The 72,089-nt window shown below is 37.9% G+C and overlaps 4 protein-coding genes and 1 non-coding gene across 6 annotated transcripts; 2 read left to right on the forward strand and 3 right to left on the reverse strand.

Annotated features, from left to right (window-relative positions):
* Positions 1-19,172: 19,172 nt before the first annotated feature.
* Positions 19,173-27,360, reverse strand: LOC133807046 (uncharacterized). 2 transcript variants are annotated; one of them, XM_062245183.1, is made up of 12 exons: positions 27,143-27,360; positions 26,556-26,683; positions 26,289-26,351; positions 25,350-25,471; positions 23,157-23,272; positions 22,228-23,032; positions 21,225-21,953; positions 20,675-20,896; positions 20,500-20,595; positions 20,221-20,415; positions 19,988-20,101; positions 19,173-19,675 (listed from the first exon to the last, which is right to left on the reverse strand). In XM_062245183.1, the coding sequence occupies exons 1-12, from the start codon at positions 27,244-27,246 to the stop codon at positions 19,415-19,417; spliced, it is 2,955 nt and encodes a 984-aa protein (XP_062101167.1). In that variant the 5' UTR covers positions 27,247-27,360; the 3' UTR covers positions 19,173-19,414. The 2 variants fall into 2 exon arrangements, with proteins under 2 accessions (XP_062101167.1, XP_062101168.1); XM_062245184.1 differs by lacking the exons at positions 26,556-26,683; positions 27,143-27,360 and having other exon boundaries at positions 25,350-25,524.
* Positions 27,245-33,182, forward strand: LOC133806849 (L10-interacting MYB domain-containing protein-like). Its single transcript, XM_062244936.1, has 3 exons — positions 27,245-27,366; positions 32,207-32,543; positions 32,640-33,182. Exons 1-3 carry the CDS (start codon positions 27,245-27,247, stop codon positions 33,180-33,182), a joined length of 1,002 nt encoding a protein of 333 aa, XP_062100920.1.
* Positions 33,183-33,471: 289 nt separating this feature from the next.
* Positions 33,472-34,839, forward strand: LOC133806850 (protein ALP1-like). Its single transcript, XM_062244937.1, has 3 exons — positions 33,472-33,999; positions 34,097-34,328; positions 34,406-34,839. Exons 1-3 carry the CDS (start codon positions 33,472-33,474, stop codon positions 34,837-34,839), a joined length of 1,194 nt encoding a protein of 397 aa, XP_062100921.1.
* A 16,783-nt stretch (positions 34,840-51,622) lies between these two features.
* Positions 51,623-51,729, reverse strand: LOC133807864 (small nucleolar RNA R71). Its single transcript, XR_009879751.1, has one exon. It is a non-coding gene; the product is annotated as a small nucleolar RNA R71 (small nucleolar RNA).
* Positions 51,730-70,916: 19,187 nt separating this feature from the next.
* On the reverse strand, positions 70,917-72,086 carry LOC133806851 (uncharacterized). The gene is made up of 2 exons (XM_062244938.1): positions 71,738-72,086; positions 70,917-71,623 (listed from the first exon to the last, which is right to left on the reverse strand). The coding sequence occupies exons 1-2, from the start codon at positions 72,084-72,086 to the stop codon at positions 70,917-70,919; spliced, it is 1,056 nt and encodes a 351-aa protein (XP_062100922.1).
* Positions 72,087-72,089: the final 3 nt, after the last annotated feature.

Here is a 72,089-nt window from a genome sequence, read left to right on the forward strand (position 1 = left end):
CGTGGTAGAGTTGACAATACTCTCTTTATCAGGTATCTAACTGATGGAATATTTTTTGCACAAGTATATGTGGATGACATAATTTTTGGGTCAACTTGTGAGGGTGAGGTTACTAGATTTGTGGAACTTATGCAAAGTGAGTTTGAGATGAGTCTAATAGGAGATCTATCATATTTTCTAGAACTTCAAATTAAGCAATCAGAACAGAGAATGTTTATTTCTCAATCCAAGTATACTAAGTCCATGTTAGAAAAATTTGGTTTCACTCAGGTCAACACATGCACACACTCCTATAGGCACCACCTAAACTGAATAAAGATGAATCTGGTGACCCCGTAGATCCAACCCTGTACCGTAGCATGACAGGAAGCTTGTTGTATCTCACAGCTAGTCATCCTGACATTTCCTTTAGTGTTGGTCTATGTGCCCGTTATCAAGCCAATCCTAAAAAGTCTCATCTTACCGCTGTCAAACGTATTTCTAAATATCTTGCAGGGACTGTGGAATTTGGCTTATGGTATTCATGTGATACAAATATGTCCTTGGTGGGGTATAGTGATTCTGATTGGGCAGGATCTCTAGATGATAGGAAAAGTACTTCTGGGGGTTGTTATCATATAGGGAACAATTTGGTCTCTTGGTTTAGCAAGAAACAACATTCTATATCACTCTCCACTGCTGAGGCAGAGTACATTGCGACTGGCAGCTGCTGTACTCAGCTCATCTAGCTCAATAAGATGCTCACTGATTATGGCTATCCTCAAAAGTCATTGACCCTCTTCTGTGATAGCACAAGCGCCATTAACATTTCAAAAAACCCAGTTCAACATTCAAGGACCAAACACATTGACATACGTTATCATTTCATTAGGAACATGGTTGAGTCTAAAATGCTAACAATTTCTCATGTTTCCACTAATGCTCAGTTAGCAGATCTGTTTACAAAAGCTCTTGATGCTCAAACATGTGCACATTTATGAACCAGCATTGGTCTCTGCACCATCTGAGAGGTTTGGTGTCACATCTAGTCACATTTTTTTTCTCATGCTTTGCCAATTTTTTGTTGTTGTTTTTTTTCTTGTGTGAACTACTTCTTTATTGGTCAGTGCTTACTTAATCTCCTCAGTTTTTTCCAAGATTTAGAATTGAGCCTTTATTTTCTCCAGCTCAAAAGGCTACCATTATTGGATGAAATGGGAAGAGCTTCCTTTGTACCATCATATGCCCTGAGGAGTTTGCTCCTCCTCTTAGTATTTGCTGAGAAAAATAAAAAAGGAGACGGCTACATCTCTGATAATGAGTGAAAGCCAGTGTTGGGTATTTGGAAAACTCAGAGTGTCTGTTGTCAAAAGAGAATAAAAAAATATAAAAATAAAAATAAAACAATAATCAAAATTCTTTGAGTGAGTGGGCCAGTTAATGATTCATGATTCTTCTGGTCCTCATGAGGTATTTTTGTACACACAAATGAAAATAGTGGCTCAAATCTCTTGTTGAAAAGAATTGTGTGGTTTCATAAGTAGTGCTTTTCAGAGTGTATAAATAATTTTTTTTTCATTTTTTTGTGGCAAGCGTTGTGTATATATTTTGACCAAATAAGAAATTTATTTTTCTCTTGCATAGATGTTGAGCTTGTCAGAGTTGTTGTTCATAGATCTCTTATGCCATTCATGTGTGATTATTTCTTTTATTTGGCACTTTAGACTTTATTCTTATTTCATTTTTTTTGTTACCAATGTCTTGTTTGGTCTTTCATATATTACCTTGGGCTTTAGTTCTTTTTATGGGCTTTGTTTTTTTTGCGTGTATTGTTTTTTTTTTTAAATATCATTTTTTTAATGCACGGTCAATGACTGGTAGGGGAATGCGAATGGCCTCTTTATCTATATATATTGTTCCGTCACTGAGTTAGCTCCTCCTCTGTTGATGTCTCCTCCTGTGGCAGTGACTAAGTCTACGGCTGGGCTGGTCGATCTACAGTCTCGTTGTGTCGTCGGTAAGTCTTCTAAATCCCTTTTTGTGTCTTCACCGAAATGTTTTACTCGATCCTCTGTAGTGTCTTCCTCTCCACCTCATGAGTCACCTCCATTACCAGACACTAACCCACCCATCCCATCCCCTCCTAAGTTGCCCTGTGTGTCTAAGCAGTCATCACCCAAACACCCCAAGACATGTTCTGAAATTGAGTCAAAAAGCAAAACCCAAGTCCCTGCTCAGTCAAAAGGAAAACAAAAAGTGTCTGTTTCATCACCTCCCAAAAAATCTTCTGCTCCAAAACGTAAGTCCAAGGACCCTGTGTTTGAACCTGCTCCTAAAAAATCAAAGCGTGTTTCTGGCCTTAAGGAGTTTGTGTCTACTGTTGATCCTACCTCTATTCAGTACTTTGTAGATGCTACTAAGGCTTCACACTATCAAAGATGGTTTGCTGTAAGAGAATTGTGGCTTGCATATTATGTAGTTTTTGAAGATTTTCTTGATTTGGTTGCCCTTTTAAAGTCTAGGCGTTGGGTTCATACAATGTCAAAATTGGTGTCTCCTCATCCCATTTTAATTAGGGAGTTTTATGCTAATCTAGATAAGTCTGTTTTATATGGGGAGAATGAAGATTGTCTTACTGCTTTTGTGAGAGGTAGTCGTATTAAATTTGCACCATCCACTATAGCTCGTGTACTCAAAGTTCCAAAAGTGCTTAAACCTACATATGATAAAACATATAGTCCAGTTCAAACTACCATGGGTCAAGTTCTAACTGGCTAGTCTGATTATGTTTGGGGGAATCATGATATTCCTGTAACACTGTTGACTCCATTCTATATAGTTCTTCATAGAGTGGCATTATATAATTGGTTTCCCAATTCTCACCTATCCTCGGTTACACTTGAGATTGGGAAATTTCTGTATGTTATGGGAACTGAGGTGTCCATTGATTTGTCTAGTCTAATCTATGATCTAATAGTTGATGTGGCTTCCTCCACTAGTACTCGCAACAAATTGCCTTATCCAAGTTTGATTCAGCAGATTATTCAGCCTGCCAAACCACCATTGACCACATATGACTTCCAGGTTACGAATCCTGTTTTGTCTAGAATTCTTCTGGCAGTTGTAAACAAGAAGGTTCCTTCCACTGCTCCTTCTTCTTCGAAGCCATCTAAGCTCAAAGCTCCATTGTTTAAAGGTTTTTCTGATTCTAGTTGGCAAGTGCAGGTGTATACAGAGTTCAAGGATTTCACTAAGCGCTACAAGAAAGATCAGAAGAGGCAATTGGCCTTTGAGGCATCTATGTACAAGCTTGTTCAGACTGTCAAAGCTACAGTTGTCCAGAATGAGTATGGCTCTCAGTTTACACCTTCGATCGATGTCTCTCCACCTGCATTTCATCGAGACTCTTTTGGTGAGTCTTCTATTGCTCCCGATTCTTCAGTTCCTATCCAGGGGGAGTCTACTTGTCCTGCTCAGGTCTCATCTCAGGTACCCCCAGTTTCATCTACAGTGCCTCTAGCTGACACAGGATTGGCTACAGCATCTCCAGAAGAGCTTCCCGGTGCCATTGCTCAGATTCTTAATTCAACTGCACCTCTCTAGGGGGAGCCATCTGGTGCAGCTATCAACTGATTGTGGTCAAAGATTATGCTCAATGAAGGGGGAGATATTAATACTTCTCTTATCTTTTTTATTGAGTTTTTTTGTTATTTTGGTTGTTTAAGACTTTGTTTATTGTTTGACCAGACTCTTTTATATTTTGGTTGTTTAAGACTTTGTTTACTGTTTGTCCAGACTCTTGTTGGATGCATGGTTAATATTTTGATTTGCATTATTATTTTTGTCGTTGACCATAATTTGTCAAGGGGGAGATTGTAAGGACCAATATTTTTAGTATGACAAATTAGGTCCAGTCGTGTCTGGAATGGTCTTATGTTGTGTCTGGAGTCTGTTTGTTTTAGTAAGTGTCCACGTCAGATTTTCTGTATAGCGGGTTTGTTAGTGATGACAGCTGTTGGTTGTTTCTGGTAGATACCTAATTTTTGCTAAGTATATATACTGGCCTGGTTAATCAGTTACGACTAACCTCTCAGATCGGATAGTCGTATATGGTGCTTTTGCATTACCCTTTTCTTTGTTCAGTTGATATTCTGCAGGTTCTTGCAAGAAACTCCATTGGTGGTGGTTCAAGGTTTATGTGCAAGCTCTGAAGTCAAGCTGTGACAGCTGAAGGGATTTTAGCTGTGACAGCTGTAGATCTAAAGGTTTTTAGATCTGAAATATTGTTGAAGGGAGTTCAACATTGAAGCAAGGGGATCTTGCATTTATAACCAAGGGATTTTGTTATTTAGGGTAAAAAGCTTCACTGTATGTTGAGAAAGATTGTATAGTTTGCAGGTTTAATCTTGAACTGGTTATTATAAAGTTACATATTTGATATAGTGAGAATTATTACCCTGGTTCAGGGAACTCAAGCACTAGGGCTGGAATGTGTTTTCAGTGAAGACGAAGCTTGTAATTTTGTGTGTTGTTTCTTATGATTTAATTTTTAATGTTCAAGCGTAAATCAAGATAAAATCAATATGAATATTGGAAAATTGGAAAAATAGGTAAAAACATAGGTTTTCCATTTTCATTTATAAATTATTAGTATATATATTGTTTTCCAGTAAATTGGCATTGGTGACGTGGCAAATAATCTCTTGACACGTGGCTGATACCTGGAAGCGTCTGCTAGAGTATCGACCAGGAGACACAGTAGAAGCAGGGCAAGCCTGTCTTACCCGCGACTAGTCTGGTCAGTAGTTCCGCATACAAGGCAACATTTGTGGGAAAATCTTTATGAATCCCGAATTTGTCTCATACAATCTTCTGGATACCCGATTATTCAGGGAAGAATATCTGTAACAATCTCTTGTAACCCTCCTTGAGCCTATAAATAAGAGGAGATAGCTCAAGGGAGGGGACTTTTCTTTGGACTTTGGAATCATAGGAAGCAATAGTAATTCTCCAAGTAAATCTGTATTGTTCTTTAGAAGAGAGTGAAACTCATTGAACCCTGGTTCTTTGATCACCCTTCTGATTTTATATCAATATTATTCTAAGTGGACGTAGGTCATTACCAGATCCTGGGGCCGAACCACTGTAAATTACTGTGTTTTCTTTACTTTTGTCATTGCGTTCTTCTCTATACATTCGTCCATATCAATCACGTTTTGACTCCGTGTCAGTTGGCCAAATCTTGGGTCAACATTTTGGTGCTTTCATTGAGAGATTGATTTGTTGCTGTTAAGAAAACCAATGGCGAAAGCAGGAAGGAAAACTGGGCAGGCAACCGCCGCTGGACCGTCGAATCAACCACCTCCTCCCCCCCCCCCCTGCAAGCATGGCGGAAGATGAGCTGCAACTAGATTTTGAAGAGGAGGAAATGGACGATGCGACGCTGAAGAGCACCCTGGGCGCGTTGCAGGAAGAATTGGCTAGTCTGAGGGCCAATCAATAGACTGCCGCAGAAGTTATGGCGCGGCAGCAGCAGGAGATTGATCGGCAGCGTGCGGGATTGAGCAAGAGACAAGCGGAGGTGGATCGCCACCAGACCGAAGCCATGGCTGCCCTCGAAGCAGCCTTGCTGTTGGCTAGAAATCAGGCCGCACCTGCCTCGCAGCCTGACCAACCCGCGAATGGGCCACCCTAGAAGGGTCCCAATCCTAGCCCACCTATTCAGCCTTCAAGTCCGCAAAGGCCTGAGCAGCCTCAGACGCCCCATGACGATGTCCCGTTGGACCCTGAGGCAAATCCACCATCCCAAGCTGCTCGGGGTAATCCCCCGCAGCAAAGGCAGAATAGGGCCGAGCGTCAGCCTCGTAGTCCTAGGAGCCATGAGAATGATGGGCCAAACCAAGCGAACAGAGGTCACTACCCTCCTGGTAACAGGAGGGACTCGGAGCTAGGCTCTGCGGTCCATGGACCCCCACGGCATGATAATGCACGGGGACACCGCGACCAGCGCAGGCCACCCTCTAACGCTCGGGGCGTTTCTGCCAGAGACTGGAATAGAGGGAACAATCAGTCTCACCACAGCCAGTCAAGGTTCAGAGATGGCCACGGGTACAATGAGGCTGACTCAGGCAAGGGGAATGCTGGTGGGAGGAATGGAGAAAGAGGTAAAGGCAGGAGCCAAGTACCTCAAGGTGATCAGCCAAATAGACAAGATGCTGGGGGGCAGCCCAGACAAAATAATGTCTTCAACCGGCTCGGAGGTAGCGAGCAGCGAAGAAGAGAAGAGGACCTAAGAGATGTACTCAACGATCGTCGCGAGAGGCACGGCGAGAACATCCCCCCAGCCACAGAGGCCACCGCGATTCCTGCCGCAGTGCAAGCCCAGATAGACGCACTCAATCAAGCTGTGCAGCAGCTGGTCGGAGGAAGAACTTCTTATATCGACCACGACAGGAGAAAAGGTACTCCTTTCATCCAGAGGATAGCTAACGCCGAAACTCCCAGCAAGTTCAAAATGCCTACGCTCCCGAACTTTGATGGATATGGGGACCCAATCTCGCATGTGAATAAATTTGAGATTCAGATGGAAATTCAGAAAGTGTCCGAAGACGCTCGGTGCAGGATCTTCCCTGCAACACTTTCTGAAGCAGTGCAGGAGTGGTTTTTTAAGTTCCCGCCTGCAAGCATAGTTTCTTGGGAAATGTTCATAAGGGAGTTCTACGGACAGTTCTATGCGGGTCGTGTGCACCCAACCGAAGCAAACCAGCTGGTCGAGATTCGCCAGCAGGACGGGGAGTCAGTGAAGGATTACGTCCAGCGCTTTATGCGAGCGGCAGCTGGAGCAAAAACAGTAGGGGACGAAGGCAAGATGATGGCCATTACCGCAGGGGTAAAGCATTGCTCTCCCCTCTGGAAGAGTCTCCGAAAGGAAGGAGTTAAAACAACCCAGGAGTTCCTAGACCGAGCTGATCGTTACATCAAGCTCGAGGAAGCCATTGCTGATGATGGAAAACCCTCGAACAAGGGTAAGAAGGTCGCCGAACCTGCCAAAGCCGCCAATGGTTCCAAACCTAATGGCAACGACAAAGGCCACGGAAACGGCAACAGTAATGGCAAAAATGGTGGGAAACGGCCGTATAACGAGCCTTCCACCTCCGACAACAAACGAGCCAAGGGTAATCGTTATGAACCTAGGTTCACTAACTACACTGCCCTTGTCGAGTCTCGGGGAGAGGTTTATCAGGCCACAAGCTCTAGTGTGCCTTACAAGAAACCGGGACCCATTCGAAAAGACATTTCGAAAAGAGACACCACCAAGTTCTTTCGTTACCATAACGACTACGGACATGACACTAACGAATGCAACCAGTTAAAAGACGAAATCGAGTTCCTTATTAGACAAGGACACTTGAGAAGGTACGTACGGGCCTCGGGAACTTCCCAACGAGAAGCTCCAGGTGGCAACGAGCAGGCGTCTACACGCCAACGCTCGCCACCATTACAGCCTGCCCCCATGGCCGGAATACTCTTAACCATCTGTGGAGGCCCGCACCTCGCGGGAAATAGCGGAAAGGCCAGAGAACGATACGCTCGGACTCTACGTCACGACCAGGACATCGAGATGATGACTGTGGGGGATCGTGCACAAAAAAAGGCTCGCTCAGAGAAGGGTGAGATAACCTTCTCTGATGACGATTCCCAACATGTCCGGTTCCCACATTCCGATCCGCTGGTCGTGGACATCCAGATGGCCAATATGATGGTAAAAAGGGTACTGGTCGATACAGGAAGTTCAGTGAACATCCTGTATAAATCAACACTAGAGCGCATGAAGTTGTCCGTAAAAGACTTGGAGCCCTGCAATCAAACCATATACGGCTTCTCTGGAGAAGGACTCGCCCCTGCCGGAATGATCAAGCTTCCAGTAACGACGGGTACAGCGCCCGCAACAAGAACATTACTCACCACTTTTGTAGTGGTCGATTGCCCTTCGGCATACAACGTCGTTATTGGAAGGCCCATACCGGTTGATCTACGGGCCGTCATCTCTATGTGGCACCTAGCCATAAAATTCCCGACGGACGCGGGGGTAGGACGCGTCTTAGGAAACCAAAGGGAAGCCAGGGAGTGCTACAACGCCTCGATCACAAAGGCAAAAAGTGGGACATCGAGGAGCACTACCTTAGATCGATTGCAGATGGCAATAGACACGCAAGCCCAATCTGGTGGTGAAGTCATCAAATAGGGTGTTGCCCAAAGTGAGGATGGAGATTTGGATCCTCGCTTTGGGGATTTTGAAGAAAATGTTGGACCCGTCGAGGACCTGGAGGAGGTCCAACTCGAAAAAAAAGACCCGACCAGAGTCGTAAAGGTTGGGAAGAACTTAAAGCCTACTATAAAGCAAGCACTGGTGGAATTCTTGCAAAAGAACCAGGAGGTTTTCGCCTGGACGCACAAAGACATGGTTGGGATAGATCCAGCAGTAATCAGCCATGTCCTAAACATAGATAAAACCTTTCCACCCGTGCAACAAATGAGAAGACTGCTCGATAAAGAAAGATCAAGGGCCTTGAAAGAAGAAGTCGAAAGGCTTAAGGAGAACGGGTTTATCAGGGTGGCGTTTTATCCGTCGTGGGTCTCCAATCCGGTGCTGGTCCCCAAGCCTAACGGCAAATGGCGGACCTGTGTGGATTTTACGGACCTCAATAAAGCCTGCCCAAAGGACTGCTTCCCGCTCCCAAGGATCGACCAGCTGGTCGATGCAACTGCAGGACATGAGATCCTCTCGTTCATGGATGTATATTCAGGCTACAACCAGATCAGCATGCATCCCCCTGACGAGGATCACACCAGTTTTTGGACCGATACAGGCTTATACTGTTACAGAGTGATGCCCTTCAGGCTGAAAAACGCAGGTGCGACTTACCAACGGCTAGTCAACCACATGTTTAAGGAGCTGATCGGTGTAAACATGGAGGTATATGTGGATGACATGCTGGTAAAGTCTAAGAAGGCAGAAGGACATGTGAGGGATCTACAAGAATGCTTTAATGTGCTAGACAAGTACCGGATGAAGTTGAATCCCCTCAAGTGTTCCTTTGGAGTCGGATCAGGGAAGTTTTTGGGTTTTATAGTAAATTCAAGAGGAATCGAGGCCAACCCCGACAAGATAAGGGCCCTGATCGACATGAAGTCGCCAGAAAGGATTAAGGATGTACAAAGTTTAACTGGGAGGATCGCGGCCCTGAGTAGATTTATCTCGAAATCAACTGACAAGTGTGTCCCATTCTTCAATCTACTCAGAGGGAATAAGAAGTTTGAATGGACGGGAGACTGCGAACAAGCATTCCAGGCCTTAAAAACCCATATGGTGCAACCTCCCATCTTATCAAAACCAATCGAAGGAGAAACTTTGTATATTTATCTGGCGATTACCGAAGTTGCTGCTAGTGCGGTACTAGTACGGGAGGAAGAAGACGTACAGAAAGCAGTCTATTATGTCAGCAAAAGGTTGATCGATGCAGAATTAAGATATCTGCCAATCGAAAGATTAGCATATTGCTTAATTCTAGCCTCCAGGAAGTTGCGTCCTTACTTCCAAGCCCATCCTATCACAGTTCTAACCGACCAGCCCCTTCGGCAAGTCCTCCAAAAACCTGAGGCGGCTGGAAGATTGTTAAAATGGGCAGTTGAACTAGGGCAGTTCGATGTAACTTATTCACCGCGGGCAGCAATAAAAGGACAAGTTTTGGCCGATCTTGTCGCGGAGTTCACCGAACTCCCAGGCAGTGAGCAGTGCGAACAGCCTGAAGCGCCCATGTCTCAAGACAAAACTCCTTCGTGGAAGCTATTCACGGACGGTTCATCCAACGAATCCCACGCTGGAGCAGGAGTGATATTGATAACGCCGGAGGGGCATCGATTTCACTGCGCAATCAGGTTCGACTTCGCAGCATCAAACAATGAAGCGGAATACGAAGCACTCCTAGCTGGATTGAGAATGGCCAAAGATATGAGCATAAAGACGCTTGATATTTACAGTGACTCTCAGCTAGTCGTAAATCAAGTCCTGGGAGAATATCAAGCACGAGGCTTAAAGATGATGGCCTACCTGAATAAAACGAAGGATTTGCTAGCCCAGTTTACAAAGTACACCCTCCAGCAAATCCCGGGAGACCAGAATTCGAATGCAGACGCCTTAGCTAAACTCGCAAGCACGAAGGACGCTGACACTTTGAACATTGTGCCAGTGGAAAGACTGAGCAAGCCAAGTATACAAGCAACTGAGTCCAGTATGGAAATTCGAATGGAGAATACATGGATGGCGCCTTACTTGGAGTATCTGACAAATGGTGCACTACCAACAGATAGAAACAAAGCCAGGACTCTGCAAAGGCGAGCCGCTAGGTACATACTGGTCGATGGCGTTATGTATCGAAGAGGATATTCAATGCCACTACTCAGGTGCGTTACACCAGAAAAAGCTAAGGAACTCATGAGGGAGGTGCATGAAGGCTTCTGCGGAGATCATGCTGGGGGGCAGAGTTTGGAAAAAAAGGTTCTAAGACAAGGTTACTTCTGGCCAACAATGAACGAGGATTCAATGGAGTATGTACGAAGATGCGACAAATGTCAGAGGTTCTCCAAGATCCCACGAGCAGCTCTGAATGAACTAAAACAGATGCAGAGCCCATGGCCCTTCGCAGTATGGGGGATAGATTTGATTGGATCCCTGCCAACAGGGAAAGAAGGAGTAAAGTATGCAGTTGTGGCAGTCGATTACTTCACAAAATGGGCCGAAGCTGAACCACTCGCAACCATCACGACCAAAAAAGTTCTTGACTTCGTCATCAAGAACATTGTATGCCGGTATGGATTGCCCAGGAAGATAGTTTCAGACAACAGGACCCAATTTGACAGTGATTTATTCACCGATTTCTGCGAAAGGCATGGAGTCATTAAAAGTTTTTCTTCAGTCGCACATCCCCAAGCGAATGGGCAAGTCGAAGCCGTGAACAAAACTCTTAAGGACACCCTGAAGAAAAGACTTGAAGAAGCCAAAGGAGCGTGGCCAGAACAACTGCCTGAAGTCCTCTGGTCGTATAGAACATCCCACCGAACAGCAACAGGGCATACCCCATTTTCCCTAGCCTACGGATATGAGGCCATGTTACCTGTCGAGTTAGATCCCCCCTCACATCAGTGTTTGACTTATGACCAGGACGTGAACAGCCAGCTGATGATGGAGTCCCTAGACTCGATCGACGAGATGCGAGAAAAATCTCAACTCCAAGTTGCTGCTTACCAGCAAAAAGTCGCCCGGCACTTTAACTCCAAAGTTAAAGAAAGAAAATTCAACGTCGGAGATTTGGTGCTACGACGAGTTTTCTTAAATACCCGCGACCCCACTGCTGGAGTGCTCGGACCTAACTGGGAAGGACCTTACCAGATTGAAGAAGTCCTTCACCAGACACCTACAAACTTGCACGCTTAAAAGGAGATCTCGTTCCGCGCTATTGGAATGGAGAACACCTGCGCAAGTATTATCAATGAACAGCCCTTCTTAAAGGACTGGCTTGTTTAAATTTCTCTTTTTAATTTTTACAAGTTTTGCAAAGAGGGCTAGCCACGTTGTATGGCTAACTACTCGTATATGTAAGATTCTATTTCAGAATCACTCGTAAAGACATGTTTAGTCCATTTTTAATACGAGATTATAAGGGACTGTGCTCAGCCAGTCATTCTTGCCAACCTTTGTGAATTTATATTTACAAGTATTTGTTCATTACGTGTGTTGTTTTGCTGTATTACAAGTATCAGTTTTACTACGAACAAGAATGTTCGAGCAGGTTATGGTCAAGGCAAGTGACCCAGGACCCAAAGCTCCTCGATCACTTGGGGGGCATATAAGGCACATCGATAGCAAATCATACTTCTCAAGGTATGTAAACACATGAACAAAATAAGTGAAAGCATGCTACAGTACTTAGAGTATTTTTCAAAATTTGTGTTTGTTAAATCATGGCAAAGTACTATGCTAAGTTCGGTCATACGGACAAATTTTATAATAAGTAAAGATATTATAGCATCAAGATTTAAGCTTTTACACCGCAAGCATCGCAGCTTGGATGTAACTGTTCAAGTAAAAAGATTTGCTGCCCGTGCAGCAAAGTTTAAAAAAGAAACTACTGTCTTTACATCACGACCCTTGGTTCGTATATCCAAAAAAGAAAAAAAATAAATGAGAAGATTTCAAGAGGCATTCGGGGCCGGAGGGTCCTGGGCAGCATCCTGGTTAGTCACGTCCTCAACAGCATCTTCTTCTTCCAAACCAGCGACGCTTGGAGTGGCAGGGGTCGCGGCTCTTGCCTCCTCTTCGGCCAGTTGGGCAGCACACCGGGCCAGCTCCGCAGTTCTGACTTCCTCTGAAAGGTAGCTAAAGTCAGCACCCTGATTGTGTTTCCAGAAATTGTAGAAACATCGGAGTGTTGTCCTCTTATACTTTTCCAGATTCTTGGAGTTGTCAAGCTCCAACTGCTTCACTTTGCCCTCGAGGGAGAGAATAGCCTCATCCTTGGTCTTGAGTACCTCCCCCAGATGCTTGATTTCGCGGAGATGGGTTTTGTTGAACTCCCGGTACTATTGCCTCAACTTGACCGCTGCTTCCTTCGCAGCTTCAGCCTCGGACAGCTTAGTCACCGCTGCATCCCTCTCTCGGATCACTGCCTCCAACTCCTTAGCATGCTTAGCCTCAGCAACCGAAATCTCCTCGGCCGCCTTCACCTGATACCTCTCGATGGCTTTTGCCTCGGCCTGCTCAAGGTAAGCCTGGGCTCGGGTACGAGCAGTAGTGGCAGAAAGTAAGGCCTGTGCACAAAGAAAAAGGAGTTAGAACTTATCACGAGGACTAAAAAACTAAAGACTCGAAGAATAAAGAAACACTTACGCTGGAGATTTCGTTCAGAGCCCTGTTCAGGATCTGGTCGACTGGCAGCTCTTCAGCTTGGACCATTGCGACCCTAACACGCTCGCCTTTGCCAATGCGATCGAGGCGGTCCCTGGCAGGTCGAATGGCACGGCTCATGAGTCTGGCCCCATGAGCCTCTTCACGAGAAAGCTGCTCCCTGGCAGGCGCAGCTGGAGGATTCGGCCGAACGGGAGTAGTTTGCTGTTCAGAAGGAGCTGGAGGAGGAGTAGGAGTTCGCCCAGTTGGCGCAGGACTTTGTCCAGTAGGCGTACCCTGAGGAGGATCTTCTGATCGATCCTTCTTGGCTGGAGGGCCTCGACTGGATTCACCAGTTCTCTTCTTAGGCTTCCGTTGGAGTTGAGGAACTTCCTCTTCCTCCTCGGCCTGGTACATGTCAAAAATGTTGGGAGTTGACATATCTGCATGAAGATAAACATAGCAAGTTTATAAAAAGGAGGCAGGTGAAAGTAAGTTAGACAATTGAAAGGAGGTAACAAAGTAAATACCCGAGCTACAACTACTGGTCGCTACACTATTGACTCTATTAGTCATATTCTCATTATCTGGCATGAAGAAGTCTGACCCTAAGTTTGGAGCATATGTAAAGTTACCATCCCCGTCAAACAAGTGATAGGGAATCGGCAAACCATTTAAAAGCGAAATAACTTTACCATTATCATCGGAAGATTCTCCCAAGTCAACAATAGGCTCTTTGGCCTTTTCTTTCCCCTTGCCTTGGGGAGCAGAAGGCCTTTCTGCGGAAGGGCTACCCGTGGGTTCCCTGATCGTAACTCCTGTTGGCCTCCTCCTAGGAGGAGGCATAGGAGGTTGCTGCTCGGGAACCTCCTCGGCAGTGGCTTCGTTCACCACGGACCCTCTATTTTCATGGCGAGGATCCAAGAGGCCAGACGACCTCAAGTTCTTTTCGAGTGTCAGGGTCTTGACACATTTTGCTGCATCAGACATCCTGGCCAGAGTGTTAGACCTCGACACCATGTCTGGTGTTGGGGTCGGACGTAACCAAGGGCCTGAAAAACAGATTAAGTTTGAGAAAAAATGAAAGGAAACACTCTATGTTAAAGTATCGACCAGACGAAGACAAGTTTATACCTCCTCTCGCGAAGGCCAAGTTGTTACTGGTTATGTCCGGAGTAAAGAAATACTCCTTGTTGTAGTGCCCCACGTTTGATATATGGGTAGTACCACTCAAGAACGTCCGGCCGGTCTCCTGGTGGCAGAAGTGGAAAAAGCCCGTCCCGTTGTGCTGTGGGTTGGACTTGAGGTCAAAAAGATAGTTGACCTCATGGGGTGAAGGTTCTGGCCATTTGTTAAGTTTGTACAGGACATAGAGTGCGGCCAGCATCCTATATCCGTTTGGAGTTATTTGGAAGGGAGCGACGCCGAAATAATTGGCCACCCCCACAAAGAAGGGATGAAGAGGGAGATAAGCTCCCGCCTCAATGTGATACCGGGACCAGGCGCTGTTCGCCCCTCCTGGACGGTTAGCTCTCTGGTCCGCGGTGGGGCGTATAATGGTTACCCCCGTGAGGGGGAATTTCCTGAAGCAGTTAGCAACCATTCGAAGGGTCACTGAACTGACTGGGGGAGTATACCACTCGACATCAGGCGGATTCCGATGACGAGGACGAGCCCTAGTTTGGATATTAGGGTCAGGAACAAGATTTTCTCGACCGCTGGTCGAGGGAGCCCTAGCCTGCGAATCAGGCTGGACAGGAGGAGTAGGGTTGCTTTCAGACTCGGGCCTTTTCTTGCCAGAAGACTTGGAGCGGGCCATTGGAGAGGAAGGATGTGGTCTGGAAGAGGATCGCGAGAAAGGGATCTCGTGGACACGTACAGCTGGTTGTTCTTCCCCCTCGAGCAGCTGGGCAAGAAGGTCGTCGTCGATGGGTCTTTCACCTCCCCACAAATCTGGCATTAAAGTCTGCAAACAGAAGAATGGGGAGGTGAGGAAATAGAACTCTAAAAAGCTTTTTAGAATAACGCTGGTCGAGTATAAAAGTTAGACTTTTATACAACAACATTCTATCAAAAAGCTATTTTTTCTACACGAACAGTTTGAAAAGCGGATCAAAGGGTGAAAGTAAAAAGTTTTTCTGTGAAAGCTTTTTCAACTCCCCTTAGGGCGGAAAAATTTATTTTTCAACTAGCTTAAAAATCGAAATGTTACTTCGGTTTTACGTCCTAAAAAGCATGATCCTGGATTTTAAACTAACTCGTAACTCTACTACGCCCACAAAACATTTTGTCTACAAGAATTTTAAACCAGAAACAGAAAGACTTAAACAGTATACCACCAGAAGCATGCATCACGAGAAATTAGAAGCATGGGGTTTCGAAAACTTACCAAGAAAAGTGTTCGTGAAGGTGGAAGAAAGGTCTTCGGAGATTAAAGAGTCCGCGGTCTGAGTCTTGGAAGTGCAGGAAAACGGTCTCCAGAGAAGATTAAAGCTCTGGTTTTTAGGGTTTTCTGCAAAGATAATGGCGTGCGTAAAAAGAAAGAAGAGGCTCCGACGGTCTTATATAAGTTTGTCTCTGATATTAAAAAAGTGTAATCATTAGTTTTCCTTTTTCAAAATATGGGGAAACGTGGTGGTCGTCGAAATCGTTTCTGGGGAACTGAAAAGACATGATTAGACAGAAGTGGGTTGCTTTTTTCAAGAACACACGAAGGGTTCTGACACATCAGGAGGGGTTACCGAAGAGTCGTTCGTTCAAAGTTTATTTACTGTTCGTAGTAAATAAACTTTGGGGGGCAAATGTTATCCAGTAAATTGGAATTGGTGACGTGGCAAATAATCTCTTCACACGTGGCTGATACCTGGAAGCGTCTGCTAGAGTATCGACCAGGAGACACAGTAGAAGCAGGGCAAGCCTGTCTTACCCGCGACCAATCTGGTCGGTAGTTCCGCATACAAGGCAACATTTGTGGGAAAATCTTTATGAATCCCGAATTTGTCTCATACAATCTTCTGGATACCCGATTATTCAGGGAAGAATATCTGTAACAATCTCTTGTAACCCTCCTTGAGCCTATAAATAAGAGGAGATAGCTCAAGGGAGGGGACTTTTCTTTGGACTTTGGAATCATAGGAAGCAATAGTAATTCTCCAAGTAAATCTGTATTGTTCTTTAGAAAAGAGTGAAACTCATTGAACCCTGGTTCTTTGATCACCCTTCTGATTTTATATCAATATTATTCTAAGTGGACGTAGGTCATTACCAGATCCTGGGGCCGAACCACTATAAATTACTGTGTTTTCTTTACTTTTGTCATTGCGTTCTTCTCTATACATTCGTCCATATCAATCACGTTTTGACTCCGTGTCAGTTGGCCAAATCTTGGGTCAACATATATATATATTTACATTTACCTTTTAGTAACTAAATGAAGCGAGTGGAGTGCTAACCCCCTAAAAGAACTAGCAGAAGTAGCAAAATGAATCACAACAAGATTAACTAAAAAATCAAAATGTTTTAGACATCAAATTACTTTGATTTTTCAGGAAACTAAAATTTTAAGAGCTCATTCTCATTTGTTCTCTTTTGGGATCCATATGCAATTTCATCTCAGAGTGTCAGATTGGGTTTAGAAGTCTTAATTAAGGGAAAAAAATTGTAATTTGTTTAACTTTGGCACAATATTTGTTCAAATATTAAAATTGGACTGATGACTTTAAGGGAATTCATGTATAATAATTCTGATATAACTAACATTTGCTTCAATTATTTAAGTCGACACTAAGTTTGATTCCTGGCATTCAAACTATTCGTTGTCATATATATTTTTTTGTTGAGGGTTTTTTTTTATAATGTCCATTTTCATTTTTGTAATTCCCTTTGATTATTTAGTAAAGTTAGCTATGTCTTATAAACCAAATAAAGTTATTTATTCTGGAATGCATGATTATTTAGGAACTGAAAGTGATGGTATTTCATGTTTGAAGTCAGGACTAATGACTATTCTTTAAAGATTCTTACATATTAATGATGTTTTCAAAAGAAAGTGCTCCCTATTTTTTTAGCATTATGGTTATAATTTTAAAGATTATTGGTTTAAAATTTTAAAGAGTTGTGATTTAGATTTTAAATTTTATGGTTTAAATTTTTAAGAATCGTAATTTAAATTTTAAGTTTTGTGGTTTAAATTTTAAGCATTGTGATTTGAATTTTCAAGACTAGTGTTTTAAATTTTAAAAAGTCGTAGTTTAGATTTTAAAGAATTATGATTTATATTTTATATTTTCATGGTTTAGATTTTAATTCTAGTAATTTAATTTTTAAGCATTGTGGTTTAAATTTTACAAAGTTGTGGTTTAAATTTGAAGCCTTGTGCTTTAAATTTTAAGCCTTATTGTTTAAATTTTAAGGAGTCGTAATTTAAATTTTAAAGAGTTGTGATTTAAATTTTAAGCCTTGTGGTTTAAATTTTAAGCATTGTTGTTTAAATTTTAATGAGTCGTGGTTTAAATTTTAAGCCTTATGGCTTAAATTTCAAAGACTAATAAATTAAATTGGATCATGATTTATATTTTATATGGTTATGGTTTAGATTTTAAGCCTAGTGGTTGAATTTTTAAGCATTGTAGTTTAAATTTCAAAAAATCATGATTTAAATTTTAAGCCTCATGATTTAAATTTTAAAGAGTCGTGGTTTAAATTTTAAATACTAATTGTTTAAATTTTAAAAAGTCGTGGTTTAGATTTTAAAGGATCATGATTTATATTTTATATGGTTGTGATTTGGATTTTAGGCCTAGTAGTTTAACTTTTAAGTCTTGTGGTTTAAATTTTAAGCATAATGGTTTAAATTTTAAGCATAATGGTTTAAATTTTAAATCTTGTGGTTTAAATTTTAAAGATATGTGATTTAAATTTTAAGTTTTGTGGTTTAAATTTTTAAAGAGTCGTAATTTAAATTTTAAGTCTTGTGATTTAAATTTTAAAGAGTTGTGGTTTAAATTTTAAGTCTTATGGTTTAAATTTTAAAAAGTCATGGTTTAAATTTTAAATTTTGTGGTTTATATTTAAGCTTTGTAATTTATATTTTGAAGAGTTGTGGTCTAGACTTTAAGTCTTGAGGTTGAACTTTTAATGGGTCGTGGTTTAGATTTCATGTCTTTAGATTTATATTTTAAAAAATTGTTGTTTACATTTTAAATTTTGTGGTTTAAATTTTAAATAATTGTGATTTAAATTTTAAATCTTGATGTTTACATTTTAAATGATAATTTTTCATAAAATATGAATACAATCCTATAAATATAGTTGTCACACTTATGTATATATTTATATATATATATATATAAATAAAATACTATAATTAGGATGCATTTCCAATTTAATTATAAGATGATACATATAATATATATTACAATAACACTTAGAACTATATACTTATAATTTGATAAATCTCATGATAATAATGAATAAAATCTAATTAAATATATTTAGTAAACTACTCAACTTTTCCAAAAAAAATATAAAAAACACAGCCCAAAAGTGTCACATGTGTTCTTCTATAGTGAGGAGAAGTGGCATTAATAGCTGATGTTCTTCTTTGTATTCTTCGTCGTGTTTCAGCAGTGTGGGTCTATATATAATATCGAAGGTGGCGTGATATGCTTTGTCGTCGTGGGTAGAGAGGAGAAAGAAGAAAGGAAAATGAGAAAGTATACTAGTCTAATAGTGAATCATTAGCATACTTTTGAAAGCATAAACAAATCTAGTCCATTTTTTAATTCAAGTGCATTAGGAGGCATATATACTAAAATCTCTCTAAAAGTAAATATAACACCCTTTTTTATTTAATTGTTTTCACTTATTGAGTAAAATCCTATTATACCCTCTCTGTTAATAATTTTCTCCTTCTCCTCACATATCACCAACTTCCGGTCAAATCCCTAGACCCCAAATCTAAGACAGCCAGCCACCCTTACGCATGACTCTTACCTAATCAACCCCCTCTACCCCTTTCAATCTCCTTCATATTATTATTTTCTTTTCCCCCTCATTCCTCTTCCATTTAATCCAAAATTACCTCTATGTTCAACCCGACTCAACATAAACTATGCGATGCGTGATTTTGTTCTAATTTCGAAAGAATCAAAACTATGATCAACATTAAGAAAATACTGCTCAAAACCATAGATTTAAATTGCAGAGAATAAAAAGTACCGATCTTCGGATTACCAATCACCCATGTATGTTAAGTATTTTAAAAGACCTTATGCATAATTTATATTGTAGCTTGCACTTGTAAATATACAACCTGGTAATCAAATCTAACTCTTGTAAAGTGTAAAATTTTACAACAAAAATTGCCACCAATGGGCTAAATCTAAATATTCCGAAATCCGGGATTTGAATTAATAGTTCAACTTAAAATCAAACGTAGCCTAAATTTGGAAAGAAGAAAAAGAAAAAAGGTTAGAATAAAGGTGAGGGAGATCACCTCCACTTATCTTGTAAATCTTTCTTCTCAGACAAAATCCATGTTACGAAGATTGCCGCTATTAGTACAACGATGGTGATGAGGAGCAAAGCATAACTAAAATCATCAGTGAGCGAATCATAGGTCCTCGAAGGTGCAGTTCGCGTGTAAAAGAGATCGACTCCATATGCAAAAACAAGTGTTGTTGACTCCAACCTGGCAGGTACAGTAACTATGCCTCGAAGTCCTTCTACTTTAAGGGCATGCGTTACATAAGACTGCAAAATTGGAGCCTAAATTAATACCACTATTTACATAATAGAAGTTTAAGGGAATAAATCTAACTGCGAAGAAAGATGTGGGATTGATGGTAAAGTTTATTTTTATTTTATTTATATACAGTTACTAGATAGCATGATAAAACTTTAAGGCCAGGTTCTTATTTATTTACTGGGCAGATATATTAATGCACGAAGCTTAAAGGAAAATCAATCTGAAAAATATTTGATGCTATCGAGGTACTGACAATTTTTTTTAAGAGATAATTATCTACAGACAATATAATGAAGAAAAAAAAAAAGACAATGCACCTGAGGAATGATGGGCAATGAATCTGTTAAAGGAACAAGGCCTTCTTCACGCTCAGCTTGTGAAGGGTTGACTGATCGACGGGGATCTAGAAATCGTTTATCAAGTGCCAAAACCTGCATAGAGTTGTCGTCCATCAAGTTATGTATTAAAAAAGAAATCCATGTAACACCTAACCTGAGGATTTCAAATAAGTAATAGCAAAGAAAAATATATCCCAAAACCAAAAGCTAACCTGATCTGCAATAGTACCAATAAGAAGCTGCTTTGAAGTTATTCCCTTAGCTGTTGATGTCACTGATATAGCTTTAACAGAATTAGTGAAAAAGTAAGATTGCGATTTCGTCACAACCTCAGTTCGGGAGTACGAAGAAATAGGAGAAGTAAGATTATGTTTTCCAAGAACAAGCTTCCACAAATCCTTGTTGGCCTGTCAATTTTAAATGTATTTTGATCAGAGTATTAAATATTAATACAGACAGAACTACATAAAGATTTGAGCTTCACAGCATACCGCTCGAGACTGGTCGTATATCTCAATGACTGACATCTCATATCTGTGTGCTCTCAAATTGAAGTAGTGATAGACAACCCAGTTCTCACTGAAAACCTATAAGATGGAATATACATCAAGTGAAAATCTTTTAAACGTTACAAGACCATAAGTGATAGGGGATTTGGGAGCTTACAGCATGGACAGGACCCTGAGAACCATGATGAGTCATTCTGTGCAATATACGACCAGTTATAGTATCAATAAGATAAACAACCAATGACGACTCCTCCGGGGTAGCTGTTCCAATTTCACCACTAGCTTTTGGCGTAACAGTGGCAACAAACATCAAATTTTTTGAGATATACTTGTACATTACATCATGATCTGCTATAATCTTTGTCTGAGTATGGACCACCTACAGAACGCAAATCACTTGACTCTTATCACAACAAATTTGTGTATAATGTAATAGAAATGTTGTAATCAAGAATCAGAATGTAAAAGGAAAAAAATATAGAAAAGATCCAGTAAAATTTCAGTTAGAAAAGCGGAAGGTCCCTGCAGCATCCAAAGAGATTCAAAATTAGGTTCACAAATTATTTACTTTTCTAGATCTATTTTTTTTTCATAAAATAACATTTATTTGGCTGAGTCCGGACTACCCATTTAATTTATTTATTTATTTACCTATTTCAACAACACTAAAAGCATATCAATAACAATTGTACCAACCAAAAGCATACCTCGTTCAATTTTCTTGTCACAGTTGCAATTATCTTTTCCGAGTCAGGTGGAAATACAATTGACCATACATCTCTAGAGTCAAAGCAATACTCATCAAGGTTTTCACTGGCAGAATTTCTCTTCAAAGCATGACCCTTAACGATGCCTTTATCAGCATCAACTGAGTGCCAGTAAATGTTTGAAAACTCACGTTGAAAAATACTAATAGCTTCAGAAGTTCTGGGGTATAGATAGGTACGATGGTCCAGATCTATCAGTAGATGAAGACGCTGTTCGGTTGCATCAGTGAAGGGCAGTGGAATAACTTGTACAACAGAATGAGCAGGACTCAATGTACTTATTTCCTTCCCAGTGTAAGTATCAATAAAAGAAAGAACTCCCGGTGCGTCATAACTTTGTCCACACCGGCCTGCTACGAGTACAGATGGATTTTCATCCAATGCATGATGATGGGGAATCTGCCATTGGTAAATACTAATCCCACTCGGATACTTGCATGCTGAATTACGCAGTGAAGGCAGTAAAAGAGACCAAACAACTCGTCCATCTCCAGTGTGCAAGGCAAACAGCTTTCCTGCTCGAGTTAGGACTATAAGCAGCTTCCGGAAACCATTGTGATCTCGGGTCATTTTGCTCTTCACAGAATTCTTTAATCTCATCCCTTGGATTAATGCAACATCCTCAGGACTTGCAAGCATCAAAGTTCCCTTAAGCTTCAGCATGTGACCCTTTAAATAACAAACATCATACCAAATAAATCATGAGAGGTGAACCAGTTAATCAAATGCATGTCAGTCAACTCATTTTTAAATTCCATATTTGAAACTCTGACTATGAGAGAGAAAGATGGGAAACCGAAAAATTCTCCCGTTTATTCTTTAGTTGGAAAATAAAACAATGCCTCTGATATAGGATGGTTATGCTATTAGAAAAAATCCAGCAAAATGCCTTCAAACATTGATTTACTATCTTAACTTCCCATTATGAACTCAACACTCATACCTTAAGCCATTCAAAGAGGTTATCCTCCACTTGTGCAACTGATACACCCTCCTTTTCCACAGGTAGTTCTGATGTTGCTACATCTACAATTGAGGCAAGGCCATCCTCCCTACTCCAGACAATCGCTCCTTGTTGTAACAGCAACAGTGAATGATCTTCCGTGACAACCAAGGCCCTAAATCCATTAGACCTGTCTGTGCGGATATAATTGTTAATAAATACCCTATGGACAAACCCCTTACCATGGTCCATCACTATACTCTCCTTATGCAATTCATTATTCCAGTCATGGACAAGCTTCACTCTAAGATGAATCCTGCCATCATCATGCTGAATTAGTGCAAAAGCTTTTTGGCCCTCTGAAAGTAAGAGAGGATCACTAACAACTGCTGCATTGTTGACTTTATCCACAACCTCCAGATTGCCTTCACCAGTTATTCTAATAAATATTTTAAATCCATTGATTTCTAGAGCAAACATTTCTTGAAGCTTTAAGGGCAACAATACTGCTGTCCCAGAAGAATCACCAATAAGATTAGATAAATATGTCTGCTGAAATTTGATACCATCCTGAAAGTTTATTGTTACTATCTTGGACTTAGTGGCATCCAATGCCACAACCAGGTCATCAGAAACCAATAACATCTCCCCTGAAAAATCACCAGGAAAGACAGCACCATTTTTATTCAGCAAGTTTCCGTTCCTTGCATTTATTGAAAACACCTCAAACTGAGAAGAGCCAACAGAACCTAGCGCATATATTATCTCACTGTCAAATGGCCGGATAATCTGTTGGACCTCAACACTGCAAACACATAAACCACAACATTAATGACGTCGTACTTTAGAACAAAACACACCTCTGAAACATGAGGGAATTTAAAAAAAAAAAAAAACACAATGGTCCTTTGAACTCCATCTCCCATTACCTTTCTGCTGCAAAGTCCTTCTTCCAAACAATCTCACCATCTACACTAGAAACAGCATGAAGACACCCATTACCAAAAATGAGGATCAAATTATCCTTGTCAACTTTCAAATTTGTCTGTAGAAGAGAACCACATTAAACCAGATGCACGTAAGAAAATTTGCGTTTGCAACACTAACAAGATCCTCTCACCATGCAACCTGCTCCAGAGCAAGTCAGAGAGGGGGCCCAAAAATCTCAAAAGGGAAATTTGAGCTTCTATGCTTCCTAGTACACCATAATTTAAAAATACGCGAAGTTAAATAATTCTCTCAAAATTATGCTTCCTCATTCAATTGGGGCTAAAATATCCCCTCACAAATTTTCTCCTCTCTCTCTCTTGGTTTCTCCTCTCTCTACCCATGGTGGCAAAGCACCACATCCCCACCAACACCAACATCGTTTTGGCCATTATCGCCACCTTCCCTCAGCATATCATTCAATTGTTTATTAATCCAATCCAAAACTTAAACCTACGAAAATATTTACATAAGACACTAATTTATACGTTTTCAAACTTATATGTGCATAAATTTTTTGTTTTGATCACAATTTCTTTTAGATTTAAAAATCTGCAGAATTTCGAGCAAAAACGATGGTCCCATGAAATCAATTTTTCATATGACCATCTTTAAGCATCATTTTAACTTCTAAAATCAAGTTTTCACGGGACAATCATTAACTATCGTTTTAGCATCGTTTTAACCTCTAAAATCAAATTTTTATGGGACCATCATTTTTAGCATTGTTTTGACCTCTTAAATCAACTTTTTATGGGACCATCCTAAAACATCATTCCATAAAATTTGATATGTGAGGCATAACTTTTCACTCAGGTGTCGATTTGTGGTGATTTTTTTTTTAATTTTGGTTTTTTCATGTTTAGAATGGGTGGAATCTCTAAAACTTTAAGTTCTAGACATTCTAAATGTATAAATCTCAAAAAATATAAATAAATAAATTCACCTAAAACTGACAATTAAGTAAAAAGTTATGCCTCACCAAAGCTTTTATCAAATTTTATGCTTAACGATGGTTAATGATGCTTAACAATGGTCCCATAAAAACTTGATTTTGGATGGTTAACGATGCTAAAACAATAGTTAATGATGGTCCCATGAAAACATAATTTTAGAGGCCAAAACGATGCTTAATGATGATGGTTAACGATGATCCCATGAAAACTTGATTTTAGATGGTTAACGATGCCAAAACAATGGTTAATGATGGTCACATGAAAAATTGATTTTAGAGGCCAAAACGATGCTTAATGATGGTTAACAATGGTTCAATGAAAATTTGATTTTAGAGACTAAATTTTCATGAGACCATCACAAAACATCGTTAAGCGTCGTCAACCATCGTTTTTGCTCGAAATTCTATAGATTTAAAATTTTCCGATATAAAAACAATCACGATCAAAACTAAAATATTATGTACAAATGTGTTCAAAAACATATAAATTAATGTCTTATGTAAAAAAAAAAAAAATTGTGGGTTTAAGTTTTGGATTGAAATTTTAATAATTAAAATAAAAAAAAATAATGGTATAGTGGAGGATGGTGAGGGAAGATGGCATTAATGGGCAAAACGATATTGGTGTTGGTAGGGATGTGGTGCTCTGCCTCTGTGGGTAGAGAGAGGAGAAACCACGAGAATGAGATAAAGAGAGGAGAAACCAAGAGAGAGAGAAGAGAGAAACCAAGGGAGAGACGAGAAAATTTGTGAAAGCGGTATTCCAGTTCCAATTGAATGAGGAAGCATGATTTTGAGAGGATTATTAAACTTGGCATATTTTTAAATTATGGGGTACAATGAAGCATGGAAGCTCAAACTTCCCCATATAAAAGAAAAAACAAGCATTAAGCCCTTGCAAGAGGAGAATATAATATGCTTTAAGGGAACCAAAAAATTAATTTGCATTTTATACAATTTCACAACTGAGATTAATTTTTTTAAGAAAAATGTTGTGCCCAACAACAATGACAAGGTCAAGACTTTAAAATGAAGAGGATTTAGTTTCAATTCCATCAATATAAATGAATATATTCCCAATAAAAATAATTAATATATATTCCCCTTTAAATGTAGAGGGAAAAACCATACAAAGATAAATATGTCAAAGGAAGACTTCAGTAAGCATAATGTTACTAACCGGAATGGATAGCAATGACTTTGAGGACTTTGAAACCTGAAGAAAAGACTCCCAAACCATTTGACCATCAGGAAGGTTCCATGCTCTTAAGATACCTCCGCCAGATGACAGGGTTATAACATCTTAAAAAAAGGTGAGGGAAACCTTCAGCCATTATATCAACAATTAAAGCAAACTGGTCAAGGAACCAGTACTGCATGTTAGAAACAACACCCAGATCACCTTTAAAAACAAGCTCTTTTTCTTTTATTTCTGTTAGTAATCAATTTAACTATCACATATGAATAAGATATGAAATAATTTTATAGTGTGTCTACACAGAATATTTTATGTTTCTCTTACAAGCAAACTAAAGAAACAATGTTGTATTTCCAACTCATAAAAAAGTGTGTAAAAAGATGTCACGTCATATCGGACAGTTTTTTATTGCTCTTTTAAAAACATATGATATGATTTTCAAAAGTAGCAAAGAACCAACATAAATTTAAAAGTTTAAGTGCAATTAAGCTTTTTACGTATTCATGTTGACATAATATCATCAAGAAATAATTTCTCTTTAAACATGTTCCATCCACTTATAAGTTGTCACTAGTTTAGAAGTAGGCACAACTTTACCACGATAAAATTATGTTAGTAGAGATTTTCTATGCAAGTACAGCATAACATATTAGATATAGAAACTACATGATCAGGTAGTCATGAGAACCATTAAGTTAAGTAAAAAAAACCGCCTTAGGTTTAGCACTAGTGAGTAAATATCTTTATCTAAAATATATCTGCTAGCAAAACTACTTGATAATTTGAAAACAATACTCAAGTGGGTATCCAAAAGATATTTAATACATATATAGTGCTATAAGACATACGATATAGAGAAACGAGCAATTCAAAATACAACTAAAGAAGAAATGCAAACTAGGTAGACGTAGGCATCATTACATTTTCCCAGAGCAATATCTATTCCATCCACAGCATCATTGCTGCCAAGAACGTGTCTCCAAACTGCACAGAGCAAAGCATCAGGTCCCAGTAAGGCCTAAACTACTAACATTAAATAGAAAAGAAAAAATTACTTCTATAGGTAAAAAGTATTTAATTTTAACAAAACCAGAAAAAGACCATCTAATTATCGGTTACTTGAATAAGTTTGACAAAAGTCAAACACAAGTATAAGCATGTTCCCAATTCCAGGTAAATAATTCTTACAAATCTCTCCATGTCGAAGATCAAGAGAAGCAACAACATTCTCCTCGGTGGACACAACAACACGCTTTCGGCCAGCTTTCTGAGTGTGGAACACTGCTTGTTTCACCTTCCCTATGTATTGTTGGTGCCTGTGTCACAAGAAAAATACTAAAATATACAAATAATAACACAGGTGTCGAACCATTCAAATTTTAATGATAATAAATAAAAGATCATAGATAATCGACGAACTAAGGACCAATTAAATTACTTAATGCCATTGAACACAAACTAACAAGGAGTTCGTGGATACCAAAGTCAATAACCTTTGTGTGGATTCAAAATTCGAATTTTTCAACAAATAATCAACTAAAAATCCCGTCTTAAACAATTAGAATATACATACTCTATGAATAATCTAAGATTGATTCGAAGTTCAAACTTGACCAAGCAGACAATTAGTTTGGTTTGGATTCAGAGAAAAATCCAATTCATACAAGTTACATGAACTGAAGTAGGATTTCCAATAAGAAAATAATTTTGATCGAGCTTCCAACGGGTTTTGTAGTAAGAAAAATTGGGAACGAAATTGGAATTTGAAAGCTTACCAGTCCATGAGACCAACTTGATCTTCGTAAAGCGAAAAGCTATGCTTCGCGTAAAGTAAAACCATCACACAAAACAGTAGAGAAACCCTAGTCGCCATAGCCATGGCGACTCTCGCAGTCTCCGCCGTGACGATTAAAGATAGATCTGAGAGTGAGGCTGACGAAGAGGAATGGCGAAAACAGAGAGAGACAGAGTTCGTAATAACTGAAGTGAGCAACGTATTGTACTGCAAATCTTGGGCCGGTTATCTTTATATTTTTAGTTTTGGGATAGGATAAATGAGCCCAGCCCAATTGCTTTGATGACTCGCTCGAATTTTTCATTTTAGTATCGGAATTTTTAAAAAACATGCTTTTATACTAATAATATAAAAAATATAGGAATTATATGGGAATGGGAAATATAATAAGTAATTGAGTAAAATATGGATATGTGACATTTTTTATTATAGCTATGTATTTTTTTTTATTTTGAAAGTAATTTTATTTAATTTTTTTTAGTTTTTTATTTTTTATTTTATTTTTTAATTATTTTTTCAGTAATTTTTTCTTTTTTTTCCCTTATTTAGTTTTTCTTTTATTTTTTTCATTTTTTTCTACCAATTTTTTATTCATTTTTTTCTTTCTATTTTTTTTTTATATATTTTTATTTATTTATCTATTTTTTTTTCTTCCATGTGCATTGTTTTATTTTTTCTTTTCATATTTTTTTAAGTTTTCTTCTTTTTTTTTTTTCCTTTTTCCTTCTATTTTTTCTTCATTTTTGTATTTATTATTTTCTCCTTCTATTTTTTTTTCTTTTTTCACACATATGAGCTTTTTTTTTCTTTCTTTTTTCTTCTTCCATTTTTTTTTTGTCATTTTTTCTACCAATGTTTTCATTCATATTTTCTTTCTTTCCATTTTTCTTTTTCTTCTTTTCATTTTTATTCATTTATCTATTTTTTTCCTTCATTTTTTGTACTTATTCTTTTTTCATTTCATTTTCTTTTTTTTTCTTTTTTTTCACACATATTTTAACATTACATAATTATTTTATTATTTTTTTATTTATCATCTTTTATTATTGTAATTTTTTTTTAAAAATTCCACTATTTGTAAAAAAAATCAAATTAATTTTTTCAGTATTTTCTTTTTACTGTAACCCTTATAGAAACACCAAAATTTAGAAAAAAAAAACTAATGAAAATATGAAAACGTAAATGGGTAACCAGTTACCCTGATGAGAACATTCAAATCTAGAAAGAAAATTATATGAAGAAGATGGGAGAGAATGGAAAAGGGGTGGTAACTAGTTATTTTCACGTTCTTTGTGTGTATATTTCTAGGGTAACTGGTTACCTTCACGTTTTGATGTGTGTGTATATTTCTGGATTCTTTATGGTAACTGGTTACCGTGTTACTAAAATCATAATTACTTCTTATTCATTTTTTTAATGAAGCGTTCTTCCTCTTTTTCCTTCAAATTTAATGTTTCTTTTCATATTTCATATGAGTAATCTGTCACCTCTCTTATGGTTATTGGCTACCCCTCTTATGGCAGAAAGTTACCTTACCCAGGATTTGAAGAAAAAAAACGTACAATCGAGAAAGAAAAAAAAAGAAAAAATGTTTATTATAAATAAAAAAATAATTTTAAACACAATTCATATTAAAAAAATTACAAAACAACCAAAGAAATATTTAATATAAAATTATTAATATAAAAAAATAATAATCAAATTACATACCATTTCAAATTAATAAAACTTGATTAAGAGTAAAACTATGACATTAACCAGCTTTTATACAAAATATGAAAAAACAAACCTATAAAAATGAAAATTCTTAAAAAAAAAATTATAGATTAAAAAAAAACAACAACAACAGTGAATACAGTATTTTTAGGTCCTTAAATTTATAAAAAAACCATGATCAAATTTTCCAAATTTAATAATGAAATTTTTAGGCAAAATCAGAAAAATCACACAGCATTCCCGCCTTACCCAAACATGCAACACAGCTTCCACGATCCAACAACGTTCTCCATTCATCAAGCTTCTCCGATTTCTCCATCTTCCACGATCGTCCAGCTTCATTTTCAATCCTCTGGCGCCGGAATCCAATGCAACATGGTAAAAAAAGGTTTATCATCAAAAGAATAACATTGTACATTGGTAGGAATCAAGAAAAAAAAATTCATAATTAATCCAAGAATTATATTAATTTGTCAGAAACTTTACTGAATTAATCTGCCTAATTCTTCATCATCATTGATCCCGGCAAGAAGATGAAGAACAGAGTTATCGGATATTCAATTTTCATCAAAATCGATGGCCAATCATCCTACAAAAGAAAACATAATAACAACAACAATAAAAAGCATTGAAAATCAACAAGTAAAACTCGAAACACAATTTGATTCAGTAATTTCAATTTAAGCAAGGTCAAAATTGAAAATATAAATTTCTGGAAAAAAACTCGGGACTAGAAAGAGAAACTAGTTACACTTAATAGACCATATTTTTTTTTATATTGAATTAATGTCAGTTTGATGTATAAAAACGATTTGATTCACAAACATTATACAAAAGCACTGAAACACGTGCATAAAAATATTTTTATGCATAAATGAAAATTTTCAAAACTGGTTTACATTGTATCAAACTTAATTTGTTGTGGCATATTTAATTATATTGTAATCAGTTACAATTATAAAAATTTGCTTGTAAATGCACTATTAGAATTGGCCAATCTGTTGCTTAGACTCAAAAAGTATATCAAAACACTATAGAAAAAAAATCATATCCATACTTCAAATTAATAAAAATTGTAACTGGTAACACAGAAATTGATTTGAACTTTTTTCCCCTATTATTATCATTTTTAAAAAAAATAATATCCATTATAGTGATGCTTCATCATGGAGGACATGATTACCTCGACTGTACATTTGTTGGTTTGCTGCTTCCTAGCAATCGCTCATTTGCAACTTTGTTGGGATTGATTAAGAATGAAATCCATCCTAATGAGTTCATAGAAATCTGCTACAACTACCAAAAAAATAAAAATAAAAAGTCAGTCAATCAAAATATTGACACACAACTCAGTAGCCTTCTATAGTTGTACCGGAATCCTCTACTAATCCAGGGCCGTTACATTGGTCATGTTTAGCATAGCTTTGAAAGAGCTTTTGGGATGTCAAAGTAACTTTCAGTGCGTTTGAATGATACATTAAAAGAGCTTCTTTAATTTAGAAGAGCTTTCTAGAGAAGTAATGACTCATCAGCTTTTCTAGGAATGACTTCTAAAAAAACACGGGAAGTTTCATAATTCCTATTTTACCCATTTTTTTATGAAAGAAAAAATTTAAATTACATCTTTATCCTTAATTATATATTACACACATCTTTCATTCATCTCACAATGAAAACATAGCAGGCATTTTTATAAAAAAAAACCGGTAGTCATTTCTTCATCAAGTAAAAAATTGAAGGTTAGTAATTTCTTTGATCTATTTTGTCTAGTTTCTTCATGAAGAATATAATATAATTTTCTCTACTTTTTATTTTTGTAACAGCTATTTTCAAAATAATCTCATTCATTTTTTGATCGACAAAAATTCAAAGTTAGTAATTTTTTTATTTATTTTTTCTGCTAATCGTATTCAAAGTTCTTATTAAACTACGATTGTTTTTTCTACAAATCGTTTTTAAGTTTAAATTTTAAACAAATCGTATCTATTATTATTTGTTTAATTTTTTTATTTTATAAATAGAAATTAATTTCCTAACCATATTTAGATTTTTTTGTATTATAATATTCTCTTTGAAATTTTGGTTGTTATTTTTGTTTAGATCTTGTTGTATTATGATGAGATATTTATTTTTTGTTATAGAAGTATGATGTGCTTTTTCACTATTGTCTTTTTTACACTTTCATATACATGAGACTAATTTTTTTCATATTCATTATTATTGTTTGTTATTTTATTTAAAATTGAAGTTTCGTTATTTTTTTCACATTCTTTCACATAGCACATTTTATATATATATATATATATATATATATATACCAATTGAATTTACTTAAGAAAATAAAACCCTAAAATAAAGATTACGTATGTCATATGTAATTTTTGAATAGCACTTCTCAAGTAAATGCAATTGGCCATATATATATATATATATGATCAAAAAATTACTTACAAAAATATATATGAGTGTGTATGCATTCTAGCCTAAATGGATATATGTAAATTATAGAATTATAATTATGTAAAAAATATTTGTTTGAATGACATTTCTCAAGTTCCATTAATTGATCATCATTAAATATATGAACAAGAGGTTTCAACACTTTTTTATATTAGATTTTAGTGTTTTTTAATCACTATTGTATTATTATTCTTTGTGACATATACCTATCTATAACAAAAATTTTATTTTTGGTCAAATATATTATTTATGTTGTTATCAATTATTATTATTATTATTTTATATCTATTATTAAAAAAAAACTATCCTAGACCATTGACTTTATTTATTACTGAATTTGAAAAAGAGAAAACATGCATGCTTAGGGATGAAGTTGTTTAAATAATACAACATACTGATATAATTAAATTTGATTCACATATTGAAAGTATTTCCTTTGCTTGCTTCTCTACAATGTGATCCTTAATATGATCCATGAGTGATCCAATTTCTCTTCCATTGTGATTAATATGTTGTCGTAATGACTCTTAATAAGTAGTATTTCTATTAATCTTTTTGTCTTTTTCCTCTATCATGGAGGATAGACCTTTTTCACACACACACATATATGTATATAAATTAATGAATTGTATTATAATCGATTTCTACATATGTCATTTAAATCTGCATATGTTTTTTGGATTTATTGTCTATCCGTTATTATACTTATTTAATTTTTACATTTCAATTTATTGTACTCAATTTTATTTAGTTAAATTTCACATTATTAATAATTATTGCTCCCATTTTGAGAAAACAAAATATTATGTGTGTATATTATTATGTTTTGTTAGTTTTCATTTCTTATATGAAACTTTTTTTTAAATAGAATGGCGAGTGAGGGTGAGGTAACACAAGGAAAATCAAAAGCAATTTGGGATCCACCAACACATGAGAAATGGATTGATTTAGTTGTAGAACAAGTGAGAGCAGGTAATAGAAATGGATCACATTCGAGCAAATTAGGTTGGAAAAATTTTATTGAAAAATTTAATCTTGCTACAAAAAGAAATTATGATCGAAAGCAAATGAAAAATCATTGGGATAATGTTAAAAAAGAGTGGCAACCATGGGATTCATTACTTAGAGGAGAGACTGGACTTGGTTGGGACATACAGAGGCAAACAGTTGATGCTCCAGATGAATGGTGGGATGCAAAGTTACAAGTAGGTTTCTTTACAAAGCTCTTATAATTATGATTTTTTTTATAATTAATAATCTTTACTATATATTTTGTTTCCTAATTAATAAATCATCAACAGAAATATCCGGATGCTGCTAAATTTCGAGTGAGAGGTTTAGAACATTCTTTCAAACTGGATGAGTTGTTTAGAGATGTTACTGCTACAGGAGCTAGAGCTTGGGCACCAACCTCTGGTTCACTACCTCCTTTATACACCGAGGATCATAATGATATAGAGATTGATGAGAATTTGGAGGAAAGTGATCATGAGGGAGTGGGTGATCCAATGAAAAAAGAGACTAAATTACTTGGTCCAAATAGAAAGCAATTTAAGAAGGGAAAAAAGAATAATTCTACAACATCAAAGTTGTCCAAACAACTTGATGAGATTTGTGAGGCGATCAAAAATAGGAGTTCATACATACGTACCGATCCACCGGGATGTAGTGTTCAAGAAGTTATCGATAAGTTAGTTACACTTCCAGGTTGTGAACCAATGAGCCCTCTTTTCAAAGTTGGTACTTCCTTGTTCACAAAGAAAGCAAATAGGGAAATTTTTGAAGCTTTGAAGGAGCCTAAATATCAAATTGAATGGCTGAAAGAACAAAAGTTCGATTTCTAAGTTAGATTTTATTTGTTTTTTTTCTTGTCGAACATTGTGGTTTGTTTATTTCTTGAACAATGTAGTTTGTTTATTTCTTGAACAACGTGGTTTGTTTTGTTTCTTGAATTTAATATTTATGAAAGACACAATTTGTTTTTTTAATTTTTTAATTATCTTTTTTATTTTATATAATCCAAAATAATACAATTTTATATTATATGTTTACATGTTTATCTTTTTTAAAGTGTATTATATCACACTCGTTTATCTTATAAATAAAAATTATGTACATTTTTTCAAATACAGAATGGATAGTGACACAAATTCAGAAGACATGAATGAAGAATATATACAACAAGTCATAGCAGAAGAAATGGAAATTGATGAACTTGTCCTTGTTGTTGCAAGAACATCAGTATATTATCATAATAATTTTTTGGTTAAGGAACCATGTAGAAATTCACCTCACACTAGCTGGAAATTTATGATGGAAATTATGGATGGAAATGGTCGACGATGTCATGAGATGTTTCGAATGGAAAAACATGTTTTTTGTAAACTGTGTGATAGATTGAGAAGTTATGGACTAAAATCTAGTAAAGGTGTGAGACTAGAAGAGTCAGTTGGTATGTTTATGATGATTTTAGGACATGGTGCAGGAAATAGAATGATTCAAGAGCATTTTCAGCATTCAGGTGAAACTGTTAGTAGACAATTTTCAAATGTATTGGAAAAAATGAGTATGCTTGCTTTGGATGAAATTAGACCACCTGAAAATTTTGATGAAGTCCCATATTATATTCGAAACAATCCTAGATATTGGCCATACTTTAAGGTATGAATACGTCATCTCCATATGCATATATATATATATATATTAACTCCCTATGTAGATTTTGATTTTATAATTTTTATCAAATTGTTATTAATAGGATTGTATTGGAGCAATAGACGGAACACATGTTCGAGTTTCACTTCCAGTAGATAAACAAATACCATACATTGGAAGAAAGGGTTGTCCTACACAAAATATTATGGTTGTATGTGGATTTGATATGTTATTCACATTTGTATGGGCGGGTTGGGAAGGAACAGCACATGATACTCGTATATTTCTTGAAGCATTGAGAAATACACATCTTAATTTTCCTAAACCACCCAATGGTATGTTGTAATCATTTATATTATTTTTGTGAATATGATTTGAAATTTTTTAAAAATGATAATTTTTTTTATTGTAGGTAAGTATTACTTAGTTGATGCAGGGTATCCAAATATGAAAGGTTATTTAGCTCCATATAAAGGGACAAGATACCATCTTCCTCAATTTCAACAAGGTAGTCAACCTAGTGGCTCTAAAGAAGTATTTAACCACGCTCATTCATCATTGTGCAGTGTTATTGAACGTTGTTTTGGTGTTTGGAAAGCACGATGGGAAATTTTGCAACGAATGCCAAATTATAAGTTTGATAAACAAGTAGCTATTGTTACAGCTTCAATGGCTTTACATAATTTTATCAGGAGAGAGACCATTAATGACATAGAGTTCCCATCTTTTGATGAAACAAATGATGATTTTGTAAATGACGATGACCCAAATATTAACTTAGTAAGAGATGAGAGTGAAATGGGAGTTATTCGTGATAAAATCGCAGCTGAACTCATGCTTAAATAAACATGAGTATTTATTTTTGTTTATGATTATGTAATAATTAAATATTTATTTTTGTGCACATGGTTAATTTTGCTTATATTATTATTTTTTTATTTTTTATGATTGCAAAAAAAAAATTATTATTATTGTTATTTTTATGGACAAAATTGACATATATTATTTTGTAAGAGCTTTTATATTATACTTACCAAACACTTTCAAAAGCTCTTTAATGGAAAAAAAGCTCTTTTAAAACATAAATCCAAACACTAATTTAAAAGCTCAAACTTTTACTTCTCTTCTTCTAGTGTCCAAAAGTAAAAGTAAAAGTTATCCCAAACAAGCCCATTGTATGCTTAAAATAGTATTTAACTCGTTAAGCAAGTCATTTGGACTCAAAAGTGTACTTAAAATAAAGCAATAGTTTAGGTATAAATTTTTTGGTCAAAGACATAAACTTTTCATTGAAACTTCAAATATTTACGTGGGATCCCAAAAAAGTTTATCAAAATATAATTACATTTAGAGTTTACAAAATATAGTCGACCTAAGCGAAAAAATTAGACTTATACCCTAACTCCCTCCAAATCCTTCGACCGTGGTGGCCGAGTGGGTCAAACATGTAAGCGCCGCTCCAAAGCCCTCAAAGTCATGGCTGGTCAACATTTCCCTTGCTCTTACTTGCACCATAGAGCACCCGTGAGCCAAGACCCATCAAGAAAACCCAACATAGAATACTAAATAACCGATCAAACATAAACAATAAACAACATCCTTCACAGATAATAGATGAACTCATTTCAGTACATAAGCAGTTTACACGGCCTATGCTGAGCGAGGTGCCTCTCCCGACACTAAGCATGCGGTCGTATGTCGAGTGAGTGTGTACAACACTCCACAATGGTCCCATGCCATCACGACCTACATTACGCATATATTGCTGAATACATAAGCAGTTTACACGGCCTATGCTAAGCGAGGTGCCTTTCCCGGCACTAAGCATGCGGTCATATGTCAAGTGAGTGTGTACAGCACTCCACAATGGTCCCATGCCATCATGACTTACATTACGCATGTATTGTCGAATACATCCTATGTCGATCAATCATAAACAAACATATATAATTCAATCAATGCAACAACCACAAATATAGGATGGGGTACGTAACCCCTAACTCAACATTCAAGTAAACGGTTATAACTATTACATATCAACATTAGGGCCCGTGCCTTGCTCTATGTGCATGTGCCAGTTTTCTTACCTCGATTCCAGTAATAACAGCAAGACTACCCAAGTGCGATCCTGTTCAAGCGTCTTTAGCCAAACCTAACCACAATCGATCAAAATTGATTAACACCAAGTTTAGCTCATAATTCCGACCCCAAAATAATCACATATAAACTTGGCTTAGGTTCTAGGACTATGGAACTTTTCACAAGCTTTCCAACCATATAAAGAACGTCCAAAAATGATATCGAGGTCAAAAGTTATGGCCTAAATACAAAACCCAAAAATCGTGACCTAAAACAAGGTTGGTGCCGAGGCCCCTAAAGAAAACTTATTTTGAGCCGTGGCGCCCTCCCGAAGGGCCGCGACGCCATAGGGGTGAGAGAGAATTACTCTGCACAAGGAAAATGCATATACGATGTGGCGCCCACACCAAGGGTTTTGGCGCCATCGTTATAAACCCATAAATCTGTGTTTTTTCCCTGCGATTCAGACCTTAATTAAGACCCAAAACCTCATTCCAACCAAATTTAACACCAATTCCAACCTCAATTCAGTTAGTACAAACTCTAGGCAACATCAAGATGCCATCAAAACATCAAACACGCATAAAAAATTCCCATTTGTCAAACTTCAAGTTTTAGACTAAACCTTTGCTTCAAAATCCAAGAATCGCAAACACAAATCACGAAATCTAGCAGCAATTCAAAGCTTAGAGCAATTACAAACTCGATTATAACCTTAATCTAGCACCCAAAACAGCCCAGCACCACCAATTTTTGAAATTGAGCTAAAACCTCCAAAGCTAAGAACACCAAATATTGAACTTAAAACTTGAGAATAAAAGAGGTTTACCTCTCTAAATTTTGAAATTTCTAGCCTGATTGAAGATGTCTTACAGCTGCTATCTCCTTTGAAAGTTTCAAACCCCCTTGAAATCCTCAAAAATCAACTTGATCTAGCTTGGATGTCATTGGGTTCTTGGTTAAGCTTTGAAGAGGGAAACTAAAAGAGGAGGAGAGTCTTGAACATGAATGGAAGGGCTGCTGCCCATTTGGTCTAATCTCTTGGTCAAATGACCATTATACTCTCCCCTCTAAACTCCTCTTCAAGGCACCGAAAAATGGTCTTTAGCCTTTAATTCCCACTAAATCTCAAATTATATCTCTAATTCCCAATTTAATCCACTAACCTTCCAAACGCAAATATTTCCCTCAATTTACTTTATTTTCCAATAATTCCCAAAATATGCAAAATTTCCAAAATACCCCTAGCCTCGACTTGAGCCAGATATTTATCCCTGTTATGAGATTTCTGCTAAAATCGCTCGAAAGGATCCACTCAAGCCGAATATCACATATATATCCACATGATAATGTGGTCCCAAGAACATAGCACATGAAAATTACAAATATACCCTCAATGAGTCAAAATTACGAAAATGCACTTTTTTTTAACAAAAAGTGGGTGTTTAAACACATTTAATACACATAATCATGCACAATCAATCATATAATCATAATAAATCAATTAATTCACATAATTACCCCACGTGCCCTCCCGACACTCTAATCAAAGCACTAAATCATATTAGGAGTTTTGTGACGCTACAATTATCCCCTCCTAACAAAAATTTCGTCCTCGAAATTTAATTGAACAACTCAGGATATTGATCCCACATGTCCGACTCTAATTCCCAAGTCATTTCTTCTACCTTTTTGTTCCTCCATAACACGTTCACCAAGGGGATAGTCATGTTCCGCAAGACTTTATCCTTCTTGTCCAAAATCTGTATCAGTTTCTCCTCGTAAGACAAGTCTTGTTGTAACTCCAGAGTCTCACATTTTAGCACGTGTGTAGTATTCGACACATATTTTTTTAAGCATCGATACATGAAACACGTTATGGACTCTCGATAAAGCTGGATGTATAGCTAATTTGTAAGCTACCTGCACAATCCTCTCTAGGATCTCTAAAGGTTTAACAAACCTAGAGCTCAACTTGCCTTTCTTCCCAAAGCATTTTACTCCTTTCATTGGCGAAACTCGAAGAAAAACATAGTCTTCCACTTGGAACTCCACATTCCTACGTTTGGGATCAGCGTAGCTTTTCTGTCTACTTTGAGAAGTGAGCATCCGAGCTCTATTCTTCTCAATAACTTCATTGGTCCTCTGAACTGCCTCAGGACCCAGATACTTCCTCTCATCCATTTCATCCCAATGGATGGGTGATCTAAACTTCCTACCATATGACATCTCATACGGGGCCATCCTGATCGTCAACTGATAACTGTTTTTGTAGGAAAACTCAATCAAGGGAAGATATTTACTCCAGGATCCCTCAAAATCCAATACACATGCTTGTAACATATCTTTCAGTATCTGAATCGTCCTCTCAGATTGCCCATCTGTCTGAGGATGATAAGTTGTAATGAACTTCAATCGTGAACCCATAGCCTTTTGTCGGCCTCCCTAGAACTTAGAGGTAAAGGTGGGGTCCTGATCTGACATTATAGACTTTGGTGCCCCATGGAGGCGTACATTCTCCCTCATATACAGTTCAGTGTACTGATCCACTATAAAAGTTGTCCTCACAGGCAAAAAGTGATCTGACCTGGTATATCTATCCATGATCACTCATACCGAGTCGTGCTGTCCCACTGTCCTAGGCAATCCAACCACAAAGTCTATGGTTATATCCTCCCACTTCCATTCAGGGATACTCAAGGGCTGTAGTAAACCCGCTGGCTTTTGATGTTCAACCTTTACCTGCTGACAAGTGTAGCGACCCAGTAAAAATGACCAACATAATTCTAGAAAGCATACATCATTTGCAAAAAACATCTTACTTTCGTTTAATTAAAATACCCGAAAATTCGTATAATTTTTTTTAAAAAAAATACTTACTTAGTTTAGAAGCATGCGCATGCTTAAAATAATATTACAATATTTGAAACTTTAAAATAACTTAAACATAAATGACATAAAGTTTTTACACAACTTAAAACATGACAAAAGCGTAGCGACTTCCACAGTCGGGCCACATGTACATTTTGCACGACAGGATTCAATTCTCACTGACCCGTCTTACCGTTTTGCTTACCAACAACATAAAACAACTAGGTAAGCGAAACGCTTAGTAAGAACAACTTAACATACATAGCATAAAGAAGACAAACAGGAAGCCCTAACAGTGATCATACAGATATTCAACCATAAATAGGCTTTCGAAAAAACTGAACCCTAACATACAATTCAAAAACGTGTGAATGTCCTGGCAAACTTATGGTCATGCCCAATAACCAGATTCTGTAACTAAGTAAACTTGCACGTAGAAAATCCCAAAGCAAGTGTATATATACATATGATCTTAACTCATAACCTACTTGTCATACTTAACATGCATATCATACTTAACATGCATATCATACATATCGTACTTATCATCTTATCATACTTAACTTACATATCATATATATCACACTTATCATCTTATCATACTTAACTTACATATCATCTTATCATACTTAACTTACTCAGCTCAAACACGGGTGTATACTTAAAATACATCGGTTACTAAGACTCCTAGGAGAATTCAACAATCTTTCATAATCTTAATGACTAGAATCTAGAATCATCTTACATATGTGTCACGGAGTTTAACCGAACTCTTATGTCGCAGGTGTTAAATTGGACGTCTTACTTACATGTTACGGATTTTAACCGGACTCTTATGTCGCGGGTGTTAAACTAGACATCTTACTTACATGTCATGGAGTTTAACTGGACTCTTATGTTGAGGGTGTTAAACTGGACGTCTTACTTACATGTCACGGAGTTTAACTATAATCTTATGTCGCGGGTGTTAAATTGGATGTCTTACTTACATGTCGCGGAGTTTAACCGGACTCTTATGTCGTGGGAGTTAAACTGAACGTCTTACTTATAACGGTGGCCAACCGAGCTTACTTACAAAGTCACCGGAGGCGTTCGATGTTTTCTTACTTACTTAATCGAGAGCTACCCAGTTCTTACTTACTTGATACTGGTAGATAGCTAGATGTCATAATCATAACTGCTTACCATACTTATGAGTATGTGAACCTCCTTATGACAACAGTCTTAAGTAACCTTCTAGAACTAGTTTTCAACTGTGTACTTAAGTCTTAAATTAAAAATAGTCATGCCATGTTGTAGCCAAACATTCATAAGCTGTCATACTAGTTGTCCTTAGCAGATAAGCAAGATTCCTGACTATGTAATGGAATTCATACGGTGACTCTGATTAAATATGGTGTTTGATTAATTAAGTTTATGTATTTAAGTTGAGTGATTAGGGAGGAACTTAACTTGACTAATTTTCAATATTTTAAAAGCATTTGTTCTTAAATCTTAAAGCTTAGACTAAACTCTTGAATTTATAGCTTTATCACATTATTTGGAAAAACATGCCTACAAGTAATGGTGCCAGAAATTTAGAAATAAATTCCCAATTGCATAAAGAGACCACATTCTTAAACCTAAAGAAAACTACCATTACTGCTTTTTTGTTTTCCTTCTAAAATAAAAGTATTAAACGCTATCTACTGATTTATTAAAACTGTAAAGGAAAGCGTTATGAAATTAGAATTACCAAGTTTGAAAAAAATAGATGTTTATTTTACTAATCTTTTAAATTAAAAATGTCTATTTTCTGTAAATTAAGAAACCCAGAAGTTTTATTATCCAAAAAGATTTTATTTTCTCAAATAACAAAATAAACAAATTTTAGTCCTAAGTGATAAGTATTTTTGTGAAAAAATAAAGCCCTAACTCACACAAGAGTATTATCTTAAGAATTTTCAGTAAAATATAAAACCTCAATATATTTTAAGCTACTTAAATATTAATCCTTAATCCATAGAAAATTATCTTCTATTTACTTTAAGAAAAAACATGATTTGACTAGTGAATTATGACTTAAAGTTTAAAAACAAAATTTGTCCAAATCATAACTTGATTTGACAACCTTTTTAGAAAAATCAAAACTCACAATCTATGGGGTAATTCTTAGTCAACTTTTCCAGGGCTTTTAATTAATATAAAAAGAGTCTAAATAATCAAAACATGCTAAAAATGTTGATTTTAAACTTGCCAAAACGTTGTTAAAACATGCACTCTTCAAGCTATCAGTTTTTCACTCCAGCTTGCACATCAATCACAAAAAGCTTATAACTTGACCTAGACAACATTTTTCAGTGTTTCAAAATACTAAAATCAATTACTCTTCCTAAATAATGAAATACTGAAAGTCCACTTGAACATCTGACCAATAACCTAAGGTTTTGCTTGTTGGAAGCCACTGTAACAACACCATCTTGGTAGAAAACAATTTTGAGCATCAAAGTTAGAAAATTCATAACTTTCAAAATATAGTGAATTTTTAAAAAATGTTTCAAAGATTTAATATTCAATATACCATGAATGTCCAGTTAAAAGGTTTAGCCATAAATAATTAGTTTAACCCATTCAAATCGTTGTTCAAAGTCTCAGTAATAAATCGCCAATCAACATTTCAGATTGCACATGTGTTGATGTTGTTTTTTGTCAACTTAATTATGTAAGGCAATAATCAATTAACTTAGGAAGAATAGAAGAAATCAGAGATTTTTAACGTGGTTTAGAAGTTATAATCTACCTACGTCCACGAGTCACTATTATTATGAACTATGTGCAAAAGCTTCAAGTGAGAGCAATTTGGCAGTCTCTTCTCAGTACATTCTTGTGCGTGAGTACACATGACTAAGTCCAGGCTATTTATAGACCTTGTTGTAGGAATATCTTCCTCCCAATTCAGGGAAGTTACAATCAAATATTTAAATTCATTTAAATATCTTAATTAATAATACAAATTAAATGCATTAATTAAATAATATCCCATGAAAATAGGGATTCAACATACGGTTTTAACGAATCCCAAAGAAATAGGAATTTCCTAACAACTTTTCTGTGTGGAAAATGCGTCATCAAGCTCGAACATTGCATTAACGTGCTTTCGAGACCAGCCAAACATCGAGCTCATCATTCCAGTTGTTGCCTCCTCCTCACTCACTAAGTTGATCGAACTCATCCCTCAGAGAAGGTTGGTATCTTCGAGCCTACAACTCATGCTTAAGTGCTTATAGCAGACCTGGAACTGTGACAATTTGTACAAGTGTACTACTAACACTTGTTAATCTCAAGCTTACCGTTTACGAGCCTACATTTCAAGGCTATCTATTTAATCTCGAATTTTGGGTGTAACATTTTGCCCCCTTAAAAGTGTTGGTTTGAATCCTCTGAGAATGAAACTTTTGAACTTCACTTTTGAAAAATGTGCCCACCTACCACACTCGAGTGTGGGCACGTGTCCCCAGGGGATCATACCGAGAGTACTCAAGTACTATTTTCTCTGTTCAAGTCCTTTCCTATTCCCTTTTTGCCGCCAATTCTTGAAATCATACGTGGTCCATCGGATCACGTTTTCACCCAAGTCAAGGGATCAGATTTCCCTTCAGATATCACATTTTTGCCTATTTAAACCCTTTCTTCACCTTCACTCTTGATTTTCAATTTTTAGAAGAGAGAAACACGAACCAGAGCCCTAACCTTTGCATGTTTTATGAGAAGAAAAAACTAGACATCTAAAAAATTCCTCAATTTCCCACTTGATCCCTATTTGAAGGCGAGTTTTCGAGGATCTCCTTACACCGACATTACCAGTCGACTCTTTGATTCTCTCATCAACTTCCAACGTGTAAGTTTTCTAATCTTTTCTTCATATTTTTCATAGAGTTTTCACTGGTTCTTACTATATTCTTGATATCTTCTTTGTAAAGGAGAGTTTTTTTATTTGTATGGATTTGTAGTGAACAACGTTCTGCTTAGGCAAAAAATTTATAAGAACAGGCAAAAATGGCACCTTTTTAGGTTATGGGGTAATAGGTTATAGGTTTCGAGTTATCAAACCTTAATTCTTTCCACTCTTTTTTTTTTTTTTTTTTAAATAATGGGCCCTCACCTTAATCTTTTTTGTTAGATGTCCCAGTCTTCAGAGAATTGGTGGGGGCCCGAGCTTGCGATTCCTTATCATCCGCCATTTCCTCGAGCTAAGTCTCCATTTTCCTGAAACCAGCAACTAATCTGGGAACACAAGGAACGCCTCAAACAGGAAGATATTCGAGCCTACTTTCGACGTCAGATTGACAAGGTCAAAGAGGGGAAAAGAAAGAAGCTACGATTTGTTGTGTATTCGAACCCAGACCCCGAGATCCGACCAATCCCACTAGATCCCAAGTGTAGGGTCACAATAGCCTTTTCCATTGGTGAAATCTCATTCAACTTCATGCAGAGCTCATCAAATCAATTATTCACACACAAAGCCCCCCAAATCCCTTCTGCCCCAGCCTCAGATGACTCTTTCATCGAGGTTGAACATTACCAAAGCTTCGTTACCTCTACTAGACAGATTTCAAAACTCTTAACTTACCATGGGCTAATGCTAACTGGGAAGCTGGTTTGTCGACCTGCCAACCCTGATGAAAGGATCTGCTTTGCCTAAAATGAAAACAACCCTGGCAAGAAGATCTAGCTTGCAGCTTGGATTCGGGAACACATGCGAGCTGGGGCATTGTTGCCTCCGAGGGACTATTTCTGAAACTTCACCGACTACGTCGGCATTTCCCCGTTCCAACTTCAGTCTAACTCCTATAGGGTCCTGGCAGCCCTAAGGCCGCTCTACCATGAGATGAAGTGGGATGGACCTTCGACACGTGAGATCCTATATCTCTTTTTCCTTAAGAGTAACCTTTCTCGAGCTCACGGTGGTGACATGTTTTATTACCTTTCGAGCTACCCCAAGGAGAAAAGGTTGTTCGAGGATATCCCTAACCACCCTCCCAACTTCAAGACCATATTCTTCTGGACTAATGGACTCTGTCCCTCCAGATTTTATTCCTTTCAACGAATCTGTAAGTACTTTGGCATAATTTGTTTCGATCTCCTTTAATGATTTTTTTTAATTCTAGCTTCCAATGCTCATTCCATTCAATTGTTCAGCCAACTATCACCACCCGCGACCCACCAAGGACATGAAAGACCACCAGGAGGAGATTTTCAAGCTCCCGTATGGACAGTAGTCCCTCAAGTACCTCCTTCACGGGGACGGACTCCGACTGTGTGGTCTCCTGGGCGAAGGCGAGTTTACAGATGATGTCGGGATTCATAAATTAGCGAGGTGGGAAGACGTCCCATTACCAACGACCAACCTTCCCTCTAGGGGGAAGCACGCGAGCTCACACTCACGTGGTACGCTCCGTCAAACATTCATGCTCGGGAAATGAAGCATAAGACGGGGCCTTAATAAGCTCGTCTGATGGAGGTAAAGTCATGCTAGATCTATCCAAGTGGTCTCCCATCCTTCTTAAACAGGAACCTAATGTTGTATTCCTGTTTAAAGAGCCCCAAAACAATTTTATGGTCTGGTCGGGGGTAGATCTTAAGGTACATAGTTGGTTGGGGAAATACCAAACAATGTACAGTCTAAATGAAGTTTGGGATGGGATAGCAGTTCAATATGGGACTAATGATTATAGGGACCTATCAAGGATGTCCCTTACTTTTAGGGAGGGGACCCCCTTAGCCTCTTCAGAAGATAGGGGGATTTCCTGGTCCCCGAGCTCGAGCTCAAATGAGTCCTCCAGTTAGGTTCCTTTTACTTAACAGTTTTCAATGTTGGACTTATATAGTTTCTTTTTTCCAAACATAATCAATATCTTTTTTTCCTTTTTCAGGCGAGATGGATTCATACCTCAATAACATCCTCGAGATGCCCCCAAGGCCCGAGGCAACAAGCAGGGTCGCGTATCCTCAAAGAAGGGTGCACCTCCCTCTAAGGCCGCAAGGGTTACCAAGGACCCTCTCTTGGAAACCTTGACGGCTGCCCCCAACGAGCCAAAGACCAAGACTCTTCCTCCTCCTAAAGTCGCAAAGGTGATCGAGGATCCCCCTCTTGCGACCTCGAAGACCGTTGTAAGCGAGCCAAAGACTAAGGTGCCTTCTCCCCAGAGAAAGAAGACTCCACCTCCTCCTCCCAACATAGTCCTTGTTGGAGACAAAGGCAAGAAGATCATAGATCTTACATCATTGAAACCAGCGGGCGCTCCGACTCCAACCATCCACAAGTTTTGCATCATGCCACACATGCCAGAGTATCCTTTGGCAAACGAGGCTGGAGCCCTAGGGGCCGACTTATGCTCAGACTTGCTGTCTCGGACGGGCCAATCATGCAGCAACCTTGACGCCAACGTGTGGAGGTTTCTGAAGGGAGATAACACAACTGCCCTCTTCGACCAGACCTCAAAGCTTGGGGTTTCTATAAGTCTGCTCTACTTTGCTCTTTATTTTCACAGTTATTTCTCCTTTATCTAAGTATTATTTTTTTATCCTTTAGACTCCCCTCAGATTCATTCACCAATGCTCCCTCCTTTCCTCGAAGGTCGCGTCTGTCGAGAAGTTAGTCAATGATGCCCATCAGGCTCGAATCCAGGCCAAGGACAATCTAAAAGGGGCCAAGGAAGCCCAGACTAGGGCCAAGGATTCGCTCAAAGAGGCCAAGGAGACCCAAGCCAAAGATGAAACTTCACTTCGAGAGGCTAGGGAGGCCCAAGCTAAGGTTGAGGGCGCCCTCAAAGCCTCCTAAGACATGCTTGCTTCTTCCAAGGCCATTTCCAGTCATCTGAAGGTGGAGCTTGACATCAAGACAGCTGACTTTGACACTGCCAAGGCTGAGATTGAGCGCGTTAAGGAGGAGAAGAGCACCGCCTATGAAATCCTTGAGGACGAGAAGAAATGTATGCTCGAGGAGTTCATTGCCAAGAAGGAGTGGGCCACTGATCGAGCTATGTACGGGATGTGGTCACTTAATCCTGAGACGGACACCTCATTCCTAATGGACAAGGAGGAGGAATTCCTTACCAAGTGGAAGGCTCGATTGGTTGAAGAAGACCACCTTGGAGGCGGGTGGTCAAGAGGAGAAAGGAGAAGAGGCCGAGTTTGCTCCTGCCAGCCAAAAGTGATTTCTGTTTTACAAGGGCTGCGTCCCTTATCTTTTTGTAATTAACTTTTTGATGCCCTCTTAGGGTAAGACAATCATAACTCGAGCTTGAGTTATTTTATGAATTCTTAAGTTTTTTATGCTTAAATATCGTTCTCAAAATCTTTATGCATATTATCTACATATAAATTTTGTTTTCTCCTTATGCATCATACTCCAGGTTCGGAATATTTCGAGCATACATGGACTTGTTTTTATATCTGTTTATTTATACAAATACTGTCATGCTTAAGTTCAAACTTCCACATAGTCATACATAGTTCATTCGATTGCACATTTTCAACATCATTATTCTCAAGGTCAAATATTACTGTTACCACATATTTTTGTTAAAAAATACTTATTGGCGCGTAACCTCGTTAGTCTAGTTATTTCTTGATTAACTATAACAACTTTTCCTCTTCCTCAAGTATGGTCTTAAGGTTGCGAGGTCGAAACCTTTTGCGAAAAATTCCAGCCCTGTCTCGACTCATGAATTTTGTTGGTTTATCTAGAATTCCAACTTTCGATTGTGTCGATTAGTGTTTGCTGGATTGTTCCAAACTTGTTTTATTTGTGTTTAGTTAATAATCCACCCACTGTAATGTTATTTTTATTGATGTTATATTTTCGAGCCTATGGTATGATTGTATACCACTTATGCCCCCTTAATCTCCTATGATTGTAAAATCTTAAGTTATTTAATATTGGGAGATGGCAAAAGATATAACAATAAAAATACAATTAGAATAGGGAAGAATGATTTATTAATGAAAATAAAAAATTAAGTACAAGCTTGGTTACAAATAAATAAACATCATTCCTATATTATTGGTAATAAAGTTGTAGATGTTCACCATTCCAAGCTCGCGGGAGAAATTCTCCATTCAATCTCGCTAGTTTATAGACACCGCGTCAAATAATGGATTCAATTTGAGAAGCTCCCTCCCAATTAGGCTCGAGCACGCTTACAGAGGGGTCTCATGTGGCCAAAAACATGCGCCTAAGCACCAGATCTCCTAATCCAAAGTGTTTGTCTCGAACCCTCTTATTGAAATACCTTGTGGCCCTTTGCTGGTATGCGACATTCTTAAGTTGGACTTTTTCTCATTTTTCTTCAATTAGGTCTAAGGTTTCCTCGAGCTGAGATTGGTTTAAGGTCTAGTTGTATAATTCGCATCTGATCATTGGGATTTCGACCTCAATGGGAAACATGGCTTCGCAACCGTAAGCTAGGGAGAATGGGGTTTGTTCTGTTGAGGTTCGAGCTGTTGTCCTGTAAGCCGATATGACTTGTGGTAATTCTTCTGGCCATTTACCTTTAGCTTCTTCAAGCCTCTTCTTAATGGAGGTCTTTAGAGTCTTGTCTATGGCTTTGACCTGGCCATTTTCTTGTGGATGGGCTACTGAGGAAAAAGTCTTGATTATTCCATTCTTTTCGCAAAACTGTGTAAACAGCTCGGTATCGAACTGGGTTCCGTTGTCTGACACTATTTTCTTTGGTACCCCATATTTGCAAATTATATTTCTTACCACAAAGTCCAGGACTTTCTTCGAGGCGATTGTGGCAAGAGGTTCAGCCTTAGTCCACTTAGTGAAGTAATCAGCAGCAATTATGACATATTTTACTACCCCTTTTCCTGTAGGTAGAGATCCTATGAGGTCGATTCCCCAAACCGAAAATGGCCACAAGGAGCTCATCATGGTGAGCTCGGTTGGTGGAGCTCACAGGATTGAAGCGAATTGCTGACATTTGTCACAACGTTTGAAGTATTCGAATGATTTCACCTTTAGCATGGGCCAGAAGTATCCTTGCATAATTACCTTCTTTGACAAATTAGGCCCCCCGGTGTGATCTCCACAAAATCCTTCATGGATTTCTTCTAGGATTTTTCTTGCCTCAGGTGGAGTTACACACCTTAATAATGGCATAGAGTATCATCTTTTGTACAATCTTCCCTCCAAGATAGTGTACCTCGGTATCTGGTACATTAGTTTTCTAGCCCCATTCCAGTTTGTTGAGAGGCTCCCGGTTTCTAGGTAGTCTATTATGGGAGTCATCCAGGTAGTTTGTGAGTCTATCAGGTTGACGTTGTTTTCTTCAGGCTCAACTATGCTCAATACCGGTAAGAATTCGACTGGTACCACATTGAGTGTGTCGACTTCTTTGGTGGTGGCGAGTCGAGCTAGAGCATATGCATTCAAATTCTGTTCTCGTGGAACTTGCTCAATTGCATAGAATTCGAATTGTCCGATTGCCGCTTTGACCTTCTCCAAGTATGCTACCATTTTAACCCCCCAACCTTGGTATTCCCCTAGGACCTGATTGACAACCAGTTGGGAGTTACTATAGAAGTGAACGAATTTTGGTTTTTGTTCGGAAGCTATACGAAATCGTGCTAATAGTGCCTCATATTCAACTTTGTTGTTTGATGCCTCGAAGCCAAACCTTAGGGCCAAGTGAAACCTACTTCTTGATAGGGTAATGAGGATATTTCTTGCCCCGACCCATTCTCGTTTGAAGATCCATCAACTTAAAGTCTCCACAGCTCACAGGCTGGGGTTATGACTTCCTCATTTGAGATTCCAGTGCATTCGACTTTGAAATCAGTCAAGGCCTGTCCCTTTATCATCGTTCTCAGGTGATACATGATCTTGAACTGCCCAAGTTTGACTGCCCATTTCAATAGTCTCCCTGACGCTTCGAGTTTCGAATATATCTTCCTTAGTGGTTGATTAGTCAACATATTACAGGATGAGTCTGGAAGTATGGTTGGAATTTTTGGGATGCATGTATCAAGCACATGGCTAGCTTTTCCATTAATTGATATCTCGACTTTGCCTCCAGTAACCTTTTACTGACGTAATAAACAGGTTTTGTACTTTCTTATCCTCCCGAACAAGTACCGTACTAATTGCATGTTCGATTGTGGCAAGGTACAAGTACAATATTTCTTCTGTGACTAGTTTGGATAAGATAGGTGGTTTAGTGAGATTTTTTTAAGGGCTTGAAAGGCGAGCTCGCATTTGTCTGTCCATTCAAAACTTTTTGCCCCCTCTCAAAAGGTTGAAGAATGGTAGGCATCTGTCCGTAGATTTCGACACGAATCTACTTAAACCTACCATTCATCCAGTTAAACTCTGGACAACTTTATGCTTTAGAGGTGAAGGCATATCAATTAAATCCTTTATCTTACTAGGTTTGCCTCTATGCCCCGAGCGTTTACTATAAATCTGAGAAACTTTCACAAAGATACTCCAAATGAGCATTTTTGCGGGTTAAGTCTCATGTTGTACTTTCAAAGTATGGCAAAACACTCTACGAGATCTTTGACATGGTTACCATTGTGTTTGGACTTGACCAACATATCATTCACATACACTTCCATGTTGTTCCCCATCTGCTCGACAAACATTCTATTTACCAGTCTCTGATATGTGGCCCCGACGTTCTTGAGTTCGAAGGGCATCACATTGTAATAATATAAACCCTTATCAGTCATGAAGCTCATATGTTCCTGATTGGGTGCATGCATGACTATCTAGTTATATCCAGAATATGCATCCATGAATGACATGATGTCGTTGCCTGAGGTAGCATCCACGAGTTGATCGATTCGAGGTAGGGGAAAGCTGTCCTTTGGACATGCCTTGTTGAGGTCCGAATAGTCAATGCAGGTTCGCCACTTGCCATTGTGCTCTGGGACTAAAAAAGGATTGGCTATCCAGTCCAGATAAAAGGCATCTTAGATAAACTGATTTTCTTTTAGTCTTTCGACTTCCTCTTTCAAGGCCTTCTTCCTTTCGTCATCCAGAAGCCTTCTTTTCTATTGCGTAACATGAATTATACCAACAACACTTATGCTTTAAAAATGACGCGGGTCGTCACCTAAGAAAGGCCAAGTCACGGTCTGCCTATGAAACAAAAGGAAATCATGTTTTTTTTTTAGTATAAATTCAGACTTTAGGGTTTAATTAGTGGTTAGGTCATATTTTAATTACGAATTTAGAGATTAAATTTGATTCTGAGACAAGTTTTTCTGCACTTTCATATTTTTTTATTTCTTCTTCAAGTCTTTGAATTTTATGTTTCTGAATAATTATTTTGTTGTTTTAGTCATGTCTAATATGAACTAAACACCTCTATCTAGGGGTTAATCTAGTCGCTTGGAATTCTATTTAATGTTATTACGATGTTCTATTAATTCTTCTTCTTTATTCTAATCTATATAATGTTTGCGTAATGCTAGTAAATATCTGATCAATATTTGCTTGATTTATGATTTTGATTCAAAATTCGAAAGATGAGAATTGAATATGCTATCGTTATATAGACATAGGTTATATATTGGATGAAAGTACCTGTATGGCTTGTGTAGTAATTAGGTTTCTATGCTTAATGCCTGCTATATGTTTAATTTTATCACAGAGATATAGAAAACCTGCATATAGGTTGAGATCTTATATCTTGAAAAAGAATAGGAATCGATTTATGTTAACATGCTATTAGAATAGGAAGAAATAAATTTAGAACTGATTAATAAAATTAATATAATGAAAAGTTGATGAAGTTAATACCCTAGGTCTTTTTATTATTGATCTTTATCCTTTGATTAATTGTCTTGTTTTTAGTTGTTGAAATTGTGTTTATAGTTAGATCTATTCATCTTAATTTTACTTGCCAAATTGAAAGTAAAGAACTATTATTGGTAATTAGTTAATAGTCTATGTGGGATGATATCCATTCTTCCAGAATTTATTACTTGACACGACCATGTACACTTGTGTGCATATTTTACAAATCAAGTTTTTGACGCCGTTACCGGGGACTTAGTATCAAATATCAAAATTAATTATTTTTTTATTCTAATTTGGTTTTTATATTTTACACTCATTCGGATCGAGGCTGTATTGTGTTTCAGGAATTATTGGTATATGTGGGGAAGTAGAAAAAAGGAAATCATACCAGTAGTTCTTGAAATCAAGAGAACGTGCAGACAAAACCGAAAGATAAAGAAAATGTTTGATTTTGCAATGGCTGAGAACGCTAATAATAGTGTGAACAACAATGCAAATCTGGGTAATGCAGCTGAGGCCGATCTGCCATTGAGAAATTATGTACTCCCTACTGTTAAGGGGATACATTCAAGTATTCATCCTCCTACTATAGAGGCAAATAATTTTGAGATAAAACCCTCGATCATTCAGATGGTACAGAATTGTGTACAATTCGGGGGATCGCCAAACTAGGATCCAAATCTCCATATCACCAACTTTTTAGAGCTGTGTGTAATATTCAAAATGAACGGGGTGAGTAACAATGCTGTCAGATTAATATTATTCCCATTTTCATTAAGAGACAGAGCTAAGAGTTAGTTGAATTCATTACAAGCCAACTCCATATTCACTTGGGAAGACTTGGCTCAGAAGTTCCTTGGTAAATATTTTCCTCCTGCGAAGTCAGCCTGACATAGAGAAGAGATCAATAACTTCCATCAATTGGATGGGGAGTCATTATATGATGCGTGGGAACATTTTAAAGAGTTGCAAAGGAAGTGCCCGCATCATGAAATAGATAAGTGGCTACTGGTGCATACATTTTACAATAATTTGGGGGGAAATACAAGGACAATTATTGATGCAGCATCAGGAGGAGCGTTTATGAGAAAAAGTGCTAATGAAGCTTATGAATTATTGGAAGAGATGGCCATGAATAACTACAATTGGCCCACTGAGCGTGAGAATAAGAAGGTGGCAGGAGTCTTAGAGGTCGATCCTTTTGCTTTATTGACTGCTCAAGTGGCATCTCTAACCAAGAAATTGCAGCAGAATAACCTCGTCGCACAAGCAATGCAAGTACAAAATGTCACGAGTTGTGAGATTTGTGGGGGAACGCATTCTTATGAACAATGCCTGAGCACTGCTAGTTGCTTGAAAGACGTGAACAATATGCCTTTGGAATAGGCACAGGTTTTTGGTAACTTTCCAAGACCTGCACCCAACACTTACTCAAATTCATATACTCCTATGTGGAAAAATCACCCTAACCTGTCTTGGAAAGATAATTAAGGGTTACAACTGCAGTATCCATAGTATCCACCTCATCAACCAACTTATGGACTACAATTTAGGCCTTATTATGATCCAAACCCACACCCATCTCATCCACCACCACATCCTCCAATGAACTCACCAACAACTTAGCCAGACCAATTAAATCAATTCATGGCAGAGACAAGGTCTTCCATTAGAAATTTGGAGACACAAATGGGTTAGTTGGCTAAACTAATTTCTAGTAAAAAGGAAGGGAATTTGCCTAGTTCCACAGAGGTAAATCCCAAAAAGCAATGTCAAGCTGTCACTTTGAGGAGTGGGACTAAGTATGATGGACCTACAGTGGATGACAAGGGAAAGAAGATAGAGGATCAACATGTCACTAGTCCAGCACAAGAGGAGGTTACTGAAGACCTTCCAAAGACAGATAAGCTGAAATACACCGAGCCTACACCAAAAATTCCTTATCCTTAATGGTTTTGAAAGGCCAATCTTGACAAACAATTCTCCAAATTTCTTGAGGTATTTAAGATACTTCACATTAACATTCATTTTGCAGAGGTTCTAGAACAAATGCCTAGTTATGTAAAGTTTATGAAAGAGATATTGTCTAATAAGAGAAAAATGGAGGATTATGAAACTGTGGCATTAACAGAGAGTGTAGTGCAATTATTCAAAAAAAGCTTCCTCAAAAGTTAAGAGATCCGGACAACTTTACTATACATTGCACCATTGGGAACTTTCATTGTGAGAGGGCTTTATGTGATTTGGGTGCAAGCATTAATTTAATGCTGCTATCCGTATTTAGAAGACTTGGTTTGGGGGAAGCTAGACCCACTACTGTTACTCTTCAACTGGCTGACCGTTCATTAACACACCCCCAAGGTATTATTGAGGATGTTCTGGTAAAGGTAGATAAGTACATTTTCCTAGAGGATTTCATTGTATTAGATATGGAGGAAGATGAGGACGTGCCTATTATATTGGGACGACCATTTTTAGCCTGGGGCAAGCTTTGATAGATGTCTAGAAGGGTGAGTTAATGCTCAGAGTACAAGGTGATGAGGTAGTTTTTGATGTCTTTAAAGCCTTGAAATATCCTTTTGCTAGTGACAATTGTTTTAGTTTTAGTATATTGGAGGAACAAGGTGAATGGGTCAAGTCTACTGAGGATCCACTTGAGTTGAGTTTGGTTGCAAGTCCTGAAGAGTGTGATGGTAATGAAGCCAGTGAATATGTTAAGTGGTTGAACTCATCGGGGCAAGTTCATAAAAATAAATATGAGGAATTTGGGCAAGTGCTTGAGAGACCTCTCCCATCTATTGAGAAGCCACTAGTTCTTGAGTAAAGACTTTGCTGGATCATCTTAAGTATGCTTATTTGGGTAAGAATGACACTCTCCCAGTTATTATTTTAGCTTCATTGTCTCTGATTGAAGAAGAGAAGCTACTTAGAGTGTTGAGGGCTCATAAGCTAGCAATTGGGTGGACTTTAGCAGATATCAAGGGTATAAGCCCTTCAACGGTGATGCACTGTATATTAATAGAGGAGGATAGTAAGCCTAGTATCGATGCTTAGAGGAGGCTTAATCCTTCAATGAAAGAGGTGGTAAGGAAGGAAATCCTTAAATGGTTGGATGCAGGGGTAATTTACCCAATATCCGATAGTGCATGGGTTAGTCCTATTCAGGTAGTCCCGAAAAAGGGTGGCATGACGGTGGTTAAGAACGATAATAATGAACTGATTCCAACTCGTACGGTGACGAGGTGGAGAATTTGTATAGACTATCGTAAACTGAATAAGGTAACTAGGAAAGACCATTTCCCCTTGCCTTTTGTAGATCAGATGTTGGACAGATAGGCAGGCCATCCTTATTACTGTTTTTTGGATGGGTATTCGGGATACCATCAAATTCCCATAGCACCGGAGGATCAAGAAAAGACTACCTTCACGTGCCCTTATGGAACATTTTCATTTCAGAGAATGCCATTTGGGTTATGTAATGCTCCTGCAACCTTTTAGAGATGTATGGTTTCTATCTTCTCAAACATGGTGGAAAAAGGTATAGAGATCTTTATGGATGACTTTTCAATCTTTGGGGCCTATTTTGATGGATGTTTAGTTAATTTAGAGAGGGTTTCAAAAAGATGTGAGGAGTCGAATTTAATATTAAATTGGGAGAAATGTCACTTTATGGTAACAGAAGGAATAGTTTTGGGCCATAAAATTTCACGCCATGGTATTGAGGTAGACAGGGCCAAGATATCTACAATAGAAAACTTACCTCCACCGGTGTCTGTTAAAGGGGTTCGTAGTTTTTTGGGCCATGTTGGATTTTATAGGAGGTTTATAAAGGACTTTTCAAAAATTTCAAAACCCTTGTCTACTCTACTTATGAATGGTGTGGTATTTAGCTTTGATGCTGAATGTGTAAGGGCATTTAACACGCTGAATGAGAAATTGGTGTCTACTCTTATTGTTGTATCTCCAAATTGGGAACTCCCTTTTGAATTGATGTGCGATGCGAGTGATTATGCAGTAGCAGTGGTTCTGGGGCAATGAGTTGACAAGGTATTCTGAACGATTTATTATGCTAGTCAAACCTTGAATGATGCTCAATTAAATTATGAAACTACCGAGAAGGAATTACTTGCAATTGTCTTTGCATTCGACAAGTTTAGGCCATATTTAATTGGTAATAAGGTGATTTTTTATACAGATCATTCCACTATTAATTACCTTATGACCAAGAAGGATGCTAAACCCCACTTGATTCGATGGGTCCTATTATTGGAAGAGTTTGATATGGAAATTTGTGATAAAAAGGGACAGAAAATCTAGTTGCAGATCATTTATCTAAATTGGAAAAAGGAGAAGAGCATAATGAGAAAGAGGAACAAATTGATGAAAAATTCCCAAATGAACAATTATTTTCCATTGAAAGTGAAGAAAAGCTACCTTGGTTTGCGGATTATGTCAATTATTTGGTAGCTAAAGTTGTACCTCCGGACATGTCAAGGCAACAACTCAAAAAGTTATATTCGGAAGTCAAGCATTATTATTGGGATGAGCCCATTCTCTTTCGTCATTGTGCTAATCAAGTAATTAGAAGACGTGTCCCGGAAGAGGAGATAATTTCCATTCTTACTCATTGTCATACTTTACATTGTGGTGGTCACTTTGGAGGAACAAGGACAACAACAAAAGTTTTTCAATGTGGGTTTTATTGGCCTACATTATTTAAAGATGCTAATTCCTTTGTTAAGAGTTGTGATCGTTGCCAACGGACCAGTAACATATCAAGAAGAGATCAAATGCTGATGACTGAAATTCTGGAAGTTGAGTTGTTTGATGTATGGGGAATAGATTTTATGGGGCATTTCCCATCATCTTATAATAACAAATACATTTTGTTGGTAGTAGAATATGTTTCTAAATGGGTGGAAACTACAGCAACTCCTACTTGTGATGGTAAGGAGGTACTTAAATTCATTCATAAAAATATTTTTACCTAGTTCGGTACTCCAAGAGCAATTATTATTGACAGAGGAAGTTATTTATGCAACAAGTCATTCACAACTCTATGCGCTCGTTATGAAGTTCATCATCAAAGAGCCTTGTTCTATCATCCACTTGTTAATGGTCAAGCAGAAGTGTCGAACCGGGAGATTAAAAGTATTTTGGAGAAGACTATAAACACATCAAGGAAGGATTGGTCGAAAAATCTTGATGATTCATTGTGGGCATACCGCACAGTTTTTAAGACTCTGATTGGTATGTCACCATATCAACTGGGATTTGGAAAAGCATGTCATTTACCGGTGGAACTTGAGCACCGAGCTTATTGGGCAGTAAAAAAACTAAACGTTGATCTATTTATGGCATGACAAAATAGGCTTTTGGAGTTGAACAAACTTGATGAATTTCGAAATGAAGCCTATGAGAATGCAAAGATTTATAAAGAAAAGTCTAAGGCATTTCACGATAAAAGGATAATTAGGAAGGAATTCCAACCGGGAGACAAGGTGCTATTATTTAATTCTCGATTGAAGATTTTTTCAGGAAAATTAAAGTCGAGATGGTCGAGACCATTCATAGTTGTTGTCTCATTTCCATATGGAGTGGTGCAAATTCATAGCGAGAAGACAGGACACTTTAAGGTGAATGGTTAGAGATTAAAGGACTATTTGGAAGGACTGGTGGAAAATGCAAGTCTGTGATGGTCTTGGAACCCCTTTGAATTGGGTGTTCAATGTCTGACTAAATGACGTTAACAATAGCGTTGTAGGAGGCATTCCTATAATTTATTTTAGTTTTTGTGTTTCGTGTGTTTTTGTTTTTGTTTTAATTCTTAATTAGTTGAACAATTTTATTTAATTTTGTTTTGGATTTGTAAGGATTTTTTATTATTTTTTAGTAAAATATATGTAAAAACCATGCAATTCGTGAAAATGTAGTTTTCAAATTAGTCTGGAGGTGAAGTCGCGACTTGAGCTTGTAAGTAATGACTTTAAACTAAGTTAGAGAGTCAAGGGAAATGAAGGAGGAGGTGGGTTGTGACTAGAGCTTATAAGATGCGGCCCCAAAGCATATGGCGTTTGATGGCATAGGTGGGTTGCGACTTGCTATGGCTGGGTCACGGCACCTGCAAATTAAAATTGAAAAAAAATAGGTGGGCCACGACTTGATAGTGCTGGGTCGCGGAGCGCCTCAGTCAAAGAGGGGAAAACTTGTATAAAATTGTTTTTTCTCAACCCACAACCCTCATTTCGAATTTTTCTTCCTTCCAACACAATTTTTTTTTTCCAGAATCGCTCATTTTTACATTTTCCTTCTTCTTAACACAACTATAAAGCTAAACCCACAACTTCTTAGATACATATTTCATTATTTCTTTCTTCTAATCCAAACCCTAAATTGTTCTATTTGTGACATTGAAGATTGGAAGAGCATTTGAAGAGTGGGCAATCTCAACGACTCACAAGCACGTAAGTTTCTTCTTTTTAATGTTTTTGAAGTTTTTGGTTGAAGTAATTTTATGCTAAGAGATTGAATTGGAATTTTAGAATACATTGTTAGTATATATTGTGTTATATGAGTTGGTATTATTGGGGTGTTATTCAGTTGAGGAAGTAAGATAAATTAGCGGAAGTGCTGCAAAGTTTTTGTTGTAGTATTTGGTGCATTGGTGATTATGGGACCACGAAAACAACCTGCTAGGGCTGCTTCTTCTAAAAGTGCCAATCACCCTTCCACTTCTCGCACCTAACCGCCACAACCACAGCACCCCCACCACCTCCTCCTCAGGAATTTGATCCAACTCGTTTCATTAGTAAGGATGCCTTTGATCATTATCAAAGGTTGTCTCAACGTAAAGTAATTCAAGAACGTGGCATGGAATATCAAGATCAACCTTATCCTCAGGAAACTTATGACATAATTCGGGCTGAAATTCAACGTCCCAATTGGCAATGTTTTGTGGACCATAAAATGCCCAAGGCCAATTGTTCCATGGTCTATGAATTTTATGCTAATTTCCCACGAGTGATGAATAGAAAGGTCTTTGTGCAAGGGGTTTTGGTGAAGTTCCATATTGATAATATTGATTCATTATATCGATTACTGATGTTGTCACAAGAGGATGATGAATATTATCAATTGGCTTATCATAGTGAGATTGATTGGGTTGAAGTGGTTGAAACATTAGGCATTCCAAGTGCTAGTTTCATAATGAAAGATGACCAACCGAAGCATTTCAAATGATTTTAAATGAATAAGGTGGCGAAGGCTTGGACACTCTTTGTGAGTGCGAGGCTTATGCCTAACACTCATTTATCTGAAATGGGAACTTATTAGTGTCTTCTTGTCTATGCTATAATGACGGGACTCTCTGTAGATATTGGATGAGTTATCCGCACTAGTATCCGTGATTTATGCTGAATCAATGCCTGATTTATAATGTTTGGGCTGATCCCAATCATATTTAAGTGCGACCATGCGAACACATCCGGGTTTTCCCCCAGGAAACAGATTAATTTCTATCTCACATCCTTTGGAAGGTTCTTCCGAATCTTTACCACCTTAGTGGTATACTTATCATCAAGCTCAATGTCTTTGAGCTCTTCAATTGGCCCAAGATCAACCCTGTCCTCATCTACTCTTAGTTCGATCTCCTTTTTGACCTCGTATATTGCTTCGCTCATTTCTTCAATAACAACCAGTGCATGTGCACTTGTTTTGCTCTTTCCCTTCATCGAGATGCTGTAGCATTTTTAGGCGGTGTAACGACCCAAAATTACTATTAGGGCTTAAGGGCCTTGATTAGTGTGTTGAGAGGGCATAATTGGTATATGTGTGATTAAATACATGATTATATGATTACATGGATATGTGAAATACATGTTTATGAGTATTAAATATACATGTTGGCCCTATTTAGCTTATAAGAGCGTATTTGTAATTTTGGCATGTTTAGGGCATAAATGTGATTATATGTGATAAATTGTTGAGACCACATTATTATGTGGATATATTTACAATATATGGCTCGAGACGGTCCTAGTGAGCGGATTGGCGAAATAGTTACGGTGGGGATTTATACCTGGCTCGGGGGAGCCTGGGGGTATTTATGAGAATTTAGAAAATATATTGGGGATTATTAGACATTGGGTAAGCAATTGGAAGTTAATTGGATGGCATGATTTAATTGGTAAATATTAGGAACACTCGAGGAATTAGTGGGAATTGGGAGTAAAATGACCCTTTTACCCCTAGGGGCCATTTGAGGATTAGAGAGTCTATGAGGGTAAAATAGTCTTTTTAGCCATTAAGGGATACATTCTGAATTTAGAACTAAAACAGAAGAAAGTAGAAACATCCCAAAACATTTTCCTTCTCTCTCACGGTTTACACACACCCTCTCTCCTCATTCATAATTTCTCTCCTTTCTCTCTTGGTGATTGAATTTTTGGAGCTTGAAGGAAGTTAGAAGCTTAGAGACTTGAAGAAATTGTAGGAGCATAGGCTAGAGGAATTTAAAGCTAATCAACTAGAAAATTCAGTTTGGGAGCTTGATGATTTAAGCTTAAGAGTATTAGATTGAAAGCTGGTGGGAGGTTCAAACACAATTGAGGTAAGGTTCTGAATCTTCATCTTTGAATATCTAGTTGGATATAGACAAAATTTTAGAGGCTTGATTGGTTATGATTTGGGTGATAATGGCTGATGAATTGGGATAGTGATTGAAGTATAATTGCTAAGGTTTTGGTGTTCAAAATAGGGGATTTATTCTTGAATTCATACCGTGTTTTATGGTTGAATTGGGGAGGTTGTTAGGTAAAATTTTGGGTTAAGCTTTGTGATTCTTGGTTGGGAAAAAATGGAGTGAAAACCCAGATTTTCTGGGTTCGAAGGGGCGCGACGATGTGTGTGGCCCTTCAGGTCTGGGTTGCTCTCTGACTTGGGGGCGCACTGCGACTCACTAGGCCAAGTCGCAACCCGCCTCCCCTTTTGGCTGGGGGTGCTTGCTCTCTGACTTGAGGGCAAGTCGCGACCTGTGTTGTGATAAATTTAATATTTGATTTTAAATATGCAAGTGCACATAATCACACAAGTAATATAATGATAAGTAGATCGTCTCCACAGGGATTGCAAAACAGAAAAATAAGCAAAACAATTACTAAACAACTTAAAAGTACTAAAAATCAAATGGGTTGTTTTAAGGCTAAACAAAATATTAAAAGAGATGGAAATATTGAAATTAAAACTGAACTAAACAAGAAAATTGAAAGAAATATATAGATTGCAAAATGGACTTGAATGATTGATTCCCCCTATATTAATCATCCTGAACAGATCGTGACAACAATATTCTAGCAAAACTCCTAGGTTAACAAGAATTCATTAAACACTCATAAAACTTTTCCAAATTTTATGACATTAGTTCTTTTACCTAATTAAACACATTCCTATGCAAAATCAGATTTAAGAATGCAAATTCAAAGTTTAATTCTAAAAAGTTACACAAGGAAAATAACACATCCATATGTTACTTACTAACACAATCTAACCTAGATTATGACTTGTGTCATCCAAGTTCTTCCCATTACATTTAATCTTTCCAGCATTAAACATAATTAAATATCTTGCCATTGCTGGCCAAACAACAACAAGAAATTAATATAAGCACACTTGAATGAACAAGAGAGATTTTACTAAAATAAAGTGCAAGAGATTACTAGACTATAACATAGGGTTCATCAACAATTCAAGCCACCTAAAAATTAGTTCATGGTTGAGTTAATAAATATTAATCCACAATCAATACAACCCATAATATTTAGATTCAGAAATCAACTTAGAAAATATAAAAAATGAAGTTTAGAAATAGAAGAAAGAACAAATCCAAAATGAAGCTTAAGCTCTCTTTTTCGTTCTCCTTCTTCTTGCTGATTTATGGTTTTTCTCCTTCTTTCTTGCTGGTTTTTCTTTCCAAAAATGGCTGTCCTCCCAATATTTCAGCTGAAGCCTCTCTAAGTATATTCTAGGTTTCCTCATTTTGGCCCCCAAAGTACAATATTGCCCCTCCTCTTGGTAAAAACGTGGGTCTCCTCTTTATGGCATTTACTCTCAATTTTTTTACTCATACTTTCTGTACTTGCCACCTCAACCACTATTCCAACTCACCCCTTTGACTTTCCACGTGTTCCTAGGTATCCAAAAGCTACATGATCGTAATGCTTCAGCAAAATTTTCTTTGCTGCAGCAAAACCTGATAATTCAGCCATCAAAAATTCAATTTAGATAGTTTCACATGTTAGTTCATTCTTTGTACAAATATCTATTCATGAAACTATTATCTTCAACCCATTGTTTATTAAAAGCTACAAAAATAACTAGACTTAACTAAGATCATAAAACACCAAAGTTAGCTACAAAAACTAAAAATAGACTAACATTACCTAAGATTTTTTCACAATTATAAGCTCAAAAGCACATGAAATAACTCTTTATTCAAGAGTTATCACACCCCCAAACTTACGACATTACTCGTCCTCGAGTGATGACTCTAAAAACAAAACACAAATAACAAAAAGACACAAAGGGCACAAACTAAACAACAGAAGACAAGGAAACAACAAAGACAAAACACAACAACAGTGGACAAACTTTGCTATGCCAATGGTAAAAAGGGGAAGGCTCTCGGGAAATTTTATTTTGAATAAGAGAAGCTGAATTTCAATATTTCACAAGTTTTAAACCAAATTCTTCAAGCATTAATGTGCTGCCAAAATATGATAAAGCGTTTCACCCTTTAGTGCATGCATAGCTTTTCCTAAACATTTTCAATCACCAAAAATAAAGCTAGACCTTGGTCCTCAAGCTTAAATAATGTCTCCATAAGTTACTTAGTAATTTCCTCTCCACTGATGTAGACAAACACCACACCAAAGATCAATATGACTTTATCAAGCTTGTAATGATAGGCTAGGGTGAAGGTAGGATAAGAGAGATAAATTTTGGCTCCAATCACCCTAAGCACCTCAATCTTTCTAGGACCTAAATACATAAATGCACACATTAATTTCCCCCAAAGAAAACCCTACAACACAATATAAATCTTGCCACTAGCCTTTATTACTAACATACAAAGACAAAAACTAAAACAAATTTTTCTTTCCTTTGAAGAGTTACACCCCCAAACTTATTTACACACATACATACTTTTTGCTTTCTTTTTCTTTTATGATTTTTTTAGATGCTTTGATGCAAGGGAGCGAACTCTTTAATTTTTTTTTTCTTTTTGGATGTTCTATATATTTTTTTTAGAATGAAGATTAACAACTAGATGGCAAGAGAACAAGAAAATTGAGAACACACTCTCCCCCCAAACTTAAAATCAACATTGTCCCCAATGGTGAAAACAAGCAAAAGAAGAAAAGGAAAACGCTCACCCAATTTTCTCTCTCACAATCAATTCCTCTCAACCCCCAAAAATGCACAACAAATAAATCCTATAAAGATCAAGGTGCTAAAAGGGTGTGGTGAAAAGAGGTGGTTATATATATAAAGCTAGGCTAATGAGTGGTTAAGAAAGAAAAGTGACACTTAATCTCAATGGGGTGACTAGGGATAAAAATGGATACAAGGTAGGCTTCAAAGGCTCAAACGGTCCAAAGATGGCTTAAATCACGTCATCAGTGTGGTATTGTCTAGGATTTTGCCTCATGGAAAATCACTAAGTAATTCTAGAAACTTAAGCTCTCACAAGAAACTAGCTCTTTCTACGGTCTCAAAATTGTTTAATCAAGCTTTGCACATACTAAAAAGAGAAATACTCTCATAAATCAATTGCTAGCAACATTCACACCCAAATAATTTAGTTTAAAACTTAAGAAAGAAAGACATTCAGCTTCAACTTAGATTGATTATATTTTGAAAATTTTGCACAGTCGTCATCGAGCCCCCTAGTTAAACACTAACAAAAACAAAGATTATCCTCAAAAGATCAACCAAACAACAAGACAATGACATAATATCCAGCAAGACAAAACAGAACAAAGACTAAACAATAAACTACGAAAAGTAAACAACAAGATAATCCAACAGAAACTAAAAGTAGAATAATAAATACAAAACAAAAGTTGGGTTAAAGAAGCTCCTCGCGCCTATTCCTCAGAATCAGCATCCGAAGGAATAGGGTCATCGTGAACAACTGGGGCAGTCCAAGCCTCCAAAATAGAGCTGGGGAACACCAGAAAGGCAACAGTCGGTTTGGTGAAGTTTTGCTGAAGGGACTTGATGAGCGCTGCATCTCGCTGTTTGGCGTACTTCCAGTAGTCGTGCTGCTGAGTTTCAAGTGACACCAGCCGCCCAAGAAGTTCCCTCTGCTGGGCAAGGAGGTCGGCCAGTGTGGGAGCATGGGGCGGAGCTGGTGGAGGCACGGTGGATGACCTAGCTGCTGATACAGATGCAAGACTTTGACTAGTGATGGTGAAGTCGATGTCCCGGCGCTCAAATAACACATCCTCAGTGGATGCAGAAGGCACCCCAGCTCGAAGGCACAACTGCGTGATGAGTGATGGAAAGAACAACTTGCCATTTTTCTTCTTGGCACAACTAACAATCTGCCTTGTGATCAACTTGCCCACATCGATACTCAAACTAGCCAACAAACAGTATAACAGAAGTACCTGTTGTAATGACCGAAATTTCCTCCTAATAGGGCTTAGGGCCTTGATTAGGGGGCCAGGATGGCAAAACTTGGAATTATATGATTATGTGATATTTATGTGTATCATTATGTGATTATGTGAATAATATCATAATATGACTAGATATGCATGTTTAGGTGTATTAAATATGCATGTGGGCCTAATTCTGTTTAATTGGGAAATTTTCATAATTTGGCTCGTTTCGGGTATATTTGGCATATATGTGGTATATGTGTGGTGCTTCATTATTATTTGGTTATGCTAGGGTTACTCAGCATGAGATGATCTTAGGAGGCAAGCTAGTGGGAAAGTCACAACGAGATTCATTCTTGACTCGGAGTGAGTCAAGGGGTATTTAGTACATTACCAGATATTGGGTAATGGGAATAAATATTTGATGATAAATTGGGAGTTAGTGAGACCAGGGGGAAATTCTAGGAATTTTGATTATTTTACCCCCGGGGGCATTTTCGGGACCCCGAGCATTAGGATTTGCTTGAGGTTACTTAAGCTTGAAGTAACCTATTAGAAACATAAATAGAACGTTCATAACACTCTCTATCTCTCGTTCCATTTTTGACACCATTCGCAATTTCGAAGGAAACTTGAGTTCTAGGACTCGGATTCAGGCAACGATCAAGGCATAGAGATTCCAGGGAAGATTAGAAGCTTATTAGCCGGAGGATTTAGCGAGAAATGACATAATCAGAGGTAATTTAAGCCTTGAATTCCTGAGTTTATTCTCTGTTCTTGGTGTTCTTGAGTTTTACAAACTCAAGACTTGGATTATGAGTTCCTTTGGGGATTTTGGATATTTGTTGTTGTTTTAATGTTGCTAAGCTATTAGGTGAACTGTTTGGGGGATTAAAATGTTGATTTGAGGGGCTAGGGACCCGTTGGGGTCAGGGGATGATTCCACCACCCTGTTTGGTGGGATTGGAGGTCCCGAGAGCGCAGGATTGGTCCCGGGATTGGGTTTTGGAACTTGAACTCATTGAAACACCATTTATGGTTGTGACTAGGTTATTGCTAGGGGCTTGGAAACATGATCGTGCTCGAGGGTTGTTCATTGGTAACATGTGCTTGGACCAAAGGTAAGAAAACTGCACCCAGTATGTGATGCATGTGATGCATAAGATACACGTGATTAGGGCATGGCATGAATGTTGAATATGCGATTAATCAGAGCTTGAGTCTCTGTAAATGTGCATGATCATAATTATGTTAGTGAATGTTGAGTAAGTATGCTGAATGCCCTATATTTGGATATTTGACATATGTTATATGCCTGGTTGCATTGCTTACTTGTGAGTGGAACTGACTCCATAGTCAGAATGGACAATGGTGTTAGTATTGACTGTGAAGTTGTGACTCATTAGTCAAGTTCGGCAGTAGTACTAAGCACTGGGTCATATGGAATTGACCTAAGAGTTAAAAGCGACATAAGTGTAATAAACATAGGGCCAAAAAGATTATATCTAATCGACATAAGCATTATCAATATAAGTATGAAATGCTTGATCGACCTTAAGTTTGATGAAAACTAAAAGCGCTTGTCTAGTCTAAAGGCTAGTTACATAGAACCAGGGCGAAAAGGATCAGGTGACTGTAATGTCACATGGCTTAGGGTTCGGAGCCCAAGTTTGTGACTCCATAGTCACTTATTTGGTTTAAGTTCGTGACTCCATAGGCACTTATCTGGTTTAAGTTCGTGACTCCATAGTCACTTAACTGGCTTAAGTTCGTGACTCCATAGTCACTTATCTGGTTCAAGTTCGTGACTCCATAGTCACTTATCTGGTTCAAGTTCGTGACTCCATAGTCACTTATCTGGTTCAGGTTCGTGACTCAGCCCCAGTATGATTACCAGAATCATTAATGATATTCACTTAGGATTGACTTGATAGTCATCCATACATGAGGGCAAGGCCCACAATCAATTACTTGAACTTTCTTGCATGCATGAATAGGGCTATTGTTGCTAGGCATGATATTATGATTCATTGACATGTTATTACCTATTCAGGAGCATAATGAGTTTTCTTGTTGAGCCTCAGTTCACGGGTGCTATATGGTGAATGTAAAGGAAAAAGAAAGCTGGACCATCCTTGAGTTGGAGAGGACGATGTGTACATATGCGGCTGCTCGACCGCCATGGCCGAGGTTTAAAAAGGAACTAGGGATAAACCCTATTTTGCCGCTTAGGTCGGCTGGTTGTAAATATATTTTTGGGATCCCAATGTATACAGTAAACATTTTAGTCAAACATTGTATCTTTGACCAAAATTTTAACCCTAAACCGTTAATCATACTTAGTTACACGATTATGGCCAAATGGCTTGGTTAGCGAGTTTATCATTGTTTAAAATGCACAACGTAACAATCTCTAGGTAGTAGGGCGTTACACCTGCTCCTTGGACACCGTAGTGTCATGTATGGTAGGCAGAAAATGACATTTGAGGAAATGCAACCACACTTTAGCTTCAGGCAAAATAGAGGTGTGCAATAAAGTTCGTACACCACCAGAAGAAACACACCACTGAGTGCAGGGAGATGCAACAAGTTGCAGTGCCTTGTCAAAATTGTCTGGTGTAGGGGCCAAGACCATATCATTGTACATAATGCACTTAACACTGACCAGCCCAAATGTTGAGTTAATAGCCTCACTAGAAAAGGAAACAACCTTGCCTCGAACGATCACTTTAGAATTCGTAGAGGAAGCTATGTTGGCATAAAACTCTCGCACCAATAGGATGATTGCATGATCTGGTTTTTGACAGAAAACCTCCCAATTGTGCTGCTCAATGACACTACTGATGAATGCGGGCACCTCAATAGTGGTGGGTAAGAATCCTTTTCTGGGAGCAACTTCTTGGTCTTAATAGACTCATACTGTGCCCTGGCCTGAGCAGAAACAAATTTCTTAGTGGGACCTGAAGGGACAAGAGTTTTCTTGGTGGTTGGAGTTAGTACAGCAGGGGGTGTTGGCTTGGAGGCAGCTTTGGTGGTAGTGGAGGCCTTTTGTTTCTTGGGTGGAGGTGTGGCTGATGTGGGTTTGGCGACCCTTTTGGAGTTGGGTCGGGTTGGTGTTGTTTTAGTGGTTGCTGTGATAGTGATGGTGGGGGTAGGACCATTTGTAGTGATTGAGGACGGCAAAAGTAGTGGGGCAGTGGGAATCTGTTTGGATTTTGGTGGGGTAGAGGTTGGTTTGGATGTCTTTTTGGCTGGTTGTGGGGTAGTTGATGATGGGGTAAATTTGGGGACAGTGGTGCTCTTTTTGGTTGGTGGTGGGGTAGAGGTTGGGATCTTGGTATTCTGTTTGGTTGGTGGTGGGGTAGGGTTTTGTTTGGATTTCTTTCTTTAGGCTCTTGTTTTGGTGGCCATATTTGTCAAAAAGGTACTAGAGACAGGAAAAATCAGTTAACACAGCAACCCAATCACCCAAATTCCAAATACACTACTTCTCAATGAACACTTGAACAAAATTTCTCACAACAACAAATCACCCCCCAACTGCCACAACACCACAGATTACCAGAGCAAACCGACAACACCTGAATAATATTGCTAATGGCCTCCCCCAAACTCAAATATTCTCTAGCAAAGATCCCAATTCTCACAAATATTCATACTCAATAGACAGGGGAAAAGAAGACAATACCCAAAGTGGAACTACTAGTCCGAGAGAGTGTTGGATTTACTGACACATGACGCTGATTGAGGTACTCATGGACTTGGTCGGATTCGTTCTAGGCTCTTGCTTGGAGACGCTTGGCCACCGAGTGGGTTTAGGCAAGGGACTTGGGGGTGTGATTCTTGGGCTCGGATGCGCTTAGGATGCCGAGTTGGTTTAGGCAAAGTTTGAGTGCACCTGGGTGCTGAGATCGTGCGAGAGGAGCTTGTGGGTTCCACCGAGGATAGGTGCTGAGCTCTCGGCTAATAGGAACGCGTGCCTGGGGAGGCTAGGTGCAGTTGGATGCGCACCTGGAGAGGGCTCGTGAAGGGTAAGCATGCCTGGGACCGAGGGTTGGGGTCGCTTGACTGGATGGTGCTTGGTGGAACGGTGCCTCTGTGTGGTGATGGCTGGTGAGTTGGGTGATGGCTCCTCTCTGATGAAGGGTTATGGGGAAGACGGGTCAGGGGAAATAGGGTATTTGAATATTATATATACATATATATTTTATATATGATATATATTTTACTGATATTATTTATATTTCGTATATTTTATATGTAATATAATTGTTTTTTGTACGTATATATTTCTGTATATAAATATTTATATATATATTTTTTGTTTTTTTGTATATATATGTATATATATATATTTTCTGAATGAACCACACCCCTGACTTGTGCCTGCCCAAATTGCCACCATTTTGCCTAAGTTTTGCTTTAGCAACCAAAATTTGACGTAACTCCTCCGTTTTTTCAGAAATTTTTGCTCTTTGTTTGCTAAAGCAAAAATTTCGCAAAACCAGACCCCAAAATTACTTCCCAAAACACTATTTGCTTGCTGTCTTAACACTTGAAACACAACACACACACATAAAACCACTCCAAAATATCACAAAAATTAAATTGAAATTAAAATTACAAAAATTTAAAATAGAAATAAAAATAATGAAAAACACTCATATATATTTTTTCTCTTTTCTTTCATTTTCTTTTCTTATCTGTTTTTTTTATATATAAACTTTTATTTTACACTTTCTCCTTTTTGGGTTGCCTTAAATTTAGTTCCTGAATCACTTGACAACCCAAAACAACAACGGCTTTAAGGATCCTCCAAAGTGATGGAGGTCTTCTCGCGGTCGACCTCACCTCCCCAATAATGTTTCAGACACTGCCCATTCACTTTAAATTCCTTTCCGGATTGATCTTCCCGAACTTCAACTGCTCCAAAGGGGTAAACTTTCACAATCGTGAATGGGCCTGACCATCGGGACTTCAACTTGCCAGGAAACAACTTCAAGCGCGAGTTGAAGAGTAACATTTTCTGCCCCTTCTCAAAGACTCGAGCTTGAATTTTCTGGTCATGCTACCTCTTAGTTTTCTCCTTGGACAAAGCATTTTCATAGGAGAAAAACCTCATCTCTTCCAGCTCATTTAATTGTAACTTACAAGCTTCTCCAGCAGCTTGGAGATCCATATTCAACTTCTTAGTGGATCAATATGCCTTATGCTCCAACTCAATGGGCAAATGGCAAGCTTTCCCAAAAACCAAACGATACGGTGACATTCCCAAAGGGGTTTTGAAAGCCATTCTATAGGCCCAAAGAGCATCATCCAATCACTGAGACCAATCCTTTCTACTAGGATTCACCACTTTCTCTAGGATTCCCTTGATCTCTCTATTGGATATTTTCGCTTGACCATTTGTTTGAGGGTGGTAGGCTGTGGCAATCTTGTGCTTCACACTATATTTGGCTAACAAAGCTGCCAAAATCTTGTTCACAAAGTGGGTGCCTTCATCACTTATAAGCACCCTTGGAGTGCCAAAACGGGTGAACACATGCTTAAGTAGGAACTTCATGACCACCTTGGAATCATTAGTAGGACTTGCCATTGCCTTAACACACTTAGAGACATAGTCAACCACCACCAAGATATACAAATTTCTGAATGACTGAGGAAAGGGCCTATGAAGTCGATTCCCCAAACATCGAACAATTCCACTTCAAGGATGCCATTCAAAGGAATTTCACTCCTTGTTGAAATATTTCCAACTTGTTGGCAGCGATCACATCTTTTAACAAAGTCATGAGCATCCTTGAATATAGAAGGCCAATAGTACCACGATTGAAAAACCTTAGCTGCTGTCCTTTGCCCACCAAAATGTCCACCATAAGGAGCTGAATGACAATGCTCTAGTATGCTTGAAACTGCATCCTCAGGCACCCAACGCCTCATGATTCGATCTGGACATTGCTTGTACAAATAGGTAGAAGCAACACCCATCGAATAAGTCTTGGCTTAGCATCCTTCTTGGAAATTAGATACTTGATAGTTGAATGATCAGTGTAAACCACCACTTTAGTCCCCACAAGGTAAGCTCTAAACTTGTCAAAAGCAAACACCTCCACCAAAAGTTCTTTCTTGGTGCTGGTATAGTTCAATTGAGCATCGAATAATGTCTTGCTTGCATAATAAATGGAATGAAAAACCTTCTCTTTTCATTGCCCAAGTACGGCACCCACAGCAAAGTCACTAGCATCGCACATCAATTCAAAGGGAAGAGACCAATATGAAGCTACAATGAGGGGTGCGGTGATAAGAGCTTTTTTCAAAGTCACAAATGCTTCTTGACACTCCTTGGTGAACTCAAATGCTCGATTTTGCTCAAGTAAGGAACAAAGGGGCTTGGAAATCCTTGAAAAATCTTTTATAAACCTCATATAGAAGCCCGTGTGCCCCAAAAAGCTTCTAATCCCCTTGAATGTAGTATGTGGTGGTAATTTTTCAATGACTTCCAGCTTTGCTCTATCCACTTCTATGCCCTTGTTAGAAATTCTATGGCCCAACACAATGCCTTCTTGAACCATGAAATGACATTTTTCCTAATTGAGTACCAAGTTCGTTTCTTCACATCTCGCCAAAACTTGCTCCAAGTTAGCCAAACAAGTGTCAAAGGACTCTCCATTTACTGAAAAATTGTCCATGAAGACTTCAAGAGACTTTTCCACCATATCTGAAAATATCGCCATCATGAAATGTTGGAAAGTAGCGGGAGCATTGCACAACCCAAATGGCATCCTTCTAACGGCAAAGGTTCCATAAGGATAAGTGAAGGTAGTCTTCTCTTGGTCTTCTGGGGCAATGGAAATCTGATTATAGCCTGAATACCCGTTAAGGAAACAATAAAATTCCTTTCCCGCCAATTGATTAAGCATTTGATCAATGAATGGCAGCGGGAAATGGTCTTTCCGAGTAGCCTTATTCAGCTTTCGATAGTCCATACAAACACGCCACCCTGTCACTTGTCTTGTGGGAATCAACTCATTATTTTCATTAGCCACCACCGTAACTCCACCCTTCTTAGGAACACACTGAATCGAGCTGACCCAAGAACTATCTGAAATTGGGTAAACAATTCCATAATCAAGCCACTTAATTATTTCTTTTCTAACCACTTCCTTCACGATAGGATTAAGCCTTCACTGCTGCTCAACAGAATTATTATAGCAATCCTCCAACAAAATTTTATGCATACAAAATGAAGGACTTATACCCTTAATGTCTGCCATGGTCCAACCAATGGCCCTTGTATATTTCTTCAAAACAGCCAGCAACAAATGCTCTTTTTTAGCTCCTAACATGGCTGAAATAATCACAGGCAAAGTCTCATTATCTCTCTAATAGGCATACTTCAAGTGATTAGGAAAATAATTCAACTTTAACTTTGGTGGCTCTTGAATAGATGGCTTAGGAGGCTTAAAATTCCCTTCCGACAAGTCCAATGACTCAAAAGGCCTCCTAAATTTAGTAAAGGGCTACTTTGACTCCACCCTTGTAACTTGGCTTTCTTCCTCTTCACTTAAGTTTTCAAGCTCTTCAAGTGACCTCACCCCCATTCCATCTTTAAAAGCTTCCTTATGGAATTTTTCAGCTACAATTGACTCAATTACACTCAACTGAGAGCATTCCTCAATCTCTTCTGGAAACTTCATAGCGTTGAACACATTAAAAGTCACTTGCTGGTCATTCACCCTCATAGTAGGCACCCATTTTTGTACATCAATCAAAGTCCTCCTAGTAGCTAGAAATGGCCTACCCAAGATAATAGGAACATCTCTATTCGCTTCATAATCAAGAATGATGAAATCATCCGGAAAAATGAATTTATCAACTTGCACAAGTACATCCTCAATCTTGCCTTCTGGATGTGCCATAGATCGATCCACTAATTGCAAAGTGACTGTGGTTGGTCTTGCTTCTCCAATCCCCAACTTCTTAAAAATTGACATGGGCATCAAATTGATACTAACCCCCAAGTCACAAAGTGCTCTACCAACATCTCTACAACCAATAGAACAAGGAATTGTGAAGCTATCCAGATCTTTCAATTTAGGAGGAATTTTATTTTTCAATATAGCACTACAACCTTCAGTCAAAGCCACCATTTCAAATTCTCCAAGCCTTCTATTCTTAGTTAAAATATCCTTAAAAAATTTCACATAGTTGGGCATTTTCTCCAAAGCTTCCACCAATAGTATATTGATGTGAAGCTATTTCAAAACATCTAAAAATCTTTGGAATTGACCATCTTGTTGCTGCTTTTGAAAGCGCTGAGGAAATGGTGGAGGTGGCTTGCTCATAGACCTCTCTGTATCATTTTGTTGAGGAATTGCGGCAGCAATTGCTTCAGGATCAGCTTTTGACATTTTCGAACTCACCACTTTGTCTTCCTTTTCCACACTACTTTGGATTGAAGTGGGTTCGATGCTTCTCTTACAATTATCCTTAGTCAATTCCAGATTTTTACCACTCCTCAAGGTAATCGCCTTGCATTGCTCCTTACCATCTCTCCTTGGAGTTTTGGTATCACTAGGCAAGGTGCCTTGTGGTCTATTTCTTAGCTCATTAGCTAGCTGCCCCATTTGAATTTCTAGGTTCCTCAAGGATGCTGCTTGGCTCTGAATCACAACATCATTCTTGGCCATATA

The sequence above is a fragment of the Humulus lupulus genome, chromosome X (assembly GCF_963169125.1).
Source record: "Humulus lupulus chromosome X, drHumLupu1.1, whole genome shotgun sequence".
Taxonomy (NCBI): Eukaryota; Viridiplantae; Streptophyta; class Magnoliopsida; order Rosales; family Cannabaceae; genus Humulus; species Humulus lupulus.

Coding starts and splice junctions, on each gene's coding strand:
- LOC133807046 (XM_062245183.1), bottom strand. CDS start 27,246: ATGGCTATGGCGACTAGGGTTTCTCTACTGTTTTGTGTGATGGTTTTA. Junction 21,954..22,227: donor ACCTCTTTGAATGGCTTAAG/GTATGAGTGTTG, acceptor TGTTATTTAAAG/GGTCACATGCTGAAGCTTAA. Junction 20,102..20,220: donor TTGGTACTATTGCAGATCAG/GTTAGCTTTTGG, acceptor AACTCTATGCAG/GTTTTGGCACTTGATAAACG.
- LOC133806849 (XM_062244936.1), top strand. CDS start 27,245: ATGGCGACTCTCGCAGTCTCCGCCGTGACGATTAAAGATAGATCTGAG. Junction 27,367..32,206: donor ACTGAAGTGAGCAACGTATT/GTACTGCAAATC, acceptor TTTTTTAAATAG/AATGGCGAGTGAGGGTGAGG. Junction 32,544..32,639: donor GGTGGGATGCAAAGTTACAA/GTAGGTTTCTTT, acceptor AATCATCAACAG/AAATATCCGGATGCTGCTAA.
- LOC133806851 (XM_062244938.1), bottom strand. CDS start 72,086: ATGGCCAAGAATGATGTTGTGATTCAGAGCCAAGCAGCATCCTTGAGG. Junction 71,624..71,737: donor TGATACAGAGAGGTCTATGA/GCAAGCCACCTC, acceptor TATTGGTGGAAG/CTTTGGAGAAAATGCCCAAC.
- LOC133806850 (XM_062244937.1), top strand. CDS start 33,472: ATGGATAGTGACACAAATTCAGAAGACATGAATGAAGAATATATACAA. Junction 34,000..34,096: donor GATATTGGCCATACTTTAAG/GTATGAATACGT, acceptor TGTTATTAATAG/GATTGTATTGGAGCAATAGA. Junction 34,329..34,405: donor TTTTCCTAAACCACCCAATG/GTATGTTGTAAT, acceptor TTTTTATTGTAG/GTAAGTATTACTTAGTTGAT.